The following is a 67,157-nucleotide window of genomic DNA, read 5'->3' on the forward strand; positions in this document are numbered from 1 at the left end:
TTAAGAATGGAAGTATTGCATGACATGGCAGAAGTACAGAAAGATATTGAGTCCCTGAAGACACCAAAAGCCCTGAGGCAGCCCTCTGTCACCTGCCTCTGAAGCTCCTATGTACTTAAGCTAGTGCTATTTTACGATTTCTGATACGTGCAACCACACTTTATCCTAACTTTTGTGATCTATAAAGCCATGTGCACAGTGCCCAGCACATAGTATGTGCTGATTAAATGAAAGTGACTATTAGTAGGTTGGAACCATGACTCCATCCTGCCTCTGGTTTAGAAATTTAGAGCCATTCCCATGCATCCTGCACACATTCCCATCAGTTTCTCAAGATTAGCTGCTGCTCAATTAATACGTGGGGTTTTCTTTGTGTTGTGTGTCTAGCCACACGCTGGCATCTGCAGTAAACCTCCTTTCACAGTTTACAAACTGTGCCATTTGATTCTTAACTAAAATCATGCAGCTCTCAGAGGGTTGCAGCCTCACCTGCCAGCTGAGGAAACGGAGGCCCAGAGAGGTCAATCTGCTGATCCAAGGCTACCCCGTCCCAGAGAAGCCCATCCATGGCAAGTGTGGGTCTTGGTGCTCTGACTCCGTCCTCAGGCCTTCTGTCATGCACTGCTATAGCCCCTTCTGTGGGATCCTGACCTCAGGGAGTATTGTAAACAGCAAACACTCAATGTGTGCAAGCAGAGTCAAGGCCAAGGGGTAACAGGGACACAGGGAGCCATCCAGGCAAACAGGGCAGGAAGGACAAGAGTGGCTCAGAACAGCCCCAAGGACGGCATGGACTTGGGCTGGGAGGGGATAGCGGGACGGTCTGGGTGCCAGAATCTGCTCTCCCAGGAAGTAACAATCGCCCCTCATGGGTCTGCAGCTATTTAAAATCCTTGATTACACCATACATCCACGGCCTCGGCATCCGGGCTTATTTTCATTCCACTTCTCTGAAGCCCTGGTGGGTTTCTCTAATCACACTCAGAGTCTGGGGTGGGGGGTAACCCCTGCAGCCTGCACACGAAGGTGGGGGTGCCTTGTCCCCCCGATGAGCTGCCTACCCCACCCCTCACTCTTGAAGCCACTCATGGGAGTCAAGCTGCCTGAGGAAGGGCTGGAGGTGTGGATCCTGTCATTCCGACCTCTGCATCTCACAGTCAGCCCCTTGAGAACCTTGCAGGAAAATCATCTGACAGAAAGGCCATGGGAGGACCATGATGCATTTGAAGGAACTACCCTAGACAGGCCAGCTCTTTCTAAGGGGAGTTTGGGCCAGCTCTTTCTAAGGGGAGTTTGGGCCAGCTCTTTCTAAGGGGAGTTTGGACAAGGAAAGATGGCAAGAGAGTATGGAGATGAATGACAGCAAGAGAGTATGGAGATGAATGACATCCCTTTTAAAGTTTCAAGGTACCACCCTCTTCCTACCCTGGAAAGGAAAGCCCCTGGGCCAGTGTCTGGTGCACAGAAAGGACCCCGTAGCTGCCGGCTCTGCCCAGTGTTCTGTGTCATTGCTGAGCAACTTTTGTGCTTCCACAAAACCTAGAAGGTGAGGGCTTGAAAACCATCACTTCTGTGGATGCAATTGTGTATGTGTCTGTTGCTGGGTTCACTGGCTCTGGGGCTTTTGAAAACTCCATTGTGAGTCTCCTCCAAGATCCTGGAGTGCTGCAATGCTGCCTGCACCTCTAGTTCAGGTGCAAGATCGGCTTTTGGCATGTATGTTTGGGATAGATGCCCCAGTGGGAACTGGGGCTCCGGTATTGCTGACACCTTCCCCTTTCCTCTCCCATGAACTGGCAGTGAAGGAGAGGTGAGCAGATGAGCATTGCCACTGGAAGCACAGCCCCTCCGCCTGTCTGAAGGGAGAGAATGATTCACTCTGACCTCAGCAGCCCCAGCACTGGGTTTGTGAAGACAGTAATTCTAATACAGTTTTGTTTCCTTTCATCAGCGTGTTCCTGTTTCCGACCTTTGACACTGCCCGAACTTCAATCAGATCTTCAGAAACCTGCCTCTCTTCTGTACATCAAAAGCACAGACAGGCTGATGGGGACTCGGGGCACTTATCATTTGCGAAGCTGGCAGTGAGACACGATGCTCCAGCCACTGTGTGGCTGTCAGACTCCGGAGTCAGAGCTCCGTGCCATGGGGAAAATACAGGAGGCCCTTGGAGGTTGTCGGGCTCCAGCCACTGTGTGGCTGTCAGACTCCGGAGTCAGAGCTCCATGCCATGGGGAAAATACAGGAGGCCCTTGGAGGTTGTCGGGCAAATGGGAAGATGAATCTCACACTTATAAGAGACGGGCATCAGCCCCCACACTTCTGAGACGCCTTGAGCCTTTCGGGACAAATGCATGAGGAATCAGCTCAGTGAGGTGCGTGGGGCGTGGGGTGAAGTACAGACCCATAGGATGTGGTTCCAGGTGGAGGACATTTTCTAGCAGAGATTTAGATGCTGCACCGTATAAGGGGCAGCCAAGATAGAGTGATGGGGTCAGGTTACACCCCGGCTGAAACAGCCTGACCAAGTATATGAAGCAACAGTTTTCAGGACACTGGACATCAGGCAGTGAAGGACAGTGGTCTCCAAGAAATGAGAAACACCAGACTGTAAGCCCAAGTTCACCACCTGGACAGAGTTTCCAGGCAGCAGCACGGGGAGGGGGATGCAGACAGATCCCTCAGCCTCTCTGAGTTGAGGAGACTCTGCTAAAAAGTCCAGGAAGGCAGAGGCGGCCGCATCAGAGTGCCAGAGACAAGAGAGAAAGCAGAGACCTGCAGATTGGCTGAGGTCTCCCTAACATCTTGTATTGAGTACTTGCCAATGGATGGCAGTGAAAGAATGACTTGAGGCCAGGGGAAAAAAAAACCCTGAAAGAATTAGAGGAGAATGATTCTAGAGCTCCAACCAGATCAAGAATAGTGCCTGCTCCCACAAGCCAGCCTGGGAAACCTCATAATTGATGAACATAGGGGAGAACACTCAGAGGTCCTATGCCTTGGTTATGCCTTGGTATTGGGGCAAAATAGTCCTCAATGAAACACTACCCTAAGCCCGCGTACGAAAGCTTGAAAGCAAGACCAAATAGATCAAACTGTTTCCAAGTAACACAACCATATCCTGGAAAAAAGCACAAGCATATTTATAGGAACACAAAAATATACAGCACGCAATAAGGCAAAATTCAAATGTGTGGCATCCAATCAAAACTTATCAGACATGCAAAGAAGCAGGAAAATATTACCCAGAGATAACACAAATTATAGAATTAGTAGATGAAAACATTAAAACAGTTGTTATAACATTATCCCGTGTGTTCAAGAAGCTAGATGAAAGAGACTGAACACAGTCTCCGTATATACAGATACAGGAGAAAAAATACCAAATCAGACTTACAGAGATGAAAACTACAATGTCAGGTATGAAAAACTACACTGGATGAGATCAATAGCATTTTATATATATATAAATATATATACACACACAAAATAATTTTATGTATTATATGTGTGTGTGTGTGTATATATATAATAATTTTATATATTATACGTGTGTGTGTGTGTGTGTGTGTGTGGTGTGTGTATAAATTTGAAGGCATAGAAATGTAAGCCATCCCTAAGAGGTCATGGGAAGGGAGATGAAAATAATACACAAAGTATCGATGGACCATGAGACAATTTCAGTAGCCTAATATGGATGCAATTGTAGGTCTTATTTTTACAAACTGATCAAAGAGGGAGGGTGGATAGGAAACGTGTAAAGGAGTACTGGCCTAAATATTATTCAATTGGATGAAAACTACCAAGAAGCTCAATGAACCCCAGGCACAAGTGTACTAGTCCAATCTCACACCGCTATGAAGAAATACCCGAGACTGGGTAATTTATAAAGAAAAGAAGTTTAACTGACTCACAGTTCTGCACGGCTGGGGAGGCCTCAGGAAACTTACGATCATGATGGAAGGCACCTCTCCACAGGCAGGAGACAGAATGAGTGCCAGCAGGGGAAATGCCAGACACTTATAAAACCATCAGATTTCTTGAGAACTCACTCACTATCACGAGAACAGCATGGAAGAAACCACTCCCATGATCCAATCACCTCCCACCAGGTCCCTCCCAGGACACGTGGGGATTGTGGGATTACAATTCAAGCTGAGATTTGGGTGGGGACACAGTCAAACCATATCAACAAGCAACATGACAAAAATGACACCAAGGGATATCATAACCAAACTGCAACCAGAGAAAATGACAAATTATGTGTAGAAATCATAAAAAATTATTTGTATAATTTTTATACAAATTGTGTACAAATCTTTTGTACAGATTATGTGCATGTTATGTACAAATTAAAAATTTAAAAGCAAGAGTTCACTGACAATATGAAACCTACAAGAAACTCCTTTCAAATATAAAGACACAAATAGGTTAAAATTAAATGGATGCAGAAAGACATACTAACCATGAGAAAGCTGGGGCGGCTATACAAATATCAGACAAGTAGATTTTAGAGCAAAGAATATTAAAATGAGGATAAAGGAAGTCACAATCTCTTGATTGTGAAGTCAGTTCCTCAAGGTGACATAACAACCCTAAACATCCATATACCTAATTAACAAGCTTCAGAAGGCTTGAAGCAAAAACTTAAGGAGCTGCAAGGAGAGAGACAAATGGCAATTATAGTTAACACCCCTTTCTCAATAATTGGTGGAACAAGTAGACAGAAAATCAATGAGGATATAGAGTATCACTATCACCTGGGTTGATCTACTTAGCATTTAAAAGGCACTCCACCCAACAACAGCACCATGCACGCTCTTTTCAAGCGTGCATGGAAAATTTGCCAACATAGACCATATTCCCATTTATAAAACAAGTTTTGATGAATTTCAAAAGATACGAGTTGTGGTGCGATAGAGTCTGGATGTGGCCCCCTCTAAATCTCATGCTGAAATGCCATCAGTGTTGGAGATGGGGCCCAGCGGGAGGTGACTGGATCATGGGGCAGATCCCTCATGAATGGCTTGGTGCCATCCCTTTGGTGATGAGTGAGTTCTCCCTTAGTGAGTTCACCTGAGATCTGGTTGTTTAAGTGTGTGGCACCTCCCCCTTCTCGCTTACTTCCACTTTCCCCATGTGTGATGTCAGCACCCCTTTGCCTTCCACTATGATTGTAAGCAGCCCAAGGCCTCACCAGCAGCTGAGCAGATGCTGGCACCATGCTCCCTGTACAGCCCACAAAGCCGTGAACCAATCAAACCTCTTTTCTTTATGAATAATTCAGTCTCACGTACTTCTTTATAGCACTACAAGAATAGCCTAATACATGGTGTTACGATATGTATTGGTTTTCGTCCATGGTTCTTGGTTCATAGCTCCCATAGTTCCTTTTTTTTATTTATTTTTTACTTTTTGAGATAGAGTCTCACTCTTTCACCCAGGCTGGAGTGTAGTGGCACGATCTGGGCTCACTGCAACATCCACCTTCCGAGTTCAAGCCGTTCTCCTGCCTCAGCCTCCCAAGTAGCTGGGATTACAGATGTGCACCATGACGCCTGCCTAATTTTTGTATTTTTAGTAGAGACGGGGTTTCACCAAGGTTGGCCATACTGGTCTTGAACTCCTGACCTCAGGTGATCTGCCCGCCTAGGCCTCCCAAAGTGCTGGCATTACAGGAGAGAGCCACCACGCCTGGCCCCATAACTCTTGTCTTTTACCATAAAACTGGGTGTGTCAGGGCCTCAGGGGCAGGCCTCAGGAAAGAGAAAGTCTGTGATCTTCTCCTGCCCTCGTTTCACCTGCCCCAAGGCACGACTCTAATATTCCCCTACTTTTCTGATTGTAGGTATTAAGACTCTCCCCAAAGGGGATCCCACCTTATCCCGGGGGAAGAAATGCTAACTGCATGAAGTTTCCATAGAAACCCAAGAGGACTGGGCTGTGGGACCTTCCGGACAGTTGAATACTTGGAGGCCAACAGGAAGGTGAAGAACTCATTCACGTGTCCAGAGGGTGGTGCACCCCAACTCCAGGGGCAGAAGCTCCCATGCTCAGGACCCCTCCAGACATTGCCCTATGTATCTTTTCATCTGGCTGTTAATTTATATCCTTTAAAATATCCTTCTTAATAAACCAGTAAGTGCAAGTGTTTCTCTGCATTCTGTGAGTAGCTCTAGCAAATCAATCAAATCCAAAGAGGGAGTCGTGAGAACTCCAGCTTGAAGTCAGGTGGTCAGGAGTTCTAGAGGCCCAGACTCACAACTGTGGGGAGGGAGGAGACTGTCCTGTGGGACTGAGCCCTCACCCTGTGGGATCTGGTGCTATCTTCGGGTGGACAGTGTCAGAACTGAATCGGAGGAAACCCAGCTGGTTTCCGCTGCTTGATGCATGGAGAAAACCCACACGCATTTGGTCACAGAAGTCTCTTTTGTATTGACAGTTGTTGTGGTGTGAGAGTAGAGGAAAAACACAATTTGAAAGAGCTTTTCCCTACACGCAAATTGTATGAAGTACATTCATTCTCTGACTACAGTAGAATTCAGCTAGAAATCAATAAGAGAAAAATACCAAGAAAACTCACCAGTACTTGGACATCAAATAACACACTTCAAAATAGCCCATGGGTTGAAGAAAAAGCTAAAGAAAAATTGAAAATTGACAATAAAAATTAAACATAACTTATCTAAATTGTGGGATGCAGCCAAAGCAGTAATTGGAGGAAAATTGATAGCACTCAAATGCCTACTTTAGGAAAGAAGACCTTTAATCTTTGACATAAGCTTCCCCCTTAAGAAATCAGCAAAAGAACAGCAAATTAGACCCTAAGTAACTAAAAGAGAATAATAATGACCAGTGTGTAAATGACGAGTTAATGGGTGCAGCACACCAACATGGCACATGTATGCATATGTAACAAACCTGCACATTGTGCATATGTACCCTAGAACATAAAGTATAATAATAATAAATAATAATAATATTATTATAAATAATAAATATAATAATAATAAAGAAATCAATTAAATGAGAAACAGAAAAACAATAGAAATTGATGAGATTAGAAGCTAGGGTCTTTGAGCTGATAAACAAAATTTTGAAACTTCTAGTCAGACTGGTCACATAAAATATAGATAAGACACAAATTACCAATATTAGCAATAAAAGAGGTGACACCAAGACAGAATCTATAGAGGGTTACAGAAATGTCAGCTACTACTGCCCTGCGGGCTCTTCTCTCAGGGACCTCAGAGTCCAGTTATCAGAGACGGTGTCCAATGCACCCCCATTCCCACCCACCCTGTACCTGGCCCATCAACCTGTGGGCAGAAAGGTTCAGCCTGCTGGAGGAATGTGTGAATGGCCCCAGCTGGTCCCAGGATTCCAGGGTGATGGAGCTGCTGCCTCACATTCTTGGTGCTGACCTCTTGGCCACCCTGAACTCCCTTTCTCCTCCCAGGGGATTCTGCCCCAGTACAACTTTGATTTGGTTCTGTCAGACTGGCGAGTTGATTTTGCATTTGCTCTCAGGTTCCTCAGGGTTCTCCTAATACATGCAAGTGGGCATAAGTGTTACCCATGGTTACCACCTGAGAGTGTCAGGAGTTGGTACCAAGATGGCACAGTCTCATTCCTCTGAGGAGGCAGGTGGGGAAAGGAGGGTTGCTGGCTTGGGACCTGAGGGAGCGTCCACCTCTGGGAAATGTCCTTTCCTGGGGAAGCAGCAGCTTTGCCTCACACTGAGCTCATTGGTTCCTCCAGGAAGAGTGACCCCTCTGGCCTGTGATTAGACCCACACTATTTCTCTAATGTTTTATTTATAGACATCTAAGTGTGAAATTCTGATAAATAAAAGATTATGTCATCCCCACCAATCCCCGGTTTTCTCACCAATCAGCCTCTCAAGAAGCAAAGTATGACACACACATTTCACCCACTCTCAGCATCACTGAACTCGTGTTCCAAATCAGGGCAGGGAGGGGGCTGGCAGGGAGAAAGCTTCCAGCATAGTAGCATTAATGTTTCAGCTACAGAGACAGAAAAAAATATTCTTAAGGAAATGTTTGTGTACCTTGTTGTATTTATTGTTCTATGCGGTCTAACAAATTACCAGAAATTTAGCAGCTGAAAGCATCATGCATTTACCATCTCACAGTTTCCATAGGTCAGAATTCTGGGAGCGTCCTCTGCTCAGGGCAACATGGTCGAAATCAACGTGTCAACTGGGCTGTGCTCTGATCTGGAGGGTGGACTGAAGAAGATGCTTCCAGGCTGATTCAGGGTGTTGACAGAATGAGGTCCCCAGTTTCTTGCTGGCTGTCAGCTGAAGGTCGCTCTCAGCTCCTAGATGCCACCTGAAGTTCCTTTCCACGTGACATAAAGTAAGGCAGCCTACTCCTTCAAATCCAGCAGGATGGTCTCTTTGTGCAGGGATGTCCTCCCCCAGCCCATGGAAGGGCTCAGCTAACTGGGTCAGGCCCACCCGAGGGAATCTCCTGTTGGATTATCTCAAAATCAGCTGATTAGGGGGTCTTCACTGCATTCACAAAATTCCCTCCACTTTGGAATATAATGCAACCTAATTGTGGGAGTGAATCCCATCACCTTCCCTGTCCCTCCCCCACTCAGGTTGGGGGTCACACAGGGCATGGACATCGCGGGGCAAGAATCTTGGAGGACATCTTTGTGTGCTCCCTACCACTCAATTAAAAAGACAAAAACTTTAAAAGGAGGAGGACAGAAGAGAAGGAGAAGAAGAAGAAAAGCAAGAAGAAGAAAGGGAGGAGGTAAAAAGAAAGAAGAGGATGAGGAGGAGGAAGGCTAAATCAAGCTCATTATTAAGGGAGCTTTGTGCAGCCCATGGCTGTCACTGAAGATGGTGGTGTTTCAAGCCTCACCTTATGCACCACTTTTCCTGAGGTTTGCAGGCACATTTGGCGTTTATGTGACTGCAGTCTAACTTTCGTCCATCGTAAACTACAGCCATTATGGAGCACCATGGGATTTGTGACCTAACAGGGGGAAAGTGTCCTGGGCCCCATCTCTTATTATCTCTAGAAGGATGAAGGGGTGCTTTTAGGAGTGCTCACTGGGGGGCAGGCAGAGCCCTGGCATAGACGGCCAGGGTAGGGCTCCCAGAGACCTCGGGAGAGAGATTCATATGGCCAGAAAGCCAGAGGCAAGAGAAACCTGAGGCTGTGGGGAGAGGGGCCTGGCAGCAATGGGTGAAGCCATCTGAGGACCACCTACGGCAGGAAGCCATGGAGCTCCTTGCCAAACCTCAGTGGAAAACCCCAGAGAAGGGGGCAATCCCAGGTGCCAATGGTGGAGATGCCCTGATTGGTCTCTGTAAACAACCCCCTGTCCTCCTGTTCCCGATTGGTCTCTGTAAACACACCCTCCTGTCTCCCTGTTCCTGATTGGTCTCTGTAAGCACCCCTCTGTCTCCCTGTTCCCCACTGGTCTCTGTAAACACACCCTCCTGTCTCCCTGTTCCCGATTGGTCTCTGTAAACACACACTCCTGTCTCCCTGTTCCTGACTGGTCTCTGTAAACACCCTCCTGTCCCCGTGCTCCCGATTGGTCTCTGTAAACACCCCTCTATCCTCCTTTTCCCGATTGGTCTCTGTGAACATCCCACTGTGCTCCTGTTCCCTAAGCAGATTGCTGCAGGTGAGGAGGTGCTGCGTGCACATTTTGCCCTGTCATCTTCTATTTCAGTTACCCGCCGCACCCCCCACCACCCCCCGCCTGGGGAGGTCACTTCACCTCTGCAGCCTCAGTCTTCTCATCTGTAAAATGGGATGATGGCCACACCTACCCAACAGGTTGCCATGAGGAGCAAATGAGAAGCTTGTGAGAGTGCCTTGCAAACTGGAAAGTCAAAGCGGCCATTAGTGCTTTGATAACCTGCAGGACCGCAGGAGGAGGGAGTCCAGCAGTGGCGGCAGCAGCTGACGATGCCGCTTCTCCAGGTGACAGCGTCAGGTCAAAGGTACGGCTCCTCGCACTCCACCTAGGGCAAGACCAGGAGGAAACGGCACCTTGCCTGCTCAGGTCCAAACACAGTAAGGACAAGTGACATTGCTGAGCCAGACAGGCAGTGCTTTGCAGAACGAATGTCCCTCACCCCATTGCTACTGAGCGCACTGACCATTGCCAGGCTGGCAACAGGCCCTCTTCTCCACCAGTAAACAGGCAGTGGTGAGGCTGCCTGTCTGTGTGCCAGGCAGGGGCCCGGGGACAGCTGTGGGAAGAAATGCGATGGTTAGAGAAGGTAACTGCAGAGGCGGGGCTCACCCTGCCTCCAGCCAGCCCACACCCAGCCAGGGCGTGCAGACGAGCAGAGGGGGACGTGAGGGTGACAGGTAGAGGCTCACCTGGGGGCCCACCAAGTTTTCACCTCCCCTTGTTCTCTTCTCTTTGGGTCCTTTCCCTGCCAGCTCCCTCGGCTTAGGTGCAGTGAGGGCCGAGGGGCTGGCGAGAAGGAATGAGGTCAAATGTGCTGGGGAGACCTGGGGTGGGAATTGTCCCTTGGTGGTCCCGAGGAGGTGGGAAGCCTCCTGTGCCTGGGACTCCTAGCCTCCTCAGAAGGGGTGAAGCTGGATTCCCCACTGCACACTGGGAGGGCTCCTCTGACAGCCTCTGCACGTGCTCAGCTCATAGAGGCAGGATGTCAGGGGGACAGCGCCTCTCTACAAAGTATCACACACTGAGTGTCTTAAAACAACAACAAACCACACAATGTACAGACCCGGTGCCACCAAGACTGACATACTCTTGCACATGGGTGGGTATATAGCACGGTCCCAAGGCCCCATGAACACTCTGCATGCTCCCTGCCTCTGCAAATGAAGAGTGGTGACAATGGACACCAGGTCTGTGGATGCTGCCAGTTGTTAAATACCCTGGGTTTTGGCCCTGCCCTCCTGGCTCATTGGCTCCTCATGCTACTCTCAGAAGTGTATGCTACTGTTACTTTCCACTTTACAAAGGGAGAAGTAGGATCCAAGTAACTGGGGAGCTCACCAAGCCCCTGCAATGATGGGGTGGAGCAGCAGGGTCAGCCAGGCCTCACCACATCACAGGCCCGTGCTGGCTCTGCTGGGCGGCCCCTCTGCAGCCAGTGATGGGGTGGAGCAGCAGGGTCAGCCAGGCCTCACTGCATCACAGACCCGTGCTGGCTCTGCTGGGTGGCCCCGTTGCAGCCAGCGAGTGGGAAGGGCTTTCCTCTTGCCTGGTTCTGGGCCAGAGTCACAGCCTGGCTCCCAGCTGACTGCAGGAGGAGTCACACAGTTGGGTGAGCCATGATTGACGGGCATCCTGCCTCATCTGCCAATCACCTCTAGGTCAGAGACAGGCCCTAGAGGAAGAAAGAGAAGGACAGGACCAGGTGAGGCAGGCCATGGGCACAGATGAGGCTGTAGGGGTACCCCAAGATCTGCAGCCCCCTCCACCTCTTACCCACCTACTCCAGAGGCTCCCAAATCCCCCCTCTGCTGCTGTGTGCAGATCCCACACCACATGCAGGGGGTGCAAGCAGCTGCTGCCACAAAGAGCTCCCTTGCAGGCCCCTCGCAGCACAACTGGGGACAAGGGTCCTTTGTCAGACAAGTCACACCCCATCAGCCCTGCTTGGCAAACACTGTGAGCCTCATGGGACTCATCATGGCCATTGTCCTTGCCAGCCTCCTGACACTGCCTTCTCCCTGAAGCCACTTGGCCTTGATTACCGAGCCTGTGGGTGCCCTGCAGTCACCTGCCGAGTGAACCCCTGAAAGGCTACCCAGGAGGCAGGCTCAGGGCAGCAGCAGCTGGCAAGCAGCTCACCAGGAGCGCAGCTTCCAGGGCACCAGGGAGGCCAGCCCCTTGATCCACTGGGCTGCACCTTGCTGGCCTCAGCTGCCCCTGGCTGCCTCTGGTGTCCATCCTGACTTCCCCCTGTGGAGGCATTTCCCCAAATAATGTACCTTCCATCTTATGCTTGAAGAAGGGGCGCCACCACCCATCAGGGTGCAAGCAGGTAAACCTGAGAAGGAACACACCTGGCTACTCACCGGCTGTGTGAACTGTGCACACTGCTGGACCCTCCGGGACTCAGTCTGCCCACCTGTGAAATGGGGACAGTCACACCCGCCGTTCTGGATGGAAGTGAGGACAACAGACAACATGTTATGCCCCTGAAGCACAGCACGGGCTCGAGAAACAAGCCATCCTGAATGTCGCAGATGGTGGCCTCTGCATGTCATGGAGGACCAGGAGGCAGCATGGCAACAACCGTTTTCATATTTGGGAGCAAAACCCAATGGAAGACTTCAGCCTTTTCTGGCCCTGATCAAGGGCGCATGTCTGTTCTAATGAGGCGCACAGCCTAAGGAAGGGGCTTAGAAGGAGTCAGCAGGGCCAGGGTGACTGCACTGGACCGAGGCTGTTACCGGAGCATGAGAGTCCTCTCTGCAGCGGGGAGGGGCTCACGGCTCCTCAGGAGGAGGTAAGGATCCTTTCTGGGGGTTTTCCTAGGTTCCCCTTTATCATCCTTTCTGGCCCCTGCCCTGAGCCCTCGAACACAAACCAGATCCAGTCTCTGCCGTTTCCCGGGCTCAAGTGGGACAATGGGTCAGGGTCAGAATTGCCTGCCCACGCTCTGAGGGAGTTAGAGGGATGCTGTCCCCGGTGGGAAGTGCAGGAGGCACAAATGTTCTGGATCCAGAGGGACCAAGGGTGGCTCCTGGCTCCATGCTGCCCACCAGGCCCTGAGAGTCCCCATCCTGAGAAAAGCAGGGGAAGGGGGGCTACTGGACCCCACTGAGAGAAGCAACGCTCATCAAAGGCGAGCGCAGCCTGCTGCCCTGGAACTCCGAGTACTACAGACAGGAGCTGCAGGGTGGCCCCTCCGAAGCCGGATCCACGTCCTGGAGCTTGTGGCTGTGACCTTATTTGGAACATAGGTGTTTACAGATATCCTCAGGTTAACGATCTCGAGATACGATCATTTTGGATTATCCCCATAGGCCTTAGTCCAGTGATAGGTGTCCTTGTGGGAGAAAGCAGAGGGTGGTTTGAGGCAGACAGAAGGGAAGTGAAAGGAGGAGAAAGCACCATGTGGAGAAGGAGGTCGAAACCAGGCAATGCAGCCACAAGCCAAGGAACGCCTGGGTCCACCAGAGGCTGAAAAAGCAGCAGGGACCCTCCCCAGGGTCCTTGGAAGGAGCATGGGCCTGTCCACACCTTGGTTTCAGACATGTGGCCTCCAGGACCGAGAGAGAATACATTTTTGTTGTGTTAAGTCACCCTGTTTGTGGGGAGTCATTGTGGCAACCACAGAAAACTAACACAAGAACTGAATAAAAATAAAAACAGCCTCTGACTCCCCAGGATCAAGATTGGGACTGGATGTGGGAAGGGCTGGGGCTGCCGCCACCACAGGCCTCCTCCTCTGAGCATCAGTGGGTACAGGGTCCCTTGGGGACCCCATCAGCCCCACACTTTCCTGCCCCAGGACCCAGGAGGAGAGGGGAGGCTCAATGTCTCTTCTGTGGAGGCCACCAGCTTCTGACGTGGCTCCCAAAGGTCCTGCTTCCCGCTGTCCTTCAAACTGAGTGCAAACTCCCTCAGAGCCTGAGGGGCTGGCGGGTGACCCTGACTCCCCATCTCCATATCATTCATGGTCATGTTGGCATCCATTCTACGAAACCCCCCAGTTTGAGGCCTCTCCCTAAGGTGTCTCCCCATCCCCATCTCCCACCCCGACCCTCTTTTCTGCCAAATTGCTCTGCTTTCCCTTCCAGCACAGCCAGATGCTCCCACCCCAGCCCAGGGGTCTTCGGCCCTCACGGCAGGTGAACGTCACACAGGCATTGGTTGGGTCACTCGCTTGCCGTCCGTTCGCCTCCTAAAATGTAGTCCTTTGTCTCTTTCATGGCATCTGACAGCAGCACCCACTGCAGCGCAGGACAGACACAGCACGGCACAAACAACCATGGATGGTGGCTTCAGGTATCGCCCTGGGCATGAGACCCGGCCTGAGGCCTGGCCCTGCCCAGCTCTCAGCCAGCGCATTGTCTCCCCAGAGGCCACCTCATCTCTGTTGGAACAGACAGCAAACCCATGCCAAAGGCAAATCCATGCCAAAGGCCTTCCAGAGAGAAGCAAGACAGGTCCCAGACACCGCCCCCACCCCATTTCATGATAGTCCCTGCATCTGTCCTCATGCTTCAGATATAGACAAGCTGGAAAGACAAGGTTCTGAGCTGACTCAGGAAACCTAGTGGGGAGGAAGGAAAATTTTTCCCTTCTGTTTTTTATTTTGAGCTGGGCTCTCACTCTGTCTCTCAGGCTGGAGTGCAGTGGTGTGATCAAGGCTTATCGCAGTCTTGAACTCCCAGGCTCAAGAGATCCTCCCACCTGTGCCTCCCACAGTGCTGGGATTACAAGTGTGAGCCGCCACACCTGGACTTTCTTCCTTAGGTGTCGACCTTAGGCAAACTGCCCAGATTCATTCATTTAATTACTCATTCATTTAATTTACTCATCTTTCATTCATTCACTTCACAGACACGCCTGGAAAGGAAACCACAAGCCCAGCTGAGTGGGTGTGCTACAGTCTGAATATCCGTCCTCTCCGGAACCCGTGCTCAAACTTAATCCCCAATGCAGCTGTGTTCAGAGGTGGGGGTCTTCACTTGGTGACTGAGTCATGAGGGCTCTGCCCCCATGAGCTGATTCACCCGTTCATGGATTCGTGGATTCGTGGATTATCAGGAGAGTGGGACTAGTGGTCTTACAAAGACGAGGAAGAGAGACCCTGCCAGCCCCTGCCAGGCCATGCCCTGCACAATCTCAGGGCTCTGTGGGGTCCCTACTAGCATGAATGTCCTCATCAGATGTCAGCTCCTCAGCCTTGGACTTCCCACCCTCCAGAACTGTAAGAAATACATTTATTTTCTTTATAAATGACCCACTTTTAGGTATTCTGTTACAGGCGACAGACAGTGGACTAACACAGGGTGCTAGATGACAGAGATGCTTCATCAGTGCAGCAGAATGAGCCCTGGGGCCCGGCACAGAGCTGAGTACCTGCCAGGATAACCTCCCACAGGCCCCACCCAGCTGGGTGTCATCAATCCCGTTTTGCAGGCAGAGGGACCCAAAGTACATGATGGTCTAGGATCCTGCCCCGTGGAGTTCGGGTTCAAATATAAGCAGAGGACTCAGAGCCTGCACCTGTTGCCATCATCTGGGGGTGGCCACCTGCCAGGAGTGACCTTTCCACCCACCCCGTGGACTCCAGGGTGGGGAGCTGCTCTGACTGGTCCCTGCACCAATCGCCTTCGATCTAAGGGATGGGGTGGAGGTCAGTGAATGTGGCTGCAGGGCCCCTCATAGGTGATGTGGGTGGGGGCATCACAGATGACCAGGAGGGAGGGGCCCTTGTGGGGGTGAGGGCAGCCCAAGGCGCCCACTTCAGGCGCCCCCAGCTTCCTCCCCTTACCCTCCCACCTCCTTCCACATTTTCCCTTTTACACAACTGGCGCCATTATTTTGTCTTTTTTGCTTTTTTATTTACATTTTCACACTTCCCCTTCACATCTAGGTGGCCAGTGTGCAGGACGGAGGCCAGGCTCAGCTGTGGCTAATCTAAAATGTCATTAATATAAATTGGGGCTAATTACTTAGTTCCCTTAGGCAATCCCTAGCCGAGCTCCGGCGACAGAGGCCTTCTGGAAAACAGAAGGATGCCTCCACCAGAAGGGGCCAAGGCTTCCTGCAGAAAGCTCAGCAGTGCCCAGTTCCCGCAGCCCACGGGTCATCTCTGGAACAAGGCGCTCTGAAGGCTTCTGTCCCTCTGGCTGCACAGGGCAGCAGAGTTTGACACAGGTCTCTCTTCCTCGTGTTCGATACAGAGTTTGATACAGGTCTCTCTTCCTCATCTGTGATACAGAGTTTGATACAGTTTTTGGTTCTCTGGGGCAGAATGGCCCCAGGACAGGAGCACTGAGCACCAGAGCCCCACGCCTGAGCCCCCTGCCCACCAGCCCTCTGCAGCTGCAGCTGGTGAGAACCCACTTTCTTCTTCAGAGCCTCCCTCTCTGCAAACTTCCAAGGTCGTATAGTTACCAGATCAGGTTTGAGGTGAGATGTGACTGCAGGGAGGATGCTCAGTGCAGAGACACTGGGGAAGGCCCTTTTTCCCCAGATCCTTCCAGCTAAAGTGCACTGGCATCTGAGCAGAGGGCTGGGGCTCCTCCCTCGGGGCAGGAGCCCACGACTGGCTTCTGGTACCCAGTAGGCACCAAACAAATGCTCTCTCTGTCCATCACGACATCAAGCACTGGCCACAAGCCATCGGAGCTGAAACTTTGGGCCACGGTACATAGATGACTTAACAGGCACTGGGCCTGCATACCAACCAACAGCTCTTAGGTAACTCCTTAAAGGAGAGTAAAACAGCGTTTAAAGATTAAAGACAATGGTGAAAATGCCGAGAGATGGATGGTGGCTGTGAACCCTCACAGGCCCCCTAGAGCGGGCTTGATGAAGATGACTTGAACCCTAGACAACCCTGCAGCTGTTCTCGGCTTGCTCTTCCCTCCCACCATCCCAGCCCACCGTCTGGGGCTGCAGGAGTCACAGGCAGCAAAGACCAGCATCGAAGAGTTTCTCACTGAAGCCACTTGCAGAGTCTGTGGTACGGCAGGTTGTTCAAGCCTGGGAACTTAAGTGTCTCAACTTGTGGGAAAAGATAGAGGGAGCTGCCTGTCGCACTAGACTCTAGGGATCCTTTACATGATAATGCAACTTTGGATGGAGTTTCTAAATATTTCCAATATGCATTATTGATTTCCTGCTCCAATCAGCAAAGAAAAAATGCATCTCAAGTGGAGAAAGAATGAAATCTGGAACACCGAGCCATTTCCCGTGGAACCATCTTCTTAAACAATTCCATTGTCTTATTCTTGGCTTTCAAATCATGCTCTTGGCCATCCGTGGCCTTTCCTGGTCTGTGAAGAAGGTGAAGAGCTATTTTCAGTCCATCTCTCATTTGAAATGCTTGTCTGAGCATGGTCCCCCCAGCTTCCATGTGGAAAGCGGAACGTGGCTTCCTCTGCACTCTTCCTCACGCTGCTCGGAACCCTGGAAAGATCAAGGTCCTGGTCTCGACCTCACTGTCTGTGGAGAGAACTACTCCCTGCCCCTGTGAACAGAGCCTGTCAGCACTCGGGTCCCTGGGGGACCTGTGCACCAGAGCCCCATCAGGATGCGTATGCTAGGCAGGCACACCGTTGGGATTGACCACACGTGGCTTTTCAAGTCTTCAGTGAAGCTCACAGAAGCATCACTGGCCATGCAAAAACTCGTCACCTATAACATGGACCTGGGTGTCCTCAGCTTTTCTCCCACAAGGTGAACTTCATCCAGTCATGCAGCGAGAGGCGGGCTGATGTGCACACACACACACACACTGGGAATGACATTTACACCCGCCGTGTTCAACAGCATCCTGGGATGAGGGAATGCTGCCATCATCATCCCATCCCTTCCCAGCATGATCGACAACTTAACTTTGCAGTTGGTTTTTTTCACACTTCTCAGCAGCAGCCTGACGTGCACCTCTCATTGCCTTGTGCTGTGCAGTTATGAACAATATATTAGTTCTGATCTCTGTTCACGGTTGACAAAATGTATCACTCGTCAGTTTTGTGCTGGGAAACCTAATTTAGCATTTGTCAACAACAGCTCACTTGGCTGACCAGAGCCTCCACTCTGCTCTTCGGAAAATGCTCTGAAACTTCCACGGTGTCATTCTTTGAAAGTCTTGTAAGAGATCACAGCGGGATGACAAAGAGCAATGGAGTCACTATCCCAGCAAGTTTCGGCTTTCAGGTATTCTCCACCGTACTCTTCTAAGCTTTTCCTACCTGCTGCATATGCAAAATCTTCCTGGACTTGCCCCAGCAGGGGCGCAGATTGCAGGATGGCTTTCTATATTTGTCCCGGAATCAGGCACACACCAGTTACATTGTTTCAGTTATTCTAAGCTGTGCTGTTTATGTTTCCATTTGTATCACTAATTTTACGCTTTACCTAACCATTTTTGAACCATGGATCTATGTTTGTGAACTGGGAACAGATTACATCACCCAGCAAAAGTAAGAAAAAGCACAAATGTTTACAAACGTAGAATGACATGCCAATTCTTTCTGGATGTGATAACCCAAGGGTAGGCACCCTGTTGGACTTTGCTGCAGGGAGCCAGCCAGCCCAGACGTGTGGTTCATGCCCAGCCTTTAATGGTTATTAAAGACATCATGCGATTTCTGTGAAACATGTAAGCGAAGTTGTTTCATGGCTTTTATCCTGAAACAACCAACGACCTAGCAGGCAGAGTGGTTGCCAGGGTCCACCAGGGTCTACCAGGGCGTCAGCAGACACCCAACGAGAAATGTCCATCTTGCCCAAGGCTGTGGGCGGCTCAGGGCCGGGCCCATGCATTGTTTCATCAGAAGCATGCATATCGTGGACGTAAGGGAACAACATCCTAGGACGAGCCAAGCTGGGCAGGCAGAGACCTGAGTTCAAGTTCAGTGCCCTGAGGGCAGGCCAGTGGGACGGCCCCTCTTGGCTTCCATCTTCTCTGCTGCAAAACAGGAATGAGACCTGCTTTGTGCTTGAAGGGATGTAATGAGATCACACGTTCACAATTCCCTACACAGGGTGAGCATTCACTCCTGGCTGCTGGTAGCACTTATTATTATACAATAGCCAATTGTTAATAATATTAGTCACTCAGAAATTCATCTTACGAAGAAAATATCTGCCTAGCACCATCCTGCTTTCCTGAAGAGCACCCATTGTTTTGCTCTCATGAACCAGATCGTTCCCTGTCTCCTGTCTCTTCAGCAAGCTGGAAGTTAGAAAGTGGAGTTGGATCCCATCCACCCCAGGGAGGAACGCACAAGCTTCCAACCAGCCCTCATCTCCCTGTTCCACGTAGAAACGTGGACGCAAAGGCAACCCGCTGGGTGCAGCAGATGAAACCATTCATTGACAGTTTACTTTTGGCTTACTGCATGTTTCTCTCTGGTTAAATATTCATTGTGTGTTTTTATTTATTATTTACGAGGCACAGGGGAGAGTCTGAGTCTGATTTCAGTTTCACAGATGGGATCAGTTGCATGAATTTTCCTTATTCTCCAGGAGGCCAGCTCCTGGCACAGACTCTAATGACAAAACAGCCAGACCCCGGTCCTCAGTCTCCCTCCTGCCCACTTCCCCATGAGACCCCTTTCTTCTGCTTCCTGATGCAGCTGTCACCTTCCACGGCAGCAAGGAAGCAGCGCGTGGAGTCCAGGGACAGTGGGCCCTCCCCGTCCCCAATGCTAAGGTGCTCCACCTGCTCCCACCCCATGTGTACCCAAGTCAGAATAAAAAGCAAAGCTTTCTCCCTGAAAGGTGTTCATGATGTCACTTTTGTCCCAGGAGTATTTGGGTCCCCATTCTTCACCTCTCCATTTAAATTGATTAATTGTCCTTTAAAAATGAACCCGGAAAATAAATTGCCTAATAAAATAAATTATCTTGTACTCTGTGATGCCCAAAATCCACTGAAACCTGAGAAGGACCTAATGAAGCAGCAAAGAAATGACTAATGCAGGAAATACACTTAATAAAGAATAATTGATCAGTGAACGCAGGCTCCTCACGCTCCACCAGGGCTTCCCTCGGAGAAGCTCAGATTCCTCTCACTCCGGAGGCAGTCTCAGGACAACAGCAGGAGCCTGATGGACAGGGCAATTAGACATTTTCTATGAGTCGCCACCCCCCAGCCTCCCTCCCCCAGTGAAGGATGGTGCTCTGACTATGGATGAAGTCAGTCAGGAGGACGGTCCTGGAGCAGCAGCCTTCAAGCCTGTACCCCCTCCTCCAGGGACTCTGATGTTGACCCTGGCATGTGGCCAGGACTTCAAAGCCAGTGTGGCACCCCCAGCCCAGCAGCGTCCCCAGCCTCACAAACGGACCATTTGGAAGCAAGTTGTGATGGGGCCAAGGCGATACGCGGAGGCAGTTTTCCCTCCAGGAAGAACAGACTCCCTCAGGGAGGGGCAGGGACCATGCCCCTGGCCAGCCCTGCGTCCAGCCTGTTGGGGCAGGACTGTGTCCACCGTTTCCTGAGCAATGAAGACCTGGGAAGAAAGGCCATCCGCACCCAGCCCAACAGACTGGGCAGCCTCCTGAGGACGGCAGCATCTGATACACGGCCACAGAGAGGACTTCCGGATGCTTGTGGGAGGAGGTGGAGTCAAAACAACAAGTGCTGAGTTAAAGGCAGATACAGCATCGGTGTGGAGGGGTCAGACACCCCATGACCAGCCATGGCATTCCTGGAGGGGACGTCCTGCCCTCACTCTGGGCACATCTGTTGGACACAGGCTGAACCGTGGGGTGGAGAAGAGCTCATAGTGGGACCTTTGGAGACAGGAGCACAGACCCATGGACATGCGGGCACAGTGAACCAGCAGGGGAAATGGGAGACAGGAGCTGCTTGTTACCGAGAGCCGATTAACGAGAGCTGAGCTTGTGCCTGATACTGCACTAGGTGTGTCACCTGCACTCTTTCATTTGATTCTCATACCAACCTTGGCCAGCCAGAGCTGCTGGGCCACTCCCCAAGGCCCCGGAGCACTGGGCTTCTTACCCATGGTATTTTCATGCCACATATCACATTGCTCAAACACCCACATCACTTGTCCATCCTTCCATACTTTCATCCATCTATCCATCTGATACAGCTGGACGTTTGTCTCGTGTTGAAATGTAATCCCCAGCTTTGGAGGTGGAGCCTGGTGGGACATGATTGGATCATGGGGACAAATCCCTCATGAATGGCTTAGTGTCATCCCCTTGGTGATAAGTGAGTTGTCTCTCTCCGAGTTCACATGAAATCTGGTTGTTTAAAAGAGTGTGGCACCTCCCCCCTCACTCTCTTGATCCTGCTATCGCCGTGTGACCTGCTGGCTCCCCATTGCCTTCCACCATGATTGGAAGCTCCCTGAGGCCTCACCAGATCCTGAGCAAATGCCAGCACCACACTTTCTGTAAAGCCTGCAGAACCATGAACCAATTAAGCCTCTTTTCTTTATAAATGACCCAGCAGCCTCAGGTATTTCTTTATAACAACAACAAAAAAAAAAGACGAATACATCATCCCTTCATCTATCTATCCACCATCCACCTATCCATCCTTCTATCCATCCATCCACCCCTCCTCCATTTATCCATTCAACCATCTATCCTTCCTTCTGTACATCCAGCTTCTACTCACCTATCCGTCCAACCAACCCTCCATTTATCCATTCAACCACCCATCCTTCCTTCTTTTTTTATTATACTTTAAGTTCTGGAGAACATGTGCACAACATGAGGTTTGTTACATAGGTATACATGTGCCAAGTTGGTTTGCTTCACCTATCAACTCATCATTTACATTAGGTATTTTTCCTAATGTTATCCCTCCCCCAGCTCCCTACCCCCTGACAGGCCCTGGTGTGTGATGTTCCCCTCCGTGTCCATGTGTTCCCATTGTTCAGCTCCCACTTATGAATGAGAACATGTGGTGTTTGCGATCCCTTCTTCCACTCATCCTTCCTTCCTTCTTTCAATTCATCCATCCATTCTTCTATCCAATGAACCATCTACCCATTCATCTTCCACTCACTGAACATTATTCACAAATCATCTGCCAACGGGATCCTGCGTCTGTCTTTATCTTCTTAGAAAGAGGAGCTTCACATCACATCAGATCACAAAGACTGGGCTAACCTATAGTCTCCATCACGTTTTAGTCAGTGGCCCATAACTCTGACCCACCAGGCATCTCTAGCCTTTTCTTTGGCCGTTTGAGCCCAGAGGTGGAAATATCCACGTCCACCACCCGGGCACTCTAAATGGTTCGCTCAAATTAGGTTTTTGTTACGAGGAGGTCAACCCTTGACTGTATTTAGGGTAAGAGAGGCCAACATGCCTTGGGCCAGGGTGGGGAGTTTCTCGATGGTCAGGAGGAAGACAGTTCTTCTGGAAGGCACTGTCAGGTGGAAATTTCATCCTGACTCAGGGCTCACCCACTTCCTGTAAATGCATATCTCTGAAAATATAAGGAGCACCTTTGAGTGTATTCAACCTCAGCCCTGAGGTCACAGCTGAGAGAAAGAGAGCATGCACCGAGAATTCAACTCTTCTCAGACAGAAGGCTGGCCTTTTTCTTGGCCCCAGGGGGTGTCTCTGGGCCCTGGAATGTTCTGTCTGATAAGAGGGTCTTTGTGTACCTGGGGGTCCGGGCCATGCAGGGTCATCTCGCAGTGTGATTTAGGGTGGGGACTTAGGGCCTTGAGGCATCGGCCCAACCTCTGAGGGTTGGAGACTGAGGTCAGTAGGCCATGTCAGTATGAAAAGGCCCCCTGAAGACTCTGGACATCTAGGCCCAGGAAGCTCACAGTTGACATGCTCCACACATCTTGTCACAAACCATTGCTAGGAGGTGTGATATGGTTTGGCTGTGTCCCCACCCAAATCTCATCTTGAATTCTCATGTATTGTAGGAAGGACCAGTGGGAGGTAATTGAATCATGGGAGCAAATATTTTCCATGCTGTTCTCATCATAGTGAATAAGTCTCATGAGAGCTAATGGTTTTATAAGGGGGAGTTTCCCTGCATAAGCTCTCTCTTCACCCGCTATCATCCATGTAAGATGTGACTTGCTCCTCCTTGTCTTCTGCTATGATTGTGAGGCCTCCCCAGCCACGTGGAACTGTGAGTCCATTAAGCCTTTTTCCTGTATAAATGACCCAGTCTCAGGTATGTCTTTATTAGCAGCGTGAAAACAGACGAATACAAGGTGTTACCATCGTGAGTCCATGGGGCAAAGACAATTAGAAGGTCTGTACTTGGAACCTTCCTGGATGCTACCTCACACATCTCTTCCCTTGGCTGATGTTTTGGGAATTTTTTCGAGACAGGGTTTCACTGTCACTGAGGCTGGAGTGCAGTGGCACGATCATGGCTCACTGCAGCCTCTACCTCCTGGGCTCAAGTGATTCTCCCACCTCAGCCTCCTGAGTAGCTGGGACCACAGGCATGCACCATCATGCCTGGCTAGTTTTTGTGCTTTTTGTAAAAACAGGGTTTCGCTACGTTGCCCAGGCTGGTTTTGAACTCCTGAGCTCAAGTGATCTACCTGCTTCAGCCTCCAAAAGTGCTGGGATTACAGGTGTAAGCCACCATATCTAGGCCCTCAGCTGATTTTAAATTGCATCCTTTCACCACGATAAACATTAACCAAGAGTATAACAGCTTTCAGTGAATTCTGTGAGTCTTTCTAGTGAATTTCCAAACCTGGGTGTGGTCCCAGGGACCCCCAAATTCTGCAGTTGCTGTCAGAAATGAGGGTGGTCTTAGGGACACTTCCCTAACCATAGGTACAGATTCCTGTCCATGTCTCACTGGGTCTGGGTGCCGGGTGCATCGGCTGTGTCTGCAGGTGACTGTTGGGAGGTCTCACTGGGTCTGTGTCCGAGGTGCATCGGCTGTGTCTGCAGGTGACTGTTGGGAGGTCTCACTGGGTCTGTGTCCGAGGTGCATCGGCTGTGTCTGCAGGTGACTGTTGGGAGGTGCATTGGCATCTGTGCAGCAGCTGCTTGATAAATCCCCGGGACCTGTGGGCAGATGTTGCCCAATGGCCTCCATCCACCCGTGGCCCCACCCCTCCCCGGCCCGTGATTCTGTCATGTTTTACAGGCACAGCTTGGATGGAGTGAGCGGAAAGCACTTTAGCCTGAGTTCCATCAAAGGAAGTAATGAGAAATCCATAAGTCTTGTAAACAGGTGATAAGACAAGTCTTTAAAACAAATGGGGTAATAACTTAATCACATGTAAGGCAGAGGCAGGAGGATAGAGCTGCTAAGACAAGGCCACTCTTCAGCATCTGAGAGCCCTGAGTGCGTCACTTGGAGGTTTCTGCAACCCCAAGAAAGAAAGGGGGTGCACGCAGCCTGGGGACTTACACACATCACCTCACTAGACCCTCACAGCAACCCTGAAAGGGAACCGAGTTCCGAATGAGGCAACCGAAGCTCCGGGGAATAAACACCCTGCCATCAACCACAGCTGGGGAGGTACAGCTGTATTCTGTCTGAATCTAGGGTGGGCCATCTTCTACCTGGCCACCATGCTCCTGAAGACAATCCCAGCATCCTGGGATGCAATGACAGCACTGTAAGGTCCAAGAAGAAGTCACTGCCAGCCACTAAGAATTCAGCTCTTCTCAGAGAGAGGGCTGGCCTTTTCCTTGACCCAAGGGTGCATCTCTGGGCCCTGGAATGCCCTGCCTGAGAATAGGGTCCTTGTGTACCTGGGGGCCTTGGGCCATGCTGGATCGTCTCACAATGTGTTTTAGGGTGGGGAATTTGGGCCCCACCTAAGGTTGTGAAGGCCATGGCTGTACCCCTGTGGTTCCAGCTCTTGGGCTCAGAATCCTCCCCCAGACACTCCCCTACTAAGATAGAACACCCTCCTGGCACCCCACCCTCCCATCCCCACAGTCCCAGCCACCCACCTCCTCTCTCCACGCCTACAGGGGTAGGGTCTGTTTCCTTAGATGATCACAGCATTTTATGGTTTAAAACACACCCTCCTCTCCAACTCCTAATTTGTTCTTCCAGGGAACGTGACTGCCATGCCCATTTCAGAGACGGAGAAACAGAGGCCCAGCAAAGAAGCTGGCCTGGGTGGGCCTCATTTGCTGCTCTGCTGTCCCTGCTGCTGGGCTCCATGGTGGACACGGGTGTCTCTGCCCGGGTTCTGCCCTCAGCACTCATGGGCTGGCTGGAGAGAGAGGGTGCTCAGACCCAAAGGCTGGGCACGGGTGGGGCAAGACCAGGAGAGGCAGCATGGGCATGTGCGGTCCCTCCAGGAGAGGCATGCGTAAGAGGCACAGATAAGAGTTAGGGGCAGGCCAAGACCTGGAGAGGCTGCACCACCTCACTCCCTTTGCCTTACTTAACTAAGGCACCAAGTTCTTATCTGATCCCCCAAAGCTCACCTTCTGCCTCTGCCTCAAGCTAAATTTCCTCTCACCCAGGGCAGCTTTATCACCAGCTGGGAGCTGAAGAAGTTCTGAATTATCCCAAAGCAGCATCACAAAGTGTCTGAAAGGAGCGCAGAACGGAAAGAGGCTGGGTCTCCGGGACCCTGGCCTCTGCCTGTGACGCTGGTTTGTGCTCTGAGAATTAAACACGGAGTCCCTGTCGGCTCATTCTCTGGCACTTCTGAAGCGGGTTCCTGCTCATGGAGAGAGAGAATCTCAAAAAGCCACCCCTCACCCTGACAAATGCTTTCATTCTCTCTTCTGTGCCTCAGTTTCCCTCCTGTAAAGTATGGGGCAAGGCCAGACCAAATTCTTGGCCAGCTCTGGGCTAGGCTGGGTTGGCTCTTGCCCCCTCGACATAAGTGGAAGTCCTACCCCACAGTGCCCTTATTTGGAAATAGGGTGTTTGCAGAAGTTATCAGTTAAGAGTCTGCCCCGGCACCACGCCTGGCCCACAGAAAGTGCTCAGCAGATGATCCGAATGGGTGTCCATGGACACAGCCACACCAAGGTCTGCACACCAGAACCTCACCATGAACAGTTCACAGGCTCAATGTGCTTATTTCACACTGCATGTTATATCAAAACATCTCATGTACCCCATCAATAAATAAATACACCTATTATGTACCCACCAAAATTAAGAATAAAGAAAATAAGAGTTCACAGGCTCGATGATTCCAGGTATCGATGGAAACGCCCCACGCTTCCCAAAAGCCCAGTAGAAATGGGTGATGGAGTGCCAAGTCCCTTCATTCATTTGTCTCTCCTTTCATTCATTTAGAAACCTATTTGTCAGGCCCCTACTACGTGCTTTTATGAGTGCTGATAGTGAATCACATCAGGCTGGTTGGAGAAGGCATGTGAATTTGAAACCATCCTACGATTTACCAGCAGGAGACCCAAGTAACCCTCTCAGACATTCCTGTCTCCAGCCCTGGGAGCTGACCTGGCCCAGGAGCTGTGATCCCCCAACTCAAGGCAGCTCATACAGGGCTCCCAGGTACCTCCACTCACTCGAGATCAAGGACCCAGGGGGCCCTGAGAGTCTATAAGGCACCACCTTTGCTCAGCACACAGTAGCTTCACCCTGAAAGGGGCCTAGGGATTTGTATGGGAAAATGTCAGCTCTGAGCCCATAACTCATGTTCAGAAAGCAAATTATTTTTCTTTGGAGGCATTAAGGGTAAATAAAGGCTTAATGAATCAAGCCTTTTGAATTGCTATTGCTCCTTTAATTTGTAGTTTACAAGGTTCTTGTAAATTAAAAATGGGAAAAGAAATCCCTTCCCATCCTGCATGTACCTCCTCCGGGCAGGAACAATTTGGTTGTTTTGATTTTCATGTCCCTAAAGCCCTTATCTCTTTGAAAAATTATTCCTTAATTTTTATGAGGTTGCTGGTAAGACGGGAGACGTTGAACGATTGTTCCATATCTTGTTCTCCCTCTCCTTCGAGTTCACTGTGAGTGGTTATTGTTCCCTGGGTGGGAAATAAAGGTGGAAGTGCTCACTTTTAATTTACTGTTTGCAATAAGCAGGGCTTTATCAACAGTCCCCCAATAAATTATTTTTATTGCCAGCCTCCTTTTGCTGGGGGCAGTGGCCATGAAAACATTGGTGTAGGGAAAATGCAATCTCATGGGCTTTGGACCCAAGCGAGCTGGTACCTACCAGGTGGATGCAAACAGAGGTGCTGGGTGGGGCTGAGAATAGTGAGAGGGGTCAGAGTATTCGCAGGACCTGCCACAGCTGGAGAAAGGGAATCCCCCTTCCCTCAGGGCTCACAGGAGGACTTGCATGACCAGCCTTCCCCCACTGGTTTCAGTGAGGGGTGACCATAAAATCAGAGCTGCAGGGCCAGGCGCCGTGGCTCACACCTGTAATCCCAGCACTTTGGGAGGCCGAGGCAGGCAGATCATGAGGTCAGGACATCGAGACCATCCTGGCTAACACGGTGAAACTCCATCTCTACTAAAAATACAAAAAATTAGGCGTGGTGGCGGGCACCTGTAGTCCCAGCTACTCAGGAGGCTGAAGCAGGAGAATGGCGTGAACCCGGGAGGCGGAGCTTGCAGTGAGCTGAGACAGTACCACTGCACTCCAGCCTGGGCGACAGAGCGAGACTCTGTCTCAAAAAAAAAAAAGAAAAAATCAGAGCTGCAAATCAGGCCACTCAAAAGCCAGGAAGGCTTTCTAAGTCTTGTAACAAAAAGCTACGCTGCTCCAAGCCTGTGAGTCTACGAGGCAGCGTGTGTAACAGAGCCCCCCTCTCTCTCCCTCCCTGTTTCTCCCTATCTGTCCCCTCCTACTGTCTCGTCCTCCTCCTTCTCCTGAACCTGCCCCCTTCTATGCCCTTTTCTTTGTCCTCCTTCTCCTTCCTTTTCTTTCTTCCCTCCTTTCTCCTCTTCATCTTATCTTTGTCTTCTGCTTCTCTTCCTGCTCCTCCTCTCTCTCCGGCTCTCCTTCTTTTTCTCCTTTCTCCTCATCTTCCCACTGTCTCCCCTGTCCTGAGAGTAACCTATGAAGCAGCTGATATAAGAATCTGGTGTGAGACTCTGAAAAGTCATCCCATGGTTTGAGCCTCAGGAACTGTGGCACTGTTCCTCCCAGAGCAGGGCAGGGAGATATGCTCTCTCACCAGGAAGGGTGGCAAGGACCCTGCTCTATCCTGCCATGCTCTGGGTTGATAAGTCTTGGAGAAGTTTCTTCTGCTCCTCCTAGTTCCTTTCACTTTGTGGAGCCATCACTGGCTGTGGTCTGCTGCCCTTGCCTAGGTCAGCACAACGCCGGGTGCATCTGGACCCAGGCTCTGCGGGAGATCACCACACTGCATGCCTCTGCTGCCCCGAGGGTCCTAATTAGTTTTCAGCCTCTGAAGTGACAGGCTAGAGCACAACATTTATTCATGTGTTTATTACTTTGACACTTCCCTATGTTCAACAACATTACTCACTTTGAGAACAAATCCATTAGGATTTCTCTCTCCTTCGATGGAGAGGTGGGGCTTTCATTGACTAATTGGAGTCAGTGGGACTGTTTAAATCACGTGGAAGCCCCGCAAGGTGAGTGCACCGACACTGTCACGTTTCTCCAGAGCAGCTATTTTCCACGACAGAGAGTCAGGCTCATGGAAATGGCCTGCTCTGAAGGGAACCTCATGCCAATCTCAGGCAGCCCCATGGCCCGATCCTGCCTTCCTACTCACCTGGCTGCAACTTACCACAAAAATAGATGCCCACCTGCAACCAAATGCACTCCTGGAAACACACCAACAGGACGTGCAAGTCCCACCTAAATCCCAGACCCGTGTTTCTCAAAGGCAAGGACCAGCACAGCCCCACAGATAGCCGGGACGGGAGGATGGAGGATGCCAGAGCTACCACACAGCAGGTGCTTCCTGGCTCTCCTGGAGTGGAGCAGCAGTTCTTCCCTCACACAGACTCCCCAGACAGCAGCTGCTCCTTCCTCTCTGAGCCTCAGTCTCTCCCCTAGAAATGGGGCCAAGAGCTAGTTCCTACCCTAGAAGACTGTGAGGAGGATACGGTGAGCTAGCCGTGGGATGTGCCAGGCGCCTCAAGGGCTCAGGCAGCATTAGCTACTAATAGTATCAATTAGATCAGCACCAAGAAGAAACCCATCTGTGTTCTCAAGTAGGGAAAATTCCAACAAGATCATATTTCTGGAAACACACTGACTTCCCCATATGGTCTCCCTCTCCCAAGGGGACGCCCAGCCCCCAGGGTCTTCGCAGGGAACAGGTTCATTTGTCCAGCCTGGAAAGCACACACTGGAAGCAAAGGGGCCTTGCCGCAATGCCCAGGTGGAGGGCCCGAGGGAGGGGCTGGTGAGGAGAGTCCTGCATGTGGTTCGGCAGCAGGAGCAGCTGGGGACAGGCCCTGCCACTGTTCCTGGCCTCCCTGCAATGACGGTGTTTGCTGGCTCAGCTGATTGTCCTCATGGCAGCCAGATGGTTGGAACATCAGCGTTCAGTGTGAAATTAATGCCAGGTGGAATAAAATCACTTAATACCCTGCAATATGCAAGAGCAACGCTTCCTGTGCAGAGTTGCTGCCTTGATACGACTGCATCCTAACATTAGTCATGCTGAGAGGCCAATATTTTTTTTGATGGCAACCGGAAGAAATGGTAGAGAAGGAATCAAATGTCAATCAAAGAAGATAAGACTGAATTAACCAGTCTTGGTAATTCAAAGGTCACCAAAGAGCCAGAAAAAGTCAAATTAATGTTGTGCTGCCTTCAGGTTGTCCCTGGCCCAGTGAACACTGCCAAATGGAGCAATTTCCAGAAAAGCCAACTGAAAGCATAATATAGACAACTATATGGATGAAATCATGAATAAATGAATGAATAATGCCAGATTATTAGCACCACAGAGCCCCTTCCTTCCCAGTGGTGACACCTGGCACACACTCCTCTGCCAGGTGATCAAGGTCAACTTCAGTAGTAATGAGGCATGTTGAGAACAGGTACCCTGGATGCAATGCAATGAGAAGGGCACTTTACCCCTGCAGTATTCCTTCCAAAAATACATAGCGCCAGTCTAATCATGAGAAAAGCATCAAAAAAAAAAAACACCCTCACTGATGGAAATTCTACAAAATATCTGGCCAGTATGCCAAACAACTATCAAGGTCACCAAAATCCAGAGAAGTCTGAGAAAGTGTCACAGCTCCAAGAGGAGCCCAGGGAGACGTGACGACTAAATGTAATACAGGATTCTGGAAGGGATCCTGGGATAGAAATCGATCCTGGGGCATTAGGTAAAAACTAAGGAAATCTGGGGAAAAAATGTACATACTTCGGTTAAAAATGACCTACTGATATTGGTCTATCAAGTGTGACGAATGTGCCATATTAATGTTACTAATAAAAGGAACGGCTATAGCGTAGATATGAACTCCCCATTGTGAAAATAAGTAATTCAAAATCTAAGTTGTTGGAACTCAAAATTATTTTGAGCCTCAAAGGAATGTAATTATGGGGCCCGAGTCATGTGACAGGCAGCTGTAACTGAGGCAGCTGTAACCCTCCTCTCTCTGATTCTAGATTAGACTTCTTCCTCGCCTACATTGTTTCGCAAAATGTTGCAAATAACTAATGGCTTCCTTTTCTCACTGCTGATCTTCATGAGAGATTAGCTTTTCCTACCTTTCTCACACCCAGAATTCATGGCTACCACACTATCTTAAGATGAAATGTTAAATGCGCTCTTTTAAATTGGAAAGTTAATGAAAATCAGATGTAAAGAAAACAAGAAAACAAACTGTTAGAAGGGAACAAACTGCAACTCACTAAATTATTGTAGCTCATAAACCAGATTTGCATAGGAAATCTGGTAATCCTGTTAAATTTCTTTGCCTTCTACCTATAACAGCAATACTTAACTTTTAATTTCAGAACACTGACCCCATTTCTCCAGAGTCTGTGTCTCCGGGATGGCTATTCCCAGCTTTTTGCTTAAATAAACTCTTTAAAACTGGATTCTGATCCTTTTGATTATTTCAAGTTGACACCATACTGTCTTCCTAACTTTTCTGTAAATCTAAAACTATTAAAAATTAAACATGTATTAATAAAAAAGAAAAATTACCTAAGGATGTAGTTCCTCCCCACCCACCACAAAAAAAGAGGTACAAAACTGGTGGCTCCGACTCAAGAGAGAGATGAAGGCTATCCCAAGATGTTAATGGGGAGCCATCCTGGGATGCAATTGCTTCATTTGGAGCTTGCAAAAGAATTCCCAGAGGCAGTTGCTTGTTGTTGTTTTTTTAATGAAATTTCAGAGACTCGTTACTGTTACAGAGAGGCTAGAGGAATTTAAGGGTATGCTAATGATAGACCACGCAAGAAAAAACAAAGGAAACTAGGATCTTCTGAGGGAAAAATGCGTACAACAACAAAGAAATGTTTACCTTGTAGAATCAAGCTACAGGTAACACCTTGAAGATGTAATTACCGTTTCAACACAGGATGTGTTACAATGGCTAGGATTCATGAAGCCTCTTCCCCAGAGTATAGGTTGCTTGAGGGGAAAAGGAGGACCTTATTTTTGCATGTGGTCAGCTAGTAGGTGCCCAGTTGCTCTGCAGGTGGTACAATGAAGTGCTTATGAGCGTGGGCTTTGAAGTTCAACAGTCAGATCCCACTGTGGGCTCCGATGCTCGGTGGCTTTGGAAGACTGAACAAATAATTTAGCTCCTCTCGGCCTGAATTTGCCCATTTGCTTATCACCCAAGATGAATGTACTAAGGATCAAAGTAGACTATATATGTAAAATAGCACAATGCCCAGACATCATCAACACACTGCTTAATTAGTTGCTATTGTTACCGTGTAAGCAAAGAAAGGAAGACAATTCGTTTGCTTTTTCTGGGGAATAAAGGAAAGAAAAGATCCTCCTGGAAGTACAACTCAATGACCAAGCCCTCAAGTAAAATTTTTTTAAAAACAACACTCTGAACTTTTACCACCTACAAGAGACAGGGTCTGAGGAAGCCCCGCCTCTGCACAAAAGCTCAAAGACTCTACGAACTCAACCTTCTCCATCCTAAAAACACATCTGCTGGTTTGGTCTTCTCAGCTGGTGTCCACAGGGCGCCTCTGCAGAGCTCAGGGAGAACCACCCTGCAGACGGGAAGGAAGGAGCTTCTGCCAGCACAGCCTGCTCCCAAGAGGAGCTGTCACTACACCCGGAGACCACACTTCCAGGCTGAACCCCATCACAACCAGGTGTTGCACTGGCCTAGGGATCCTTCCTGGGTTCCTACATCCTGCACCGATAGAAAACCCCTAAGGCATACCCATGTGATTGATGGAGATTGAGTCACAAAATTAAGTGATTATTTATGCCTAGCAAAATAACATGAGACCAAGGTTTCACTAACCACCATCACTCGCAGACCGGAGCTTCGTCTTAGGAAGAGAAGCAGAGACGTCTCCGCAATCCAAACACGACGTGTCCACGTCATTAGCTCATCCATAATTGAGCACTTCTGCTTGCAAAAAGTTTGCGCTCATTAGTCAAAAGCACATCTCTCATAACTCCACAGGTTGTTTTAAACAAATTGGTTTTTTGCTGAAAGCCTTGTTTTCATTTAAAAGCGTGTCCTTACACGGCGTGTCAAGAACAGGGACACTTTTCGTAAGATGAATGGAATCTAGGCACATTCTTTTCTGCAATGAGTTTGCTACATTCTCAGCCCCTGGCACATGGGAAGGGCACACCAGGCTTGGATTACACACCAAAGTGTCAACAGAGGCTCCCCTTTTCAGCAAGTGAAAGTCAAGCATCTTCCCCGGCCCTGCCAAGAAGTGTCTTGTCTCAGCCTCTCCCTGCCAGGAAGACCCTGCGGTCCTGATGACCTAGCCAAGCCCTCAGCCGGAAGCACTGGCAGACGCTCGATGTTCAAGGTGGGAGGCAGCACATCCAGGCCCGCTCTGGGCTTCTAGCCCTGTTCCAGACCCTCGGTTTCTTCCAGGGTTCAGAAAGGGCATCTGCCTCCTTCTCCCTGTGCCCATAACACAGTTTGCAACTGAACATTCTCAGGGCCAGGAAACTTGCGTGGGGTCTTTCTACATTTTTCTTGCTATGTATGGGATTCTAGTGTTTCCTGGCCTGGTAGCCCCTGTGCTGGGATGGGGTGCTGGGATGCTATAGGCTCGGCGGGCAGTGCCCCAGGCTCCTGTGACTGATGTGTAGGTATCATCCAGGGCAAAATGAGTTCCCTCCCTGAATCCCTGGGTCCTTGCCACCATGAGGACCCCAGACCTGCCCTCACCACCTGTTGTCACACAAACTCACTCAAGGGGAGGCACTGAACACGAGGCTCCGGGTCCCTTGGGCTCCTCAGGTGCCAACATTTTCACCTCAGAAAGAGGTGTCCCCAAGTGACCATCCCTTACTCCCTTCCCCAGCCTCCAGCACCCCCACCCGTGTCAGTTTGATACTACCTGGACAACGTGCCCCTCTGATCCTGGCCACCAGCAGGAGTTTGGTGAACAAATGAATGAATAATTGAATAAGTGAGTGAATGAGTGAGTGACTGTGTGAGTGAGTGTGTGAGTGAGTGAATAAGTGAGTGAACAAATGTGTGAGTGACTGAGTGTGAGTGAATGCATATGTGAGTGAATGAATATATGAGTGAATAAGTGTGTGACTGAGTGTGTGAGTGAATAAGTGAGTGAGCAAGTGTGTGAGTGACTGAGAGTGAGTGAATATGTGAGTGACTGAGTGAGTCTGAGTGAGCGTGTGTGTGTGAGAGTGAATGAGTGGGTGAGTGTGTGAATGAGTGTGAATGAATAAGTGAGTGAATGACTGTCAGTGTGAGTGAGTGACTGTGAGTGAATGAGTGAGCAAATTGTGAGTGAGTGAATGAGTGACTGTGAGTGAATAAGTGAGTGAATGAGTGACCGTCAGTGTGAGTGAATGAGTGACTGACCAAGTGTGTGAGTGAATGAGTGAGTGTGAGTGAATGAGTGAATGAGTGACTGTCAGTGGAGTGAATGTCAGTTGAGTGAATGAGTGACTGAGCGAGTGTGAATGAGTGTATGTGAATGAGTGACTGAGTGTGAGTGAATGACTGAGAGAGTGTGAGTGAATGAGTGACTAAGTGAATGTGAGTGAATGAGTGAGCAAGTAAGTGAGCATGTGAGTGTGAGTATAAGTGAATGAATGAGTGACTGAGCGAGTGTGTGTGAGTGAATGAGTGACTGAGTGAGCAAGTGTGTGAGTGAATGTGAGTGTATGAATGTATGAGTGTGAGTGAATGAGTGATTGAGTAAGTGAATGTGAGTGTGTGAGTGTGAGTGAGCAAGTGACTGAGTGACTAGCAGAGTGTGCATGTGCCCAGAATTACTGGGAGGGTCTCTGCCTGTTTTCTCTGAGCAGCACCCAAGTCCCCCCTCAGGCAGTGATCCCCCCACCCTCCTCTTGAGGAACCGACCCCTCCATTTCCGCCAACTGCACACCTGTGCCCAGGTTATCGAGGAGTGGGGACCCGGCCAGCCTGACTCCTGCCCAGGATTTTGGGTTCCTGCAGAGGACTCCTCAAGCTGGAGCCCCTGGGGAGGCTGCTGCCTCAACACACACAGTTCTGGGCCCCTTTCTTTCTGGGGCCTGGTCTTCCGGCCTCTTCCACCCCAAGGCTCTTCACGTTGTCCCAGGGGTAAATTCTGCCCCCTCCCCTTTCTTCATTTTCTCAGCTAAGGTTGGTTTCTTCACTTCAGCCAGAGAGCTGTCACTGGCCCAGTTGTCCCTGGGGAAATACCAGGCCCTGAGAGTGGCTTTCTGGGGCTATGGGCAGGCGGTCCAGCCCAGCCTGACCTAGGGGCACCTTCCCAGGTCAGGGACCACCACTGACCCCTCCCTCTCATGCCTTCTTCACTCCTCCTTAGGGCTCCCTGGTCTAGACGTGAGGAGACCCTGGCTGGCCCCGCCTGCAGTCACTGTCTGTGTGACTCCGGACTGCCGTGGACCTCTGTTTTTCCATCTGATGAATGGGCACAATAATGATGCCTGCTCAGCGTCTTGGAGGGCCATTCTGGTGTGGCTTTGAGAACGTGAAAGTGCTGCCAAATGCAAGGGGTTCTTGTGGCCGTTCGTCCTCAACAACCAGGGAAGACTGGTGGCAGCAGCTGGCCCAGTGGCCAGTCCTGGGTGTGTGCAGGGTGGGCCGGACCCTCTGGGGACAAAGGAGGGGCTCAGCAGGGCATGGGGCTGCAGGAGCAGGTCCTGAAGCACAGCCACAGCTGAGTCCTTTCCTCCTCCACGGGCTGACCGTGGGCCCTGCCACAGCTGACCATGGATGGGCCACAGGAAGGCCAGAGGCCGAGGCTGCCCGGGGAGGCAAGCCCAGATCTGAGCCCAGCTCCGCCTGGCGGAATGAAGGATCAGCTGAGCTACTGCCGGAGCAGCCACAGCGAGTGACCAGAGCCAGGGCCATCGTTGGAGGCACCGCCACTGTGGGCCAGGCCCTTGCCGAGCCCCCACCTGCGTTCAAGTCTCGTTCAGGTTTCACAGAAACCTCTGGGGTGGGCCCAGCTTTCCCCACCAGGCACCAAGCCACAGCGAGATTCACAAAGGTCACAAAATGAGCATTGGGACCAAGACCCCCCAGGTGTGAGGCCAGGAGAGAGGAGGACGGCCCTCACCACACACATCCCCAGGACAACAGGAAACATCCCAAGTTGCCACTTCCTTGGGCTTCCCGGAAGGCGCTGTGTGGTGGGGCCTCTGCCAAGTTGAAGTCCCCGGTGGGTCGGCCTCCACCCACCACAGGAACAACTGCGGGGGCAAAAAGTCAGAAAAAAAGCAAGGCCACGGACTTCCGCCCGCCGGAGCCCCAAAGGCTGTGTCCAGCGGCCACTGCGGGCAGAGAGTATGCTGAGTATGGAGAAGCCTGCTGCTCCACCCACGCTGGTCCACACCGTGGCGGGAGAGATGGAAAGAGGGAGGAGGAGAGACAGTGGGTAGGGGGCAGGGGTGAGGACAAATGGGGAGAAAGAGATGGACGGAGACAGAGGGACAGAGACAGAGAGAGAAAGAGAGAGAGAGAGGGACAGATGGTGGGAAAGAGATGGACAGAGACAGACACAGGTCGGCCTCTCTCAGCCTGAGCCACTCCAGGAAGGCACCTCAGAGGCACCGCCCCCCAGAACCAGGGTCTCAGGACCTCTCCGTCTGGCGTTACATTGTATCCTGCGGTCTCTGCCACCACCGGTCACTCCGGCCTGCCCTCAGCAGCGGTGGCCGACTGTGGAAACCAACTCGGATCGGGTCTGACGTTGAGCTGGTGCTTGTGCCACTGGCCCCAGGTTCTCTTCCTAGTCAGCTTCCGTGCTGGGTCAGGGAGCTCAGGACGGCCCGCCGTACCCCTGACCCATCCCTCCAACCCTAGTTCCCACCTCTGGATACTGATTTTGCTGTAACAAAAACACAGATGCCAGCCTCCAGCCTGAGCCTCCGCCTCAACGTTCCCAGAGCCAATGCAGGGTTTGCTCCTCCGTGTCACCCTGGCGGCAGGGGCAGCACAACCTATAATTCGTGGGGCCCTGTGAGGGCTAAGAGGAGGATGACAGCACAGTGCCCCCTCCACCTTGTTTTTGTGGTTGTCACCGCTAATGAGGGGTTCCTCAGGGCGTGTGTGCACACCCGGTGTGACGTACCAACACTGGGAAGCTGCTCCTGCACCACAAGTGTCATTATGGCCTCCAGAAAGCACCCAGCCTATTCTCTGAGACAGTGGCAGGTGGCAAGAGGCCGGGCCATACAGGGGAGACACAGAGGGAGCACCTGGGGCAGGGTTGGCACAGGAAGTGCCCGTAAGGCCCTCATCTTACCCAGGACAAGGCTCTGGGCCCAGCCCTGGAGATGCCTCGCTCGCTCCTTTCACGTCCCGGCCTCCTGTCTCGGTGCCAGCTGGGTCCTGCGGTGCCGAGTGCTCACAGCACGAAGCAGGGCACAGGCCGCGGGTCCAGGTGCGTGAGCGGATAAGCGGGTGAGAGAATGAATCAGCGAAGGTGGGAGCACTTGTTCCCAGTGGCTGCTGTAGGAAATTATCACAAATGTAGTGGTTTCAAACAACACACGTTTACTATCCTACGGTCAGGGAGGGCAGAAGTTTGAGAAGAGTCTTAAAGGCTGAAGTCAAAGGGTCTGCAGGGCTGTGTTTCTTCCGGAGGTTCCAGAGGATAATCCATGTCCCTGCCTCTTCCAGCTTCTAGAGGCCACCTGTGTTCCTCAGCTGGGGGCTTCTCCTCCACCTGCAGCGTTCACGTCTAGGCTCTGCCCCCCACCGTGCCTCCTCTGCTGACCACGCTGGGAAGGGTTCTCTGCCTTTAAGGGCTCTGGGATTGCACCAGGCCCACCGGGTGATCCAGCACGCTCTCCCATCAGGGTCCTTCCACACATCTGCTCAGCCCCTTTGCTATGGAAGGCCACATATGCCCAGGTCCTGGGACTTGGATGGGGACATCTTTGGCGTCCATGATTCCACTCACCACCGTGGGGAAGCACACAAAGTCCAATACGTTGGCAAAAGCCTGCATGTCCCAAAGGCTGGAAGATGTTGCCTGCTGGGCCCAGCTGCTCCCCTGACCTCAGTCCAGAGCCAGAGTTTAGGTTCAGGTGTCGTTTCAGGAGGGCTTATGTCCCAGAGCACTGGGAGTTTGACTCTCCCTGGGACTCTCCCAGCAAGTCCAAGGGTTTTCATGGAAACTGATGGGAGTGTCGTGACCACCAGCAACTTTGGGGTCTGACCCGATGCCCCCCACGCCTGCTTGTACTTATGGCCAATCCTTCTGCAGGCCAAGCCCAGAGCCCCCTTTGGGTTCCTTAACTGGACTCACTCTGACCCTGCCCATCTCGCCTCCTTTTTCCTGGAAAACTTAGCTCCTTCTCGGGTCAATCAGCCTCAGAGTCAGGTTTGAGAGTCCCATCTTCCTTCAAACCTTTGTCCATACCAGCCAGGAGGCTCAACAGGTCTTTTTGTTCTGAACATCACTGTGAGCCGCAGGCCTGCGAGAGGGCATGGTGACCGGGAAGGAGAGAGAGTGAAGCCTGCCCCGTGGCAGCCCCACCTCTGGCCGTTTCTTAAGGACGCCCTCTCCCGCTTCGCCAGCAGCCTCTGTGCTCGGAAGGTGCTTACCGCAGCCTCCATCCCTCTCCCACCTCCCCCTTTCCTTTTTAAACTTTCTTCTTCAGCTGATTCTCTCTCCCAGGAAGGGCTTTGATCTGAAAAGGAAACAGGAAAGAGAGGAAGAGATGGCTTGCAGGGCCCGGCGGTGGTCTGAGGGTGCTGGAGCGCCCATCCCCATCTCTGATTTCACCCCTCCCTTCTCTACCTGGCCAGCGGCTGGCTTTTATTTTCATCTTGTTCTCAACTGCCAAGTCTGTGACGTGAGAGGCTCCAGAGCCGAGCGGGAGGTAGCATGGGCTGCCTGGGTGCGTGTCATGTTAGTGCGTGTCATGTTCCACCAGGGTTGGGGTCTTGACAAGGGTGGGGCTTTGGTGGCCCCGTTAGCAGACCCTGGCCCGCGCCCCCAGGCTCCCTGGACATGGACCGCCCTGGTGCTGAGGATGGAGACTCTCCTGGGACATTGCTATCATCTCAAAGCACAGGGAGGGAGATTTGGCGAGGGCAGCTGCTCAGCCTCGGAGCTGTTACCCCATGCCTGACGATACACTTGAACCTGAGAGGTTTAGAAGGGTGGGGCACCCTGAACCCCACATCCACACAGCTGCGACACAGGTCTCCATCCTAGACCAAGACCACCTGAGCTCCCGGCCCACTTGACGCTTCCCCAGGGACATTTCGAGGTCTCCAGGAGCTGCTTGGCTCCATCACCAGGCCCCTGGCCCCTCCCCAAGGCCCATGGGTCCAGAAACCAGCCCTGAGTGATGAGTGCTTCGCTGCAAGAGACCAGCATTTCCCCAAAATACTCATGTGGGAGTTGCTGCTCTGCTCTGAGGCAAAAAGACAGGGCCAGCCTCCCCTCAGCCCCACCAGCCCTTCTTCCTACCAGCCTCTAACCAGAGCAGGTGGTGACTGCCCCAGAACAGTACCATCCGGGGGAGAGAGGCCCCGAACCACCACTGCAGCCAGGGACCTCTCCTCACCACCCACGACCACATGTGGGAGGGGCCTGGAGGCCAAGAAGGGGTCAGCAGGTGGGTGGCGTGAGTCCCAACGTGAAGGTGAGGGGCACCCCCCGGCTCAGAAGCCCTGGGCAGATCCGACAATGGGGTTAGGGGCTGTCAGTGTTGGGGAGCAATGAGCCAAGGTGGCACAGACACAGAGGACCACAACCTGCTCCTCCCCTCCTCCCTCCACACCCACCCCCAGCACACGCTGAAAGTGAAGTTTAACAAATTTTGTTTGACAAAACTTCACCACTAGCGCTGCATCTGGGGAAACTGAGCCAGGCCACACCCCTGTCAAATGGGTTCTTAGCTGAGGACAACAACCACTTGGGGATGTCTGATGACCTCGGAGTATCTCTCCACAGACGAGCGCTCACCGACCGGCCTTGTGCTCTGTTCTGCAGCACCAAATCTCTGAAGCTTCAGGGGTAGGACCCTGGTGAGTGTTGGGTTCCTTAGTCCAGAACTTTCCTCCCCACCGGCCCCCATGTTCCCTCAGAGAGGTCAGTCGGGCCCAAGGGCCGTGTGGGCGTGACACACAGGAACTTGCTGGGTGCCCCCAAATTCAGAGCCACACCTTCTCGGCGAGTCCCTCCACTGTCCAGGAAGGCGGTGGCGGTTCCATCCCAGGACAGAACAGTCACCTTCCTGGAGCCTCGGACTTGCCGGAGAAGGCCGAGCTTCCACAGAAATCCCCAGGGCTCTACAAAACAGGCTGGAGCAGGAGGACACCCATGTGGGCTTGGCACCAAGTGGGTGATTCTAGAAGAATCTTTGGCTTCCCCATGTCCCCACTGAAAAGTAGAAAGGGACACCCAAACTGTGGCTCCGTATGTGGAAGACATTTCCACCCAGCAGGACTGCCTGAAGGCAGAGCGGAGCCGACACTGCAACAGCCGGCCCAGCGATGCCCTCCTGGGAGGCTGCCGGGGCCCTCCACGCTACAGCATCTAGCTAGTTTGGGAGCTCTCTGATCTTTCCAGTATCTGTGGTTCTGGGATCGAGACACATGTCCAGGTGTCCCCACTCCATGCGGGCCTCAGAACATCACCTTTCCCCCCTTCCATCTTGACTGTGCTCCAACCCCACCCAGGGTGTATAACCCAACAGCTTGGCCCCGGGAGCCACGACGGACTGGCTGTACCACCGACAGCGTCCCCATCTCCAGGCCCTACCTCCCAGGCTGATCACCCACAGCCTCGTCTTCTTCAGAAGAGCCTTGAGGGGACTGGAATGTGTCCAGCCCTCACACAGGAGATGAAAAATCGCCCGAGATGGGCATGTCGGTTCTAATAGGAAATGATGATGTGGAATGAGGACTTGTTTCTACCGTCCCCGGTGATTTGTAAGGATGGGCCTGTCATCAGAAACACAATGTCTATTTTCAGCTTCAGATTCTAACGAGTGAATATATTACAATAACTTTATTTAAAAAATCAATGCACATCAATTCCATTTTCAAGCTAATTGCCTTGCGAATGCTGCAGCATAGAAGCCCAGGCAGCTACGGTATGCGTCTGATTTACGCCGAGCGGGCCACAGATATTCGCCCGCTGCTTTGCTTGTTTCTGCTGGTGGAAGGTAGGAGTGAGCGCCTCCCTGCCCAGTGCACCTGTCCTGGTAGGAGGGGAGCCGGCGAGGGCAGCCCCTGCAGGGCTGGGCTGTCAGGGTCCGGGGTGCCCTATCTTTACAGCATACTCGTCATGGTGAGGACCGACGAGGGCTGCCCCTACACCATGAAGACAGTGGGACAGCAGCCCTGGGCCCTGGGATCCTGGGCAGGCCCTCTCCTCTCTTGACTTCGGTCATTCGCCTCCAAGGTGCGGACAACGGTGCCCCTGGCACAGGGCTTCCACGCAGTTCATCATGACACACATCATCACCGTCACTGTCATTGTCATCTCATTGCTGCTGTTATTAAATACTCTAATTTCTAAATAATCATTGTTGTTCTCATGCCAAGGAGTCGTGAAATTCAAATGAAGTGATGCATGTGAAATTACTTAGTATGGCACTGTCTCATCTACATATGCAAATCACCATCAGCCCCTAAAGCACTGACAGGTACTAACCTGAAGTGTTTCTGACAAGCAAATCCCTGAGCAGGATATTTGCCTAGCAAGATGCAGGTGCCTCCTTCTGCTTTCCTGGGAACCTGGGGTGTCCCCTCCTGAAGAGATCTCTGTGCCCCCAACACGTGCACCAGAGCTGACAGGCCTGTGGGTCCAGATGCAGGGAAGAGAGAGACGTCCTGCCTGGCAGGGCCATGGGACAATTTTGGCCTGTCCTGACCCTCAGAGGTAAAACGAGCCCTCACCACCCCTGCCCTTTCAGTCTATTCAAGCTGCTATGGGGGAACACCACAGACGGGGAGGCTCTCAAACAATGGACATTTATTTCTCACAGTCTGGAGGCTGGAAGTCCAAGATCAAGGTGCTGGCAGATTCAGCTCCTAGTGAGGGGCCCCTGTATTAGTCCATTCTCACACTGCTATAAAGACAGGGGAATTTATAAAGGAAAGAAGTTTAATTGACTCACAGTTCTGCATGACCAGGGAGGCCTCAGGAAACTTACAATCATGATGGAAGATGAAGGGGAAGCAAGGCACGTCTTACGTGGTGGCAGGAGAGAGACAGTGAAGCGGGAAGTGCCACACTTTTAAACAATCAGATCTCCTGAGAACTCACTCATGATCATGAGAAAGCATGGGGGAACCACCCCCATAATCCAATCACCTTCCACCAGGCACCTTCCTCAACACATGGGGATGACAATTTGAGATGAGATTTGAGTGGGGACACAGAGCCAAACCATGTCACTCCCATCCTGACTTGCAGACAGCGCCTTCTCACTGTGTCCTCACTGGTGGAAGGGGCCAGGCAGTGCTCCAGGGCTTCTTCTTATAAGGGCATTCATTCCATTCATGAGGCTCCGTCCCTACAGCCTCATCACTCCCCAAAGTCCCCGCCTCCCAATCCCATCACCCTGAGGGTTAGGAGTTCAACCTATGAGTTTTGGGGGTACACAGATACACAGACGTGCAGACCACACCAGTCGTGGGTGTTGTTTGTACACAGTAGGGGACGGGGAGGCGGGGCAGGGCTGACCACCGGCTCCACCAAGCTCTGGGTCAGGACCTGGAACAATTTCCCCTGGCTCTGAGGGAGTTACCCACAGAAGCTGGGGTCCAGCCAGCTGGCTTCTCTAGCCTGGCCAAGGGCACGGCAATTGCCAGCAGCCATTCCTGAGACGCTACCTCCGTGGGTTGGGGAGAGGTTCGGGTCAGCCTCCACTTTCTCACCGAACCTTTGCTCTGTGCCTCATACACACAGTGCCACTTCCCTCCCCGAACCATCCCAGGCACCAGGCCGAGTCACTGGTGATGACCTGGGCTTGGTGAGGCAGGCGGCAGGGCAGCAGTGGCACTGGGTGGGAGGCCACCTGCCGTCAAGGCCATGGTGGGCACTATGACTCTGGACAGCTCACCTCACTCTCAGGACAGACTCCCGGCATAGGTCACCTACAAGCCAGATCCCACCTCTGCTAAGGAAGCCCACGGGACAGCTTCAGTATCTGCATGTGTCTGGGAAGCTGTCCAGCATCACTGAGTCATAAGAGCGCAGAGAGCTCATCGGGCATGGAGAGGGTGGGCTGGGGGGTGCTGAGTCCTTCACCTCTACCCTCTACTCTCTGAGCCACAGAGATCTGGCAGCTGGACCAAGAGCTCCTGCAGCCTGTGTGATGAGGGGGAAGGGACTCCCTGCTCCTGGCGAAGGTCTTTTGGCCACCACCAGGGAAGCCTCTCCCTCCTGCCACTTCGAACCTGCTCAGAAACAACAGCCAGATGAGGTCAGCTCCACCCGCAAGCACACATCCCGCCTCCAGGAAGCCTCGTCCGTCTGAACATAATCGGTGGTGTGGGGAAGCTGCCTGGAACCACACGGTAAACCTTGGTTCCGAGCACATTCTTTCTGAGCAGAAGAGCAGGCTCCTTGGTAAGTGCCGTACATCTGACAGGTTAATTATTTATTAAGGGTAATGAAGTTTAATCTAAACAATTACTTCCAACTGGCTTCATCTTTGAATCGTTCGAGTGAGCAAGGCACCATCGTGCACTCCCGGGGTGAGCTGAAAGCCTGCTGAGCACACGGTCCTGCCGCACTTGTCAGCCCTGCCTTTCCTCGGGCTGGGATTGGAGTGGTGTTGAGAGTTGAGAGAGAAGCTGGGCGCGGTGGCTCACGCCTGTGATCCCAGCACTTCGGGAGGCCAAGGTGGGTGGATCTTGAGGCCAGGAGATCGAGACCGTTCTGGCTAACAAGGTGAAACCCCATCTCTGCTAAAAATACAAAAAACAAACAAAAAAAATTAGCTGGGTGTGGTGGCACACGCCTGTAGTCCCAGCTATTCGGGAGGCTGAGGCAGGAGGATCGCTTGAACCCAGGAGACACAGGCTGCAGTGAGCCAAGATGGTGCTACTGCACTCCAGCCTGGGTGACAGAGTGAGACTCCATCTCAAAAAAAACAAAAAATAAATAAATAAGAAAGTTGAGAGAGAACAACGCAGAGAGAATCACCTTTGGGTGTGGTCATTGGCCCCTCCGCGGAAGAGGAAGAGGATGCTGAGGCTGGAGATGATGGTCATTTTGTCCAAGGCCACAGAGCGAGACCAGCAGCAGCTGGGGCCATCAGACTGCAAACAGGCTCCTTCCCCAGCAGACACTGGCAGAGGGCTCAGCCGGGATCTCCCCGGATCTTCCAGATATTCCAAGGTGCATATTCACGGCTTCCAAGGGCATCATCCCATCCCTGAGTCTCCAGGTCCTGCTGGAAAAACAGTCCTTTTGCAAATGAGGAGCTCTGGATCAGCCCCAGCTCCAGGTGCACTTTCAGGCCGGACAGGCATGGCGGAGGACAGGCTGCACTCACCGAAACCCCTGCCCCCAGGGCTGTGGCTGCTGCATCCACACTGCAGCCTGGAGACTCAGCGCCACTCCTTCCCTCTGCACCTTGTCCCCTCCTGTGCCTGGCTAGGAAGCCAGGGGTGTGCAGCCTTGCTGTGGGCACCATCCCTGCAGCCTTTTGTGAACTGGGAGCTTCTGGTGGCAGGCACCCGGGTGCCTGAACTGGTATCAAGCTGGGTGTGGACTTTCCGTCTCATTTCTTGGGTGAAGTCAAATCAGGTGGGTCCCTGACTATGAGCAAGCACTGTCCAGCGGGAGAAAGAACCATCAGTGCCTCAGTGGGGTGCAGGGAGAGAGACGGGGGCCAGTACAAATGCCTTCAGGGGTTCAGAGGGAGCCTGGGCCATGCAAGCCAGTCTTCCTCATCCTCATCCTCTATATCCCCATCCAAGGACAGCTGTGGCCCTCAGAGCTCACCTGGACTCTGGTGGAGAAACAGACAAGTCAACAGAAAGCTGTGGTCCCACACGGTGAACACAGCAGGACGGGGGTGGTTGCAGGAACCAGGCGAGACACCCCTAGGCCAAGTGGGGATTCAGAGGCTTCCCAGGGGCAGGATCCTTAGGCTAAAACTTAAGGGCAGGAGTTAGGCAGGCAAGGAGGTGCCTGGGGAGTCCATGAGGTAGGGAGAGAGGAGGACTCCAGGCAGGGAGGAACAGCCTGTACGTGAGGCATGGTGCGCTGGGCACCTGTCAGAGAAGTTCAGCGTACAGAACAGAGCTGGATGGGGGCTGACGAGGAAGGGGTAGGAGGGTAAGAGATGAGGACAGGGCGAATCATGCAAAGAATTTGCAGGGACTGCATCCTGAGAGCCCTAGGGCTTAAACCAGAACGGATATTCTTACAGTGGGGGAATTTGAAAAGGGTTTTGAAGGATGAGTAGGTGTTCCCAAGAAGAAAGATACGAAGCTTAACATTCCAGAAAGAAGCAGCAGAATGGACAAACATGGAGGTGCATAAAAGAGCAAGAGGTCTTTAGGAGGGCTGAGGTTGAGGACTAGATCATAGACAACCTGCCAGAAAACAGCTGAAAAGGAGGTAGGGTAATGACGGCCACTGAACACCAGGTTCTGCAGAGCAGGGGTGCCCCTGAGGGCAGTGGAAAGTGAGCGGCAGTGTTTGTGGCGTGGGCCATCTTCACACTGTGCGTTAAAAAGATGAGGCCAGCGACCACATGGGAAATGAACTTGAGACGTCTTGAGCTGGTGTTGGAGGGCAGGGATTAAATAATCATTGGGAAGAGATGAAGCGGGCCTGAGAACAAACATACTTCTAAACGTGTATCTTTATTGATTTTTTTTTTTTTTTTTTTTTTTTTTTTGAGACAAGGTCTCACTCTGTCACCCAGGCTGGAGTGCAGTGGCACAATCTCAGCTCACCGGAGCCTCCACCTCCCTGGCTCAAGGGATATTCCTGCCTCAGCCTCTCAAGTAGCTGGGATTACAGGTGCGAGTCACCATGCCCAGCTAATTTTCATATTTTTAGTAGAGACAGGGTTTTGCCATGTTGCCCAGGCTGGTCTCAAACTCCTGACCTCAAGTGATCCACCCACCTCGGCCTTCCAAAGTGCTGGGATTACAAGAGTGAGCTACCATGCCCAGCGATTTTTTTTTTCTTAATCACCAAAATAACACTGAAAGAAACCAGAGGAAAATCCAAATTTCCCATAATTTTACCACCAAGCCATACCCACTGTTGGGGTGCTGCTGTTTATCCTCCCAGCCTTTGGTCCTAGGAGAAAATGCACAAAAAAAAAAAAAAAAAAAAAAAGCACCTGGGATCTTATTGAACTCATAACCTACTTGTTCACTTAATACATTCTGAAAATAGGATGAACATTTCATAATATCACCTGATTAAAAATACTGCCCTTCACTTAAACAAGGTGACAAGGTGATTGGCCGCTGTTTCCAGTGCTGCAGGGAGCACCCTTGAGTTGCGGTGCACATCGTTGAGGATTTCTCAGAACAGACATTCCTGGCAGTAGAGATGCCCGGTCCAGAGCGAGGACGCCAGGTAGCTTTCGATGCCTGCTGCTCACCAGCTGCAGGGGAGATTACACCACGTTCACCCCACCTGCCATCTTCAGAACTCCCCGATCCCCAGCACCCTGGTAATATCCGTGTGATATTATTTGTTCACTGCCAATTTAATGAAAAGCAGCCTCCGGGCTCAACGTCTCACTGTGAGTTTCTCTTGACTCGAGCTTGACCCTTCTCGGCAGCCTCGCTGGCCATTTCATCAGAGTCTAGGTTTGGGCACCATCCCTGCCTGTCTAAGCTCTCGAGGTCCCCGCAGGTGCTGTTCCCCTGTCTGGAACACTTCTCCCCACCCCATTACAGGGCTGGCTCCCTCTCATCTGCAGTCCGGGAAACACCGTCCTGACCTGTCCAGCGAGGTGGGCTTCCCACCCAGGCACCAGCTGAGGCGCTTGATTCCAAACCTTGATCCTTTCTGACCCCCCAGGCTCCTGCCCAGCTGAGGGCTCCCAGGAGGTCTCATACCCAGTGCTGACAACAGTCCCCACCATGGCAGGGCTCAGTAAAGATTCCAGAGGAGGCCGGGCGCGGGGGCTCACGCCTGTAATCCCAACACTTTGGGAGGCCGAGGCGGGCAGACCATGAGGTCAGGAGATCGAGACCATCCTGGCCAACATGGTGAAACCCCATCTCTACTAAAATGCAAAAAATTAGGCGGGCGTGGTGATACACACCTGTAGTCCCAGCTACTTGGGAGGCTGAGGCAGGGGAATTGCTTGAACCCAGGAGGCGGAGGTTGCAGTGAGCCGAGATTGCGCCACTGCACTCCAGCCTGGGTGACAAGAGCGAGACACTGTCCAAAAAAAAAAAAAGATTCCAGAGGAAAATGATTCAGCCAGTAAATCAATAAAATGGGTATTTTTCTTTTTTCTTTGTGATTTTAAAGAGCCCTCTATATTGACTTCCTGACTTTAAAAATAAGGGGAGGAGCCAGGCGCAGTGGCTTACATCTGCAATCCCAGCACTTTGGGGGCCGAGGCGGGTGGATCGCTTGAGCCCAGGAGTTTGAGAGCCACCTGGGCACCATGGTGAACCCTGTCTCTGCAAAAAATACAAACATTAGCTGAGTGTGGTGGTGCACGCCTGTAGTCCCAGCTACTTGGGAGGCTGAGGCGGGAGAATCACTTGAGCCCACAAAGGTCAAGGCTGCAGTGAGCCTCTGCACACAGCCTGAGCAACAGAGTGAGACCCTGTCTCAAAAATAAATACATAAAATAAAGTAAAAATTCAAAAGCCTTCTCATTGGTCTGCTTTCCTGGGTAATTTTTCAATCAATCTCTCTTCAGAAACCGGTGGCCAACCTGAGAGAGCCCCACCCATCCCCACCCATGCGCCCACATTTCTCCTGCTCTCGCGCTGTCTCTCTTTCTGACTCTGTTTCTCTCTCTCTCTCCCTCACTTGCCTCCTCTCTCTCTCTCGCTCTGTCCCCGTCGCTCTCTCCCTCTCCTCCCTCTCTCTGTTTCCCGCTTTCCCCCCTCTCTCCTGCTCTCTCCTTCCCTCCATCTCCCTCTCTCCCCTATTTCTCTCCCTCTCTTCTTTCTCTCCCCCTTCTCCCTCTTTCTGCCCTTCCTTCTCCCTCTCTTTCCCTCTCTCTTCTTCTCCCTCTCTGTTTCTTTCCCCTTCTCCCCCTCTCTCCTGCTCTCCTTCTCCTCCATCTCCATCTCCCTCTCTCCCTTACTCTCTCTCTCCCCTATTTCTCTCCCTCTCCCCTTCCTCCCTTTCTCCCCCTTCCTTCTCCCTCTCTTTCCCTCTCTCTCCTTCTCCCCCTCTCTCCATCTTCCTCTCTCTTCTTCTCTCTCTCCGCCACCCAATTTCCCTCTCTCTCCTCATCCCTCTTCTTTTTCTCTGATTTCCTCCTTTCCTCCCTTTCCTCCTCCTGGAGAACTAACTCCTGCCTTGAGGCTCTGCCAAGATCCTGACCTGTGACCAGGGCGTCTTTCAGGGCACCCGTGAGCCAGCCGCAGCTGCAGTAGCCCAGCTGGGACACTCACATGCTCTGCCTGCCCCCTGGCCTCTGGGGTCCCCATGGACACCCCCACTCAGTAGAGGCCGCCGTCCAGCGTCCGCCCTGGTCCGTTGCCCAGAGCTACTCCCATGCACTCTTTGTGGAAGAAGTCTGTCTGGCCAAGGCCTGATTCGAAGCGAAGCCCCTCTGGGGAGCTGATGTAATTCATAATTTGGCCCAGACTCCATAGGATAACCACGGGCCCAGCGTGGCACAGTTATTATATGCTAGTGCGTCCATGAGCAATTTAGTTCAGTAATTGATTTTCAAGCAAGGGAGATGGAAATTCCTTGATGTGAGATGAATGTACCAAGGGAAGGAGGGTCCCCTGTTCCCAGCACAGCCAGAGGCTCCCAGGGCAAGATCCATGCCAGGCTGGGCCCGAGGGTCCGAGCTGCCTGAGCTAATACCCCAGACACTCAGGAAGCCATCTGTACACAGGGGCCACCCCTGTGTGATCACAGCACAAATCATTGAGCAGAAATTTCTGTTCCTCCCTTGGCTGTATATTAAGTCCTGGCCCAGCATCAAAGGGACAATTTGGCTGAGAGAGACGGGAAGGTGTGGTGGGGCGTCTCATCTCTGTCCATGGAGACATGGCCCAGAATACAAGAAACTGACCGAGAAATTGGAGCGACGTGTTAATCCATCACTGCTCAGAACCATCACTATTTGGCCACCAACTTCTGGCAGTCGTCGGAGACACTGTGTTCTCTGCCTTGACTGTAGGCCTGGAGGAGCCGGCCATGGGGAAACGAGTGGGGAATACAGTTTCCTTCCCTTTCTCTGGAAAAGTCAGAAGTGCACCCTCACTTGAGGAGCTCAGGGGTCATGTCGACTCACCACTGCAGCCCCCAGGTGAGGCCCTGCAAATGGCTGTTCTAGAACACACCCTGGCATTCACCGAAATGAAAGATGTAAACCAGAATCCAGCCTGAAGCCAGCGCTCCCACCAGACAGGAGGTGGTGTCAGGTCACCTCCCACCTCGATGGCCCAGACATCACCTTGGGAGCCCTTGGACATCTCTCCAGCTCCCACCAACAGACAACCTCTCCATGATGTCTATGGACAGACCAGTTCTATTCCCTGCTCACCAAGAACAGCATGGGAAGTTTCCCATGCTCGGCCACCTCCTCTCCCCAGATGCCGTGTGTGCAGCTGACGCGAGGAAATCAGATGCCACTTCCCCGGCAGAGGCCGCACGTGGGCAGGCACCCGCTGAGGTATACAGAGTGCTTGCCTCTGAAGGGAGCTTCTAAGTGGGTAACTGTGCTGCTGTTATTCTTGCAGGGCTCAGGAAGGGCCCCGTGGGACAGCAGTTCATTTGCAGCTAGCAAATACAATTTCCTGGTTCGGAGGCCTGAACTACAGAACTGAACGTCTGACTTGGGCACCTTGCAAGACTGGGCACCTTGGGCACTGGGCTGATGGCCTGGTTGCCTGTGGTCGCCTGGAGGCAGCTAGAGCAGCCGTTTCATGGCAGAAGAGCAGAGAAGAGCCAACCAGGCTCCTTTCCCCCAGCAACAGAGGGAGCTGCCCCACAGTGTGGGCCCTAGGCTGCTTGGAAACCCCACCACAACCGGGCTCTGTCAGCTGGGGAGCGATTCCCACATCTGGCGTCACCTGGTAGCCCTCGGAGGGCAAACTAAGCCCAGCATTAGCTTAATTAATCATAATTAGGAAGGCCAACCTGCAGCAAATATAATTAAGTGATTCCTTCAAATCCAGATATAATTGACTTTCGGATTCCCCACTGTTTGGGATCATCCAAGCTACAGCGTTCCTCCCTCCAAGTAGACAGCTCAGACCCTAGAATGAGACCCCATCTCCCAATCACCTCGACTTCCTGCTGCAGAACTGCCCATGTCTCTCTGCCTCTTCTTCCTCCTCCTCCTCTTCCTCCTCCCCATCCTCCCTTCCCCATCACTGTGTCCTCCTCTTCCTCCTCCCCCTCCTCCCTTCCCCATCACTGTGTCCTCCTCTTCCCCCTCCCCCTCCTCCCTTCCCCATCACTGTGTCCTCCTCTTCCTCCTCCCCTCCTCCCTTCCCCATCACTGTGTCCTCCTCTTCCTCCTCCCCTCCTCCCTTCCCCATCACTGTGTCCTCCTCTTCCTCCTCCCCCTCCTCCCTTCCCCATCACTGTGTCCTCCTCTTCCCCCTCCCCCTCCTCCCTTCCCCATCACTGTGTCCTCCTCTTCCCCCTCCCCCTCCTCCATCACTGTGTCCTCCTCTTCCTCCTCCCCCTCCTCCCTTCCCCATCACTGTGTCCTCCTCTTCCTCCTCCCCCTCCTCCCTTCCCCATCACTGTGTCCTCCTCTTCCCCCTCCCCCTCCTCCCTTCCCCATCACTGTGTCTTCCTCTTCCCCTTCCCCCTCCTCCCTTCCCCATCACTGTGTCCTCCTCTTCCTCCTCCCCCTCCTCCCTTCCCCATCACTGTGTCCTCCTCTTCCTCCTCCCCCTCCTCCCTTCCCCATCACTGTGTCTTCCTCTTCCTCCTCCCCCTCCTCCCTTCCCCATCACTGTGTCTTCCTCTTCCTCCTCCCCCTCCTCCCTTCCCCATCACTGTGTCCTCCTCTTCCTCCTCCCCCTCCTCCCTTCCCCATCACTGTGTCTTCCTCTTCCTCCTCCCCCTCCTCCCTTCCCCATCACTGTGTCCTCCTCTTCCTCCTCCCCCTCCTCCCTTCCCCATCACTGTGTCTTCCTCTTCCTCCTCCCCCTCCTCCCTTCCCCATCACTGTGTCTTCCTCTTCCTCCTCCCCCTCCTCCCTTCCCCATCACTGTGTCCTCCTCTTCCTCCTCCCCCTCCTCCCTTCCCCATCACTGTGTCTTCCTCTTCCTCCTCCCCCTCCTCCCTTCCCCATCACTGTGTCTTCCTCTTCCTCCTCCCCCTCCTCCCTTCCCCATCACTGTGTCCTCCTCTTCCCCCTCCCCCTCCTCCCTTCCCCATCACTGTGTCCTCCTCTTCCTCCTCCCCCTCCTCCCTTCCCCATCACTGTGTCCTCCTCTTCCTCCTCCTCTTCCCTCCTTCCTCCCCCTTCCTCCCCTTCCTCTCCCTGCCACCCTCCCCCAGTACCTGCCTGCTCACAGATCCTGGTTCAGGAAACACACCAGTTCCTCATCCAGTCCCAGACCGCTTGCTCCAAACAAGAAGAACCCTGAAACCAGGCCCCATGCAAGGAAAGAGAAGCGAGGCTCTGACCCTGAGCCTCCACCTCGAGCCCAGCTCCCAGCACCCCCAGTCCAGCAGCTCCCAGCCCCCATCAGGAAAAGAGTTGGGGCCAAAACCAGCCAGGAGGAGCTAGTGCCCACCCAGCATGAACCTGTGTGCCCTAAAACACTGCCAAGTCTTGATTTCATGAAGAATGATGAACCTGGCAGTGCTGCGGGAGCAGGTGGTGTTTGCTTTCATGAATAAATTATTTACTGGTGATTTCCGAGATTTTGGTGCACCCATCACCTGAGCAGTGTACACTGTCCCCAGTGTATAGTCTTTTATCCTTCACCACCCTCCACCCTTCCCCGCAAGTCCCCAGAGTCCAATGTCTCATTCTTACGCCTTTGCGTCTTCGTAGCTTAGCTCCCACATATGAATGAGAACTTATGATGTTTGGTTTTCCATTCCTAAGTTACTTCACTTAGAATAATAGTCTCTAATTCCATCCAGGTTGCTGTGAATGCCATTATTTTGTTCGTTTTTTTGTTTTGTTTTTTTTTTTGTTGTTGTTGTTTTGTTTTTGGTCTGAGTAGTATTCCATATATGGGCATTTTCATATATATCACATTTTCTTTATCCACTCCTTCATTGATGGGCATTTGGGCTGTTTTCATATTTTTGCAATTGCAAATTGTGCTGCTATAAACATGCACATGCAAGAATTTTTCTTCATGTAATCACTTCTTTTCCTCTGGGTAGATACCCAGTAGTGGGATTTCTGGATCAAATGGCAGTTCTACTTTTTAAGGAATCTTCTCACACTCTTTTCCGTAGTGTTTGTACTAGTTTATATTCCCATCAACAGTGTAAAAGTGTTCCCTTTTCACCATATCCACACCAACATCTATTTTTTTTATTATGGCCATTCTTGAAGGAGTGAGGGGGTATCACACTGTGGTTTTGATTTGCATTTCCCTGATAATTAGTGATTTTGAGCATTTTTCCATATGCCTGTTGCCCATTTGTATCTCTTCTTTTGAGAATTGTCTATTCATGTCCCTAGCCTACTTTTTTATGGGATTGTTTGTCGGTTTTTTCTTGCCGATTTGAGTTCTTTGTGGAGATTCTGGATATTAGTCCTCTGTCAGACGTACAGATTGTGAAGATTTTCTCCCACTCTGTGGGTTGTCTGTTTACTCTGCTATCATTTCTTTTGCTGTGCAGAAGCTTTTCAGTTTAATTAAGTTCCATCTATTTTTCTTTGTTTTTGTTCCATATGCTTTTGGGTTCTTGGTCATAAAGTCTTCGCCTAAGCCAATGTCTAGAAGGGTTTTTCCAATGTTATCTTCTAGACTCTGTACAGTTCAGGTCTTAGATTTAAGTCTTTGATCCATCTTAAGTCAATTTTTGTAAAAGGTGAGAAATGAAGATCCAGTTACTTGTAGCTTGCCAATTATCCCAGCACCATTTGTTGAATAGGGTGCCCTTTCCCCAATTTATGTTTTTGTTTGCTTTGTCAAAGATCACTTGGCTGTAAGCATTTAGCTTTTCTCTGGGTTCTCTATTCTGTTCCATTGGTCTATGCACTTATTTTTGTGTCAGTACCATGCTGTTTTGGTGAGTATGGTCTTATAGTGTAGTTTGAAGTCAAGGAATGTGATACCTCCAGATTTGTTCTTTTTGCTTAGTCTTACTTTGACTATGCAGGCTCTTTTTTGGTTCCATATGAATTTTAGGATTGTTTTTTCTAGTTCTGTAAAGAGCAACAGTGACATTCTGATGGGGATTGCATTGAATTTGTAGATTGCTTTTGGCAGTATGATCATTTTCACAATATTGATTCTACCCATCCATGAGCATGCGATGTGTTTCCATTTGTTTGTGTCATCTATGCTTTCTTTCAGCAGTGTTTTGTACTTTTCCTTGTAGAGGTCTTTCACATCCTTGGTTAGGTATATTCCTAAGTATTTTAATATTTTTGCAGCTATTGTGAAAGGGGTTAAGTTCTTGATTTGATTCTCAGCTTGGTCACTGTTGGTGTATAGCAGGGCTACTGATTTGTATACATTAATTTTGTATCCTGAAACTTTGCTAAATTCATTTACCAGTTCTAGGAGCTATTTGGATGAGTCTTTAGGGTTTTCTCATTATATGATCCCATCGTCAGCAAACAGCAACAGTTTGACTTCCTCTTTACCGATTTGGATGACCTTTATTTATTCCTCTTGCCTGATTGCTCTTGCTAGGACTTCTAGTACTATGTTGAATAGAAGTGGCGAAAATGGGCATCCTTGTCCCATTCCATTCTCAAGAGGAATGCTTTCAACTTCTCCCTGTTCAGTATAATGTTGGCTATGGGTTTGTCATAGATGACTTTTATACCTATGGTTTGTCCCTTCTATGCAGATTTTGCTGAGGGTTTCAATCATAAAGCGATGTTGGATTTTGTCAAATGATTTTTCTGCATCTAGTAAGATAATCATATAATTTTTGTCTTTAATTCTCTTTATGTAGTGTATCACATTTATTGACTTATGTATGTTAAACCACCCCTGCATCCCTCGTATGAAACCTACTTGATCATGGTGGATTATCTTTTGGATGTGCTGTTGGATTCGGTTAGCTAGTATTTTGTTGAGGATTGTTGCATCCATGTTCATCAGGGATATTGGCCTGTAGTTTTCTATTTTTGTATGTCCTTCCCTGCTTCTGGTGTTATGGTGATACTGACTTCATAGAATGATTTAGGGAGGATTCCCTCTTTCTCAGTCTTTTGGAATAATATCAGTAGGATTCGTATCAATTTTTCTTTGAATATCTGATAGAATTCAGCTGTAAATCCATCTGGTCCTGGACATTTTTTGGCAATATTTTTATTTCCATTTCAATCTCACTGCTTGTTACTGATCTGTTCAGAGATTCTATATCTTCCTGGATTAACCTAAGAGGGCTGTATATTTCCAGGAATTTATCTATCTCCTCTAGGTTTTATAGTTTATGTGCATAAAGGTGTTCATAGTAGCCTCGAATGATCTTTTGTATTTCTGTTGTATCAGTTGTGATATCTCCCATTTTGTTTCTAATTGAGCTTATTTGGATCTTCTCTCTTCTTTTATTAGTTAATCTCATTAATGTTCTATCAATTTATCTTTTCAAAGAACCAGCTTTTTGTTCCATTTATCTTTTGTATTTTCATTTGTTTGTTTCAATTTCATTTAGTTCTGCTCTGACCTTCATTATTTATTTTCTTCTGCTGGGTTTGGGTTTGGATTGTTCTTGTTTCTCCAGTTTCACGAGGTGTGACCTTAGATTGTCTATCTGTGCTCTTTCAGACTTTTTGATGTAGGCATTTAATGCTATGAACTTTCTTCTTAGCACCGCTTTTGCTGTATCCCAGAGGTTTTGACAGGTTGTGTCATTATTATCATTCAGTTCAAAGAATTTTTTCATTTCCATCTTGATTTCATCATTGGCCCAATGATTATTCAGGAGCAGGTTATTTAACTTCTATGTGTTTGCATGGTTTTGAGAGATCCTTTTGGAGTTGATTTCCAATTTTATTCCACTGTGGTCCGAGACAGTACTTGATATAATTTTTATTTTCTTAAATTTAATGTGACTTGTTTTATGGCCTATCGTATGGGCCACCTTGGAGAATGTTCCATGTGCTGGTGAATAGAATGGATATTCTGCAGTTGTTGGGTAGAACGTTCCTAAGTATCTGTTAAGTCCATTCGTTGTAGGGTATAGTTTAAATCTATTGTTTCTTCATTGATTATCTGTCTTGATGACCTGTCTAGTGCTGTCAGTGGAGTATTGAAATTCCCCACTATTATTGTGCTGCCATCTATCTCATGTCTTAGGTCTAGTAGTAATTGTTTTATAAATTTGGGAGCTCCAGTGTAAGGTGCATATATATTTAGAATTGTGATATTTTCCTGTTTAATCCTTTCATCACTACATAATATCCCTCTTTGTCTTTTTTAACTGCTGTTGCTTTAAAGTTTGTTTTTTCTGATATAAGAATAGCTACTCCTGCTCACTTTTGGTGTCCATTTGCATTGAATATATTTTTCCTCCCCTTTACCTTAAGTTTATGTGAGTCCTTATGTGTCAGGTGAGTCTCCTGAAGACAGCAGAAACCTGACTGGTGAATTCTTATTCATCCTGCCATTCTGTGTATTTTAAGTGCAGCATTTAGGCCATTTACATTCAATGTTAGTATTGCGATGTGAGGTACTATTTTATTCATTGTGCTATTTGTTGCCTGAATACTTTTTTTCATTGTGTTATTGTTATATAGGTCCCGTGAGATTTATGCTTTAAGGAAGTTCTATTTTGGTGTATTTCGAGCATTTGTTTAAAGATTTAGAGCTCCTTTTCGCAGTTCTTGTAGTGCTGGCTTGGTAGTGGCGAATTCTCTGGGCATTTGTTTGTCTGGAAAAGACTGTATCTATCCTTCATTTATGAAGCTTAGTTTCACTGGATACAAAATTACTGGCTGATAATTGTTTTGTTTAAGCAGGCTAAAAATAGGACTCCAATTCCTTCTAGCTTTTCTGCTGTGAAATCTGCTGTTACTCTGGTTTTTCCTTTATAGGTTACCTGATGCTTTTGCCTCACAGCTCTTAAGATTCTTTTCTTCGTCTTGACTTTGATAACCTGAGGACAATGTACCTAAGCAATGATCATTTCGCAGTGAATTTCCCAGGTGTTCTTTGAGCTTCTTGTCTAGATCTCTAGCAAAGCCAGGGAAGTTTTCCTCAATTATTCCCTCAAATATGTTTTCCAAACTTTTAGATTTCTTTTTTCCCCGGGAACACCAATTATTCTTAGGTTTGGATGTTTAATGTAGTTCCAAACTTCCTGGAGACTTTGTTTTTTTTTTTTTTTATTCTTTTTTCTTTGTATTTGATGGATTGGGTTAATTTGAAAGCCTTGTCTTTGAGTTCTGAGGTTCTTTCTTCTGCTTGTTTGATTCTATTGCTGAGACTTTCTAGTGCATTTTGCATTTCTCTAAGTGTGTCCTTGATTTCTGGAAGTTGTCATTTTTTTTTTAATTTATGCTCTGTGTCTCACTGAAGAATTTTCCTTTCATATCCTGTATTATGTTTTTATTTCTTTAAGTTGGACTTCACCTTTCACTGGTGCCTCCTTGATTAGCTTAATAATCAACCTTCTAAATTCTTTTTCTGGCAATTCAGAGATTTCTTCTTGGTTTGGATCCATTGCTGGTGAGCTAGTGTGATCTTTTGGGGGTGGTAAAGAACCCTGTTTTATCATATTGCCAGAATTTTTTTTCTGGTTCCTTCTCATTTGGGTAGACTGTGTCAGAGGGAAGATCTGGGATTCAAGGGCTGCTGTTCAGATTCTTTTGTTCCATGGGGTGCTCCCTTGAGGTGGTGTTCTCCCCCTCCCCCTAGGGATGGGGCTTCCTGGGAGCCGAACTGTAGTGATTGTTTTTCTTCTTCTGGGTCTAGCCACCCAGTGGAGCTACTGGGCTCTGGGCTGGTACTGGAGAGCGTCTGCCTGCAAAGAGTCCTGTGATGTGATATGATCTGTCTTCAGGTCTTGCAGCTGTGGATACCAGCATCTGCTCCAGTGGAGGCAGCAGAGGAGTGAGGTGAACTCTGTGAAGGTCCTTGGCTGTGTTTTTGTTTAGTGCACTGGCTTTATGTTGATCGGCCTCCAGCCAGGAGGTGGCACTTTCAAGACTACAATAGCCACTGTCCCATAAGGAGGATACAAACTTGCCCTAGAGACATCTGTAAAGTATTCAGGATTCTCAGACAGTGGGCAGGGCCATAGGGCTCCCAAGAGATTATGACCGTTGTCTTTGGCTACTAGGGCAGGTAGAGAAAGAACACCAGGTGTGGGTAGGGATAAGCGTGTCTGAGCTCAGCCTCTCCTTGGGTGGGACTTGCTGTGGCTGCTGTGGGGGATGGGGGCGTGGATCCCAGGCCAATGGAGTTATATTCACAGGGGGGTTACAGCTGCCCCACTCTCACCATCCTCCAGAAAGGGGACAGCAGCTGGAGACTGAGTTAATCATCTATCTGGTCTACATGATGAAGCCTCCATGAAAATCCCTCCACTATGGGGTTTTGAGTGCTTCCAAATAACTAAACATATGGGGGTACCTGGAGGGTGGAACGCTGCAGAGAGGGCATGGAAGCCCCGTGTCCCATGTCCCATGCCTGGCCCTGTGCATCTCTGTCCAGTTGTCCCTCTGTACCCTTTATAATAAACCGTAAATGTAAGTAACGAGTTTTCCGGAGTTCTCTAAGCCATCTTAGCAGATGGCAGAACCTTGATTTACAGCCATCGGTCAGGAGGTCTGCAGGCTCAGACTCGTGATTGGCATCTGAATGGGGCAGTCTTGTGGGGCTGAGCCCTTCACCTGCGGGGTCTGACACTAACGCCAGGTAGATCGCGTGAGAATTGACGCCCAGCTGGTGTCTGCTGGAGAACTGAATTGATGACTGGGGGTGGGGGGAACCCACATTCTTGGTGTTAGAAGTGTTCTGCATCAAGTGATGAGAGAAGAGCAGAGAAAAGAGTATTTGGTTATTTTCCTGCTATGCACCAGCCAAGCCCTCCCAGAAATGCTCCCGGAGAAGCTCCCCAGCCACTGTCCTGAGCTGAGCCACGGGAAATGTTGTGGTCCCTGCTGAGAAGCAGCTGGTCTGACTCAGAAGAGCACAGGCTGTCCCCACGGCAGTCCCGACCGTATCCATCATAGAGAGAGGAAGCCGGAGGGACGGCGGCCAGGGTCCCCTTGGGGCCAGCCGCTCTGTGCCAGTGCTGAGATGACTCAGGCACTCGGTGGCTGTTATGGGCTTCCTTGGCCCCTGTCTACCCTCCTCCTCCCTGGCCTGGACAGAGGACACCAAGCCTAACCCCTGCCCACTTTGCCCTTTCTTCTCTGGCTGCAAACAGACCCAGCTGGTCACTGAGCCCCACTCCCACCTGCATAGAAGATTTATTCTCTCACCGTTCTGGGGGCTGGAAGTCCAAGTTCAACGTGTTGACTGCCCTCCCACTGAAGGTCTGTAGAAGAATCCTATCTGGCCTCTTCTGGTTTCTGGTAAGTGTGGTCATCCTTGGAGTTCCCTGGCTCGTGATTGCCTCGATCACATCTCGCCTCCATCTTCACATGGCTTCCTCCCCTCTCCAGATCTCCCTCTTCTTATAAGGACATCAATCATTGGATTTGCACCCCCCGCCCTCGATGACATCTGCAAAGATTCTGTTTCCAAATAATGTCACATTCACAGGTACTGAGGTTAGGACTTCATCATGTCTTTTTGGCAGGCATGATTCAACCCATGTGTAGGAGATTTGGCCCCACCCTGCGGTGTGCTGCTGAAGGGAAATAGCACAGCCGGCTTGATCCGGGTCAGATCGAGGGCTGGGAGACCACTACTTGGGACTGGAATAGGCCATGTGCTCAGATGCCACTGACAAGCAGCAGGGCTTGCATGGGTGGGCATGGGCCACACCTTGCCTGAGTCTACCTAGCCCACAGCCTCTGGCCCAGGGTATGCCAGAGGTGGACAGCCTGAAGGAGACACTTACTTCTTCATTTACTCAAAAAATATTTATGGGCAGTCTGCTATGTGCCAGGAACTTGTCCCAAGCTCTGAGGATAGAGCAGAGCCTGAGTCCTGCCCTCATGAAGCTGACATTCTGGGAGATAAAGACAGGCAGTAAACAACTAATGATATAATGAAGTGCAAGTGGCAAGTGCCACAGAATAAGAACAGGGAAGCAGGAAAGGGATGGCAAGGGATGGAGCCACCACAGTCAGAGGGATTGTTGAGAAAAGCCTCTCCTGGGAGGCTTTACTTGAGAAAAGACACTGCCACCACCACCACAACCCACACTAAGCTGCCAAATCTCCCCAAAGTCCTCCAGTTTTATGGAGTCACCTGTCTTTCAATCATTAAATAAAAGTAGACCCAAATCCGGGTTCAACATGTGAAAACTCCACACTTCCCCTCTTGAAGGAGTTTGTTTTATGTTGGTGGGGGCTGCAGGTTTTCCTGGCTCCACTGCATTTTCCACCCGTTTGCAATTCCCAGCAGGCATGCAATATCCCTGTTGCACCCCAGAGCCCCCGACTCTTGCTTGCTTCCTTGCTTGTTTCCTGGTGTCTGAAGCCCCTCCCACTCAAGGCTATGGGTGCTATGGGGTTGCTACTGGTGCTGAGGGTGCAGAGGTAGTGACACTCAGCCCCACCCAGCACCAGGCTGAAGCCTGATTCCATACATTCCTGTTATGAAGAGCACCTTCACCTAAACACCCAGCTCTCCCTAGCACCACTTCCTGGGATAATCCAGCTTCCAGCCCATAGCTGGGTTCCTCTCTCCCTCACATCCCCCTCCCTCCTCCCATTCATTAACTCTCTTCTCTTTTCCAACCCTAACTTCAACCTGTGTCTTCACCACTACTATCACCTTCATGAACCTGCACCCCATTTCTGCTCCTATAAGTAGGCAATGCATGATCCAATTTTCCCCACCATGCCCTGAAAAATAGATGCAGAGAATCAACTTTCATATCCAAAGAGGCTTTCAAGGTGTTTTACTCAATAAAAGACTGTTTCTCAGCAGTATTAAAAAAAAAACCCGGCCGGGCGCGGTGGCTCAAGCCTGTAATCCCAGCACTTTGGGAGGCCGAGACGGGTGGATCATGATGTCAGGAGATCGAGACCATCCTGGCTAACACGGTGAAACCCCGTCTCTACTAAAAAAATACAAAAAACTAGCCGGGCGAGGTGGCGGGCGCCTGTAGTCCCAGCTACTCGGGAGGCTGAGGCAGGAGAATGGCGTGAACCCAGGAGGCGGAGCTTGCAGTGAGCTGAGATCCGGCCACTGCACTGCAGCCTGGGTGACAGAGCGAGACTCCGTCTCAAAAAAAAAAAAAAAAAAAACCCACAGACCAATGTTCCTCATTAATATAGATGCAAAACTCTTTGAGATAACATTAGCAAACTGAGTCCAGCAATGTGTTAAAAGAATATCCCGGAAATGCAAGGCTAGTTCAATCTTCAAAATTCCATCAATGGATTTTTAATCTACCACATAAACATTCTAAATAAAATAATTCATATATTAATTGATGCAGAAAAATCATTAGATAGAAAATGTCCACTTATGATAAAAACTTTTGGCAAAGTAGGAACATAAGGGAGCTTCCTCAATCTGATAAGGAACATTTTGCAAAATACTTACAGCTAGCATCATATTAAATTGTGAATGACTGAATGCTTTCTCCCTAAGATCAGAAACAAGGCAAGGATGCCCACTTTTGTAACTCTTATTCTTCATTCTGTGAAGATACTAGGTAGGTAAATACTAGGTAGGGCAATAAGGCAAGAAAAAGAAATAAAATGCATACAGATTGGAAAGGGAGAAATAAAACAGTTCGTATTTGCAGATGATATAATTGTCTCTGTAGAATGAACTGCAAACATACCCCCAAAAAACTAACAAATGAATAAGTTTTTCAAAGTTGCAGGATGCAAGGTCAACACACAAAGTCAATAATACTTCTTCATAACAGCAATGAACATGTGGAAACCAAAATTTAAAAGTCAATATCACTTACATATCTCTTAAAATACAGGATAATTGAAAATAATCTAACAAAACATGTACAATAACTGTATAATGAAAACTAAAGATGCTTATAAAAGAAACTAAAAACTGCCAGGTGTGGTCACTCATGCCTGTAATCCCAGCACTTTGGGAGACTGAGGCGGGCAGATCACCTGAGGTCAGGAACTCAAGACCAGTGTGGCCAACATGGTGAAACCCCTTCTCTACTGAAAATACAAAAATTAGCCAAGCGTATTGGCAGGTGCCTGTAATCCCAGCTACTTGGGAGGCTGAGGCAGGAGAATCGCTTGAACCTTGGAGTCGGAGGTTGCAGTGAACTGAGATCGCACCACTGCACTCCAGCCTGGGTGACGAGAGTGAGACTTCATCTCAAAAATCTCAAAAAAAAAAAAAAAAAAAAAAAAAACAAAGAAAAGAAACTAAAAACCTAACTAAACATGGAGACATAACATGCTCATGGCTTGGAAGATTCATGTAGTAAACATTCCAATCTTTCCCAAATGGATCTATACATTTAATTCAATTCCCACAAAAATCCTGTAGGATTTTTGAAGACATAGACAAACTGGTTATAAAAGGAACTAGAGTAGCTAAGACAAATACAAAAAGGAAAATGGAAACAGGAAGAATCCTGTTTTTTTAGGCTTAATGGGCTTCAGCTACAGTAGTCAAGACTGGGTGGTATTAGCAGTGGGCCGACACGTAGATCAATGTAACAGACCACACAGGTACAACTCACTAAGTTTGCACAAAGGTACACGTGCAATTCAATAATGAAAGGATGGTCTTTTCAACAAATGGTATTGGTCATTCATAAGCAAAACACACACACACACACACACACTAAACCTTAACCTACACCTCACTTTTATACAAAAATTAACTCAAATGGATCAAAAATCTAAATGTAAAATGGAAAACTGTAAACTTTTAGAAGAAAATATAAGAGAAAATTTCTACCACTTAGGTTTAGGCAAAGAGTTCTTAGCCATGACACCAAAAGCATGATTCATAAAACAAAAAAAATAGACAAATTACATTTTGGCAAAATTAAAAATGTTTTCTCTTCCAAAGCCACCATTAGAAGAATGAAGAGAGAAACTATGCATAAATCACATATCCAACAAAAGCCTTATATTGAGAATATATAAAGAACTCTCAATACTCAACAACTCAATTTTAAAAGGTCAAAAGGCTTAAACAGGTGTTTCACCAAAGAGGTTATGTGGATGGCAAATAAGCACATGAAATGAAGTTCAACACCATTAGTTATTAGGAAAATGCAAATTGAAATCACAACAAGAGACCACCACTGTCTTAGTCCATTTTGGCTGCTATAACAGAAAACCACAGACTGAGTACTTTATAAAGAACAGAGATTTCTTTCTTACAATTCTGAACCTGGAATATCTAAGATCAAGGGGCCAGCATCTGATGAGGGCCTTCATGCTGTGTCATCCCACATCCCAGAGGTGAAGGAAGAAGGACAAAAGAGCGTGCACAGGAGAGCAGGCAGAGTGGGATGAATGAGCTTTTCATCAGGAACCCACTCCCACAATAATGGCACCAATTCATTCATAAAGCAGAGCTCTCATGACCCAATTGCCTCTTAACAGTTCCACCATGACAGTTAAATTTTGACATGAGTTTTGAAGGAGACATTTGAAACACAGCAAACATGTGGTAAAGTCAAAATATGATAATATCAAATGGCGGCAAGGACATGGAGCAACTGGAGTGCTCATTGTTATTCACAGGAATACAAAACGGTATAGTCATTCAATAAGACAGTTTGGCAGTTTTTTAAATAAACTTAAACATACACTTACCATAGGACTCAGTCATCTCTCTCCTAGGCATTGTCCCCGGAGAAATAAAAACTTAGGTTTGCACAAAGACCTGTATGCAGATATTTAGAGCAGCTCTACTTATAATCATCAGAAACTAGAAACAAACCAAAGGTCCTTCAGATGAATGCATACACAAACTGATGTGTCCATACAATGGAATTCTACTCAGCAACAAAAAGGAGGGAACTCTTGATCCACAATTTGGATGAATCTCAGAGGCATTTTGCTGAGCAAAAGAAGCCCGTCTCAAACGGCAACAAACACACAACATGATTCCATGTGTATGTTATTCTCCAAAATAGAAAACCATGGTGACAAAGGACAGATCAGTGATGGCCAGGAGTGGGATGATGGACAGGTGCTGACACAGAGGGTAGCATGAGGGGGCTTCGTGGGATGATGGGGCTGTTCTGTGCCCTAATCAAGGTGGAGTTTTATGAGTCTATACGTGTATTAAAATTCATGGAACTGTAAACTAAAAAGAAGCCTATTTTACTATAACTTACTTTTTAATTGTATAAAAGGAGGAATGACTTAGGTTTTTTTCAAACAATTTTTTCTCTCCCCCAAGAAAACTCCCACCCCCAGCTGTTAGAAGTTCACCTTTTCTTCTCCTCTCATTAACTTCTCCTTCAGCATCTGTAAGGTAACCCTTGGCCTGTCCAGAGGAGAACCCCTACAGCCCCTAGAACCTGGGATGCCGCAGAAGCAAATCTCCTTCCATAGTTTCACAGGCTACCTCTGAAGATGTGAAGGGCTTGATTAGTTGGACCCTTTTAAGGAAGTTTCGCAGTTCACCTTCCTGGGCTGCTGGAGAGACTAGGTAGTTGGGCCTCAGAACCAGAATTCACTCTTGCCCCTGACATGGAATTGGGGTCACGGCTCACTGCCTTGGCCTGGGAGAAATTTCAAGCCAAGTCAGAGGGAAGGACTGCACCAGGACAGGCTGTTGGGGCTCGAGAGACCAGGAAAAAAAGAAAAACAAAAAAAACAAAAAAAACCCTCAGCAGGCACAGCAGTCTCCACTGCGTCGGAGCCTGGGGTTCTACAGCTATGCAGACACTGTCAGCACGCTGAGGAGGACCCTGCAGTGGGATCATGTCCTTGGAACCCCAGCTCAGCTTCATGAATATCCTAAGCTACCAGTTTTCTCCAGCAAAGCTCAACCACCCTGGGCACTCCTCCAGGTCTGGATATGGAAGGTGATTCTCAGGCAGAGCAGAGCAACCCCACACCTTTTGGTGGGGCCCCTGGAAACTCAACAGGGAAGGGACCAGAAAACAGGAACAGAAACCTGGCTGTGCTTTGATGGCACCTCTTTTCACCACTCCGAGGCTCACGCCGCCCCCACCCTCCCACGGTGCCCTCCAGAAGAGGGGGTGGGTGTGGTGATGCGGCCCACGGAACAGCTTCACCTGCAGCTGTTGTTTTAATGCTAACTTTTCAGCTATTCCCAAGGCCAGGCTCGAGTTTGATTAAACTCCATTCTTGTACTTTCTTCTCTGCCCAAACCCATCTTGCCAAGGCAACATAATAAAGTGCAGTAAGTGGCTTCGATCGCTCACCAGAAAGTGATTTTCTCAACAAGGGCTGAGGGCGATTTGGGTTCACTGGGTCCCAGAAGCTATCTGCTGGACTTGAGAGGTTTTTTTGAGACCAAAGTATTTTGAAGTATGTTTTGAGGCTAACGTATTTCCATCTCTCCCTGGATCGGAGGTTTGTGGAGTTTCAAATATGCGTGTTATAATAATAAACACAAGCTTGACAGTTTACTGTCTCCCTGGGGAATCCAGGCCTGTGCCACTCCTCTCCACAGCACTGAAGACATAAATAAATGCATCAGCAGCCACAGCAGCACCAGCGGACCCCAGCTTATTCCTGGAGGACAGCCGGCGTCAGGGGCCACCACGGAAATGGGGGTCTCCATCAGGAATAGTAGCCTGGAGAGTTTTAATTTATTTCAGATGACAATGCCCCCTGTCCCCAAGGTGGGAGCATGGCATCATAGACAAGCAATGTGTGGTTCCGGTGCCAGGGATGGAAGGTTCTGGAGCACTCACTGCCCTGGCACCTGATCTGGTGCCCCAGCTTCCAGAATCGCCTCCTACCACTCCATCCTCCACGGCACCCCATGAGCTCCCAAAGCCCAGCTATGGTCTCATCATGTCCCCACTTAAAACACAATAGCTCCCAAGGACCCCCGGGAGAAGAAAGCCCCACTGTGAGACACGGGCAAGCCGTCCTCAGTATCCACCTGGAATCTTTTTTTAAAAAGGAGGCGCCTGGGCGCAGTGGCTCACGCCTGTAATCCCAGCACTTTGGGAGACCGAGGCGGATAGATCATGAGGTCAGGAGATCGAGACTATCCTGGCTAACACAGTGAAATCCCGTCTCTACTAAAAATACAAAAAAATGGCCGGGCGTGGTGGCGGGTGCCTGTAATCCCAGCTACTTAGGAGGCTGAGGCAGGAGAATCCCTTGAACTCAGGAGGCGGAGGTTGCAGTGAGCCAAGATCGTGGCACTGCACTCCAGCCTGGGCGACAGAGCGAGACTCCATCTCAAAAAAAAGAGAAAAAAAAGAAAAAGGAGGCTACTCCTTCTTACTCCTTTTTTAAAAAGGAGATAGAAAATAAAACAGTGGTCATGGTGGGGTTGGGGTAGGAACTGGAGAAATGTGAGCCAAGGGATACGAAGCAGACACAGAGGCTGAACAGCTCTGGAGGTCCAGTGCACAGCCTAAGGATGATACTTCACAATACTGCATTGCGCTCAGGATTTTTGCTAAAAGAGTAAAATTTAGGTGCTCTTGCCACAAAAGAGGGGATAACTATGTGAGATAATCTGTTAATTTGCTCACCTATCATAACCATTTCACTACCTATATGTGTATCAAAATATCATGTTGTACATCTACATTTATACTTACAGTATTTTTATAGTCTACTATATATTTTTTAAGAACTCAGCAGTTCCCCATGGTGGTCTCTGTCCTCACCCAGCTCCCAGCCTCCCCCTGCTCTCCTCTCTACACACTCTCTGCACCCCAGCCTTTCAGACACTTGCACCCCAACGCGGCACAGCTGTACCCACGGCCAGGCTTTTGCCCTGGCTGTTCCTCTGCCAGGAAGGACCTCCCTCCCACATCCTGCCCAGCCTTCCCTGCCATGATGACTTTGTCCGTGGTCTGTTCCTGACAACTTCGTGGTATTATAAATAGGTGCCTATGTGTCTTTTGTGTCTGTTTTTTTTTTGTTTGTTTGTTTGTTTTCTCCAGCTACACTAGGAGCTCTCTGGGGGCCAAAACCACTTCTCTGGATCCCAGGACTTCATCAGCATTTCAGATGCAGAAAAACAGAAAACAGAGAAAACATACATTTTATAAATATCCCTTGTGATCCTGAGAACTAGAGGCTCTTAACATCTGACTCTGCTGTCAGGTCCCTTCCTCTGCCTAGTCCTCTCTCTGAAATTGCTACCCTATATCTATTCTCCTTTCTAACTTCTTTTCATGGAGCAATGCAGCATGTCAGTAAACATCCTGTGGTTTCAGTCAGCAAGTATCAGTTCATGTTAGTAAATATCCTATGATTTCAATTCATTTATGTAACCAGTCCCCTATTTTAGACATGATCATTTCCTATTTTTCAGTATTAAAGACCCTACTGCAGCTGGCATCCAGGGTGTACAGCTCAATGCCTGTTTGAAGTGCACCTAAGGATAAATAAATTTCTAGAAGAGGAACACTTCTGGGTCAAAAACACATACATTCCAAGCCCTTGAAACAGATGGATGAATGGATGGATGGATAGATTGATTGATAGATAGATAGATAGATAGATAGATAGATAGATAGATGATAGATAATAGGTAGGTAGATGATAGATAAAAGATAGAAAGACAGATAGATGATAGATAATAGATAGATGATATATAGATAGATAGAAATTGATAGATGATAGAAGATAGATGATAGATAACAGAAGATAAATATATGACAGATTGATTAAAAGAGGATAGATGATAGAGATGGCAGATAGATGATAGATAGATGATAGATAGATAGATGATAGATAGATAGATATAGATAGATAGATAGATAGATAGATAGATATAGATAGATAGATATAGATAGATAGGTAGATATAGATAGATAGGTAGATATAGATAGATAGATAGATAAACATAAGGAGAATTGGAGAGTGATCAAGACATCTGTGCTGACTTCCTGAAGGCTGACTTCACTATCTTAGTTTGGACTGCCATAACAAAATACCAGAAACTAACTGCTTAAACATTTCTTCCTCACAGTCAGTTCCTGGTGAGGGCTCTCTCCTGGCTTGCAGACGGCCACCTTCTCACTGTGTCCTCGCATGGCATGGGGCAGGGGTAGGGGAGCAGTAGACAAGTTATCTTGTGCCTCTTCTTATAAGGCCACTAATCCATCATGGGGGCCCATCCTCATGACCTCATCTAACCCTAATCACCTCCTAATCACCAGCCCCACCTTCTAATACCATCACATTGTGGGTTACGGCTCCCGAATATGAATTTTGGGGAACATAAACATCCGGTCCATACCAACCCCTGCCCGCCCCACCAGCCAGGATCGGGGTGCTCTTTCCACCACAGTGCCAGCACAGGAACCCAAATCTGGTCATGCTTCCTTCTCACTGGGCCAGAGACCCTCAGCTTCTTCAGTGATCACCCTCCTCCCAGGTTG

General features: G+C 49.8%; 1 long non-coding RNA gene across 1 annotated transcript; it reads right to left on the reverse strand.

Moving 5' to 3' along the window:
* Nucleotides 1–40,213: 40,213 nt before the first annotated feature.
* On the reverse strand, nt 40,214–43,706 carry LOC144336819 (uncharacterized). Its single transcript, XR_013409142.1, has 2 exons — nt 43,377–43,706; nt 40,214–43,138 (listed from the first exon to the last, which is right to left on the reverse strand). It is a non-coding gene; the product is annotated as an uncharacterized LOC144336819 (long non-coding RNA).
* Nucleotides 43,707–67,157: the final 23,451 nt, after the last annotated feature.

This window comes from Macaca mulatta, chromosome 1 (genome assembly GCF_049350105.2).
Source record: "Macaca mulatta isolate MMU2019108-1 chromosome 1, T2T-MMU8v2.0, whole genome shotgun sequence".
NCBI lineage: Eukaryota > Metazoa > Chordata > Mammalia > Primates > Cercopithecidae > Macaca > Macaca mulatta.